The sequence below is a fragment of the Sorghum bicolor genome, chromosome 3 (assembly GCF_000003195.3).
Source record: "Sorghum bicolor cultivar BTx623 chromosome 3, Sorghum_bicolor_NCBIv3, whole genome shotgun sequence".
Lineage (NCBI taxonomy): Eukaryota > Viridiplantae > Streptophyta > Magnoliopsida > Poales > Poaceae > Sorghum > Sorghum bicolor.
In genome coordinates, this window is record NC_012872.2 from 57,512,611 (window position 1) to 57,583,187 (window position 70,577).

The 70,577-nt window shown below is 49.1% G+C and overlaps 4 protein-coding genes, 1 long non-coding RNA gene and 1 pseudogene across 7 annotated transcripts; 2 read left to right on the forward strand and 4 right to left on the reverse strand.

Annotated features, from left to right (window-relative positions):
• LOC8058229 lies at positions 2,835-3,437 on the reverse strand. The gene has a single exon (XM_002458183.2). It carries the CDS (start codon positions 3,300-3,302, stop codon positions 3,078-3,080), a length of 225 nt encoding a protein of 74 aa, XP_002458228.1. The 5' UTR covers positions 3,303-3,437; the 3' UTR covers positions 2,835-3,077.
• LOC8054949 (neural Wiskott-Aldrich syndrome protein) lies at positions 14,555-15,839 on the forward strand. Its single transcript, XM_002455997.2, has one exon. It carries the CDS (start codon positions 15,062-15,064, stop codon positions 15,494-15,496), a length of 435 nt encoding a protein of 144 aa, XP_002456042.1. The 5' UTR covers positions 14,555-15,061; the 3' UTR covers positions 15,497-15,839.
• LOC8058230 (zinc finger CCCH domain-containing protein 9) lies at positions 30,040-32,111 on the reverse strand. 2 transcript variants are annotated; one of them, XM_021455810.1, is made up of 3 exons: positions 32,034-32,111; positions 30,787-31,583; positions 30,040-30,669 (listed from the first exon to the last, which is right to left on the reverse strand). In XM_021455810.1, the coding sequence occupies exons 2-3, from the start codon at positions 31,513-31,515 to the stop codon at positions 30,316-30,318; spliced, it is 1,083 nt and encodes a 360-aa protein (XP_021311485.1). In that variant the 5' UTR covers positions 31,516-31,583; positions 32,034-32,111; the 3' UTR covers positions 30,040-30,315. The 2 variants fall into 2 exon arrangements, with proteins under 2 accessions (XP_021311485.1, XP_021311484.1); XM_021455809.1 differs by having other exon boundaries at positions 30,040-30,672.
• LOC110433333 lies at positions 38,869-39,213 on the reverse strand. The gene is made up of 2 exons (XR_002450727.1): positions 39,125-39,213; positions 38,869-39,046 (listed from the first exon to the last, which is right to left on the reverse strand). It is a non-coding gene; the product is annotated as an uncharacterized LOC110433333 (long non-coding RNA).
• LOC8054950 (probable sodium/metabolite cotransporter BASS2, chloroplastic) lies at positions 39,045-46,020 on the forward strand. Of its 2 annotated transcripts, XM_021455207.1 has the most exons (14): positions 39,045-39,126; positions 39,205-39,624; positions 39,706-39,820; positions 41,026-41,149; positions 41,271-41,312; positions 41,407-41,520; positions 41,641-41,703; positions 42,670-42,797; positions 43,750-43,831; positions 43,911-43,962; positions 44,059-44,156; positions 44,743-44,904; positions 45,404-45,493; positions 45,643-46,020. In XM_021455207.1, exons 2-14 carry the CDS (start codon positions 39,528-39,530, stop codon positions 45,721-45,723), a joined length of 1,248 nt encoding a protein of 415 aa, XP_021310882.1. In that variant the 5' UTR covers positions 39,045-39,126; positions 39,205-39,527; the 3' UTR covers positions 45,724-46,020. The 2 variants fall into 2 exon arrangements, with proteins under 2 accessions (XP_021310882.1, XP_002456043.1); XM_002455998.2 differs by having other exon boundaries at positions 39,045-39,624; positions 45,621-46,020.
• Positions 47,707-50,329, reverse strand: LOC8058231 (annotated as a pseudogene).

Sequence of the window (70,577 nt, forward strand, 5' to 3'; positions counted from 1 at the left end):
TAACTTTCACATTTACAAACTCAACAATTTAAAAGTTATTGATGATTTATATTCTCAATTTTAACCTAAATCTTCTCTAAAACGACTTATAAATCCTATATGAAGGGAGTATCATCCATGGAAAAAAGAAATAAAATAAAACACTAACGTTTGTGTGAGAGTTTGAAGTTTTTTTGGCTCAAATAAAGTGAAATATTATAGCACATTTTTTTAAAATTTAGCCACCAAATTTCATTAGGAGCTCTGCCATTCAAATAAATTGAAGACAAGTTTAAAATAAGATGAAACATAGCCATCTAAACATAGTCCTATGGCAAATCCACACTTACTGGCAATCAACAATAGAACAACCATGTGTTATTGGTACGGATCATATGGTAGAAGCGGCCAAGCAACTCCTACTTTCCTTCAGACAAAGCCACCGTATGTCTCCACTTCTTATATAACCATATGTCTCCACCTCTTATATACAACTAGCATCCACAGGCCTAGATAGAGACCATAGAATCGCCATCGACCAAGCATCATCGTAACCCCAACAACAATCCGCTCTGACTTCTTCACCTCGCAATCCCATGTCCACAATATGAGCGCTTCTAGAATATTGACGGTTCGCCAAAAATAATAAGAGACACCAAGGAGTCATATGCCTCAAGACAGAGCCGATCATACACTATTGTTTTTTTTATGAAAGATCATACACTATATAGTAGGCAAGCAGCTTGGCTTCCCATGGCAGACATTGGCTAGTGCCATAAGCATCTCCATTACCTACACACAACTAGCACCACCACATCTTGAGAGACCATAGTGTATCATTGTTGTCAGTCTCTTCTCTATGCCCAAGAATTATGAAGCAGCTTCGACTTCACCGCTGCTACAAGCTTAGATCGGGGATACGTGCCACCGTCGAGAATCCAGAGCCGTTAAACGTCACACACGGCTGATATCCGGAATTTGTTTCTGATACGATTTCAAAATGTAATTCACAGATATGGAAAAATATGGAATTGATATGAATTCATGAATCGATACATTTGATTATCTTCATCGGCAGCCGTCGGGTGCTTCTTCAAAAATGTGATTGGCATTTTTTTTTATACTGGTTTCAAAATGTAATATTTGACAGTTATAGAAAAAATTGATTGATAAGAATCAATACATTTATTATCTTTGTCAGCAGCCCACAAGGAAATGAGATCTTTTGCATTTGATTCACCTATAACTTTATCACTTATGTGTGGGCCTGATGCTCATCAAACCCACCTGCCAGACAAATGCACCGTGCAATTGAGTAATTGACAGTTATTAAAAAAAATGGATTGATAAAGAATCAACATTTCTTTTAGAGTATCTTTAACTGTCTTTCTTAAACTCACTCTCTAAATTCTCATTTGATTTGGAGGGTTAATACAATAAAAATTACTCTATATATCTTTTTACCTTCCAATTGCTTTATATATATCTTTAAGGGTCCGTTTGGGATATTAAATGGGTTCAATCCAAAGCAGCCATGGTACTGAAATGGCTACAATTCGAATACTATTGTTTGGATGATCATTGAATTGGCTTTTGGAATCTAGCAAGTAGCTCAAATTCGTTTTCTATTTGGATGAAAAAGCATGGAATTGAAATGATGGGCCACAAGTCCACAACAGAGGAGCTTGACTGCGGCCATGGGGAGCTCGACTCCGGCCATGACAAGGGGAGCTGGACCCCGGCCAACATGGCGGGAAAATCTTGCTCCGCTAGCCATGGGGGATCTCGCGCCACCGGCCATAGGAGGAAGAGATCGCACCACCGGCCATGGGAAGAGGAAGAGGAGATCACGGCCATGGGGGAGCTCGACCCAGGCCACGACGAAGGGAGCTCGACCCCGGCCAACATAGCGGAGGGGAGCTCGGACTCGGCCAACATGGCGGGTGGATCTTGCTCCGCTGGCCATGGGAGATCTCGCACCACCGTCCATAGGGGAGAGGAAGAGGAGGTTGCGCGCGATGTCCATGGAGAAGAGGAAGAGGAAATCGCGCCGCCGGCCATGGGAGAGCTCGACCCCGGCCAGCATAGCGAACGGATCTATGTACCGCCGGCCACGACCACGAGGGATCTTGCGGCCCCGGCCACTGCCATTGGGGAGCCCATCTGTCCTAAGAGATGAGGTATCCAAATATTTAAATGTCCTAAATTATTGTCTTAAAATATCCAAACATTCAATTTGTCCTAAACTATAAGAGAATATAAATCCTTCAAAAGGCAATATCCATATTCATACGTAACATTAATATCTACAGCAATGGATGGCCTGCTACAAAATAGCTAATAGATTGTGACAGATAATCTCAAACAAACAAGCTAAATTATATGTCTCATTTATTACGATATAATTTGAATGGATCTTTCTCAGTTTTCCATTTTGATAGTTTCCACATTTTTCCAGAGCTAAAGGATTCTAGATATATAGGCTCTCTAATTATTTGGGTCTTTTCTTGGTCTACAGAAGTATCTCGAAAGAAAAAATAGAAGTTCTATTAGATGTTTGCCGGAATTTGTAATTAAAAGATAACGACGAGAAGAATGACTTGTTCCAAAAGTATATTTGAAATTGAGCGTGAACGCTGCATCATCGTGCAGACTCAAAGCCGGTTTGCCATGCACGGATTGGAGGATCAGTATATTTCCTAATTTGGGTCTGGCTAGGAATCCCCTAGGAAGTCTGCAGGCTCGCAAGTTGATCCTCTTCTGTAACGGGATTCAGTTTCTTGCTATCTGGGGGTCATTATCAGTCCGTAAAAAGATCCCTCCCGGACTAAGCTCTGGGGCAAACCAGACACCACAACATGCTCCATGAATCTTATAACTAGAAGTTAACTCAGATAGGATTGAAGAGATACAGAGTATTACGTACATTGACGGCGATGCTTACAAGCGGAGTACAAATGTATACAAACTGAAACCACACTCTTGCGACTCATCTTATTGAGAAAGAGGGCTGAGTAAAAGGATTTCACAAATTAGGATCCTGGAGAAAAGGAAGGGACGACATGAAACAGGATGGATCGGGCGATTAATTAGCTAGACTAGATTGAGATGGCGCTGGTGACGCGCGGGTACACGACGGTGGCCGGGTGCGCCATGATGCGGCGTCCCTTGCGGTGGCGGAACAGGTACACTGCTGCCCCCAGCGGCCACTCGATGACCCCGGCCACCACGAACGCCGCGAACCCCAGCGTCGGTCCGACCACCTTGCACCGGCACGGGTTGCTCCGCGTCCCGCACTGCACGCACACCGGCACGAACGCCATCGCTAGCGCTTCTGCTTTCTTTGCTGCTGGCTGCTGCTGAAAGTGTGGATTCTGATGGATGGATGCGAAGCCGAAGAAGGGAAGCAAAACTACTCACTGTCCTGCACGGGTGAGATGAGGCTTGTCACATGTGTCGGTGTCGCCCCCTCGCTCTTGTGCGTTTATAAAAGCTCGCATCGGAGACGCGTGGCGCGACTGAGAGGGGGTACGTGGTGGACGACGAGTTCCTTAGGCTGGGGTTCGGCCGAAAGGTCGGCGGTGATTCGTTTGCCACGTACTCCGTAGGGGTGGATGTCACGAATCTAGAGCTGACACGTGCCTGACCGTTAAGGTTTGTTTTCGCGAAGGAATTTTCTGGAACTTCTGCCGGTACAAAACATGGAACACTGCGTTGCTACTTGCTACCACCTGTCGCTGTTTGTGGTGTAAAAAATAAAACTGCTCTCTTGGGCCTGCTCGTTTCTGATTCTTGCAGATGTTGGGCTGTAGCTGCACAGTCCAGCCCATCCGCTAGGCTGCAATCCAGGTAGCTGCACCCTACAGTCCATCAACTTCACCCAAGGACCCTTTCCTCCACCATTTCAAAGGACCGTTGCAGCTTTCTTCCCATGAATGGTAGCACTTTCTGCCCATATTGTCCAATGCCATTTTTTATGTTGTGCGTTCTTCATTTGATGATGATGTTGGTATTGATCTGACGATGTGCGCCTCCTTAGTCAAACCATAAACTGATTTCAGGCCAGCGAGACATTGAACGGATCTGTTGTAGATTTTTTTTTTTCAGAAAAAATGTAGAGTATTTTGGTCCTGCAGATTATCCTTCCCATTTACATAATCAGTTCACGCATGGATCTGTTGTTAGCAGTGAGAAATTAAACAAACTGAGACCTATAATTACGTGCAGCTGCATCCTCTGAGAAGGGTGGAAGTGAAGCTGGAGCAAACATCTGAATATTGAACAAGCGTGCCTAGTTTATTTCTGCAAGTTAAGCATTCATCCTATTCTCAAGGTACACGACAATTTCTTGTTTCTAGTTTCCTTTGCTCTTTAACCAACCAGGAATCCAGGATGACGACTGGTCCAAATCGGAGACAAGTTTCTTGTGTGCCACTAATTTTTGAATGGGGATGCCACCGTCATGCTTTTGGAAATTTTAGCTTTGTTCAGTTAGGAGTAACCTCAAACACGCTGTAGATAAGTAACACCAGTTCAGAAATTTATTTTCTTTAGTTCATAGTCAGCCATTATTACAGAGTATATTTCAAAGGCCGCGCCCTGCATGTTTGTAGCTGTATCTTTCCTACCAATCCTTATACTATCGAGATCCAGCAAAGTTTAGTAATCATTTCACTTGGTTTTCTTGATTTTGCAGTGGCTTGGTTCCCTCTGTAACCGCATGATTCACTGTTTATTCTTTTTGCAGAACCACGCGGTCAGAAAACAGAATCAGAAAGGACTTTACAAACAGTTAAGCTAGCCTTCCATAAAGGAAATGCATCTGAGGTGGATCACTGATAAACTTGGTCTAAGATAAGAAGTTACTCCAACTATTCAAGATTTTGGTGCAAGCAAAATTGATGTGATGTGCCATCTGCAAATTCAAAGGCTATAATGCTACTGACAAACCAAATTGGGCAGCGGACGAAATTCCTAAATTCCTTCCACAATTTTTGTCGCATTAGAAATTTGTTCCCGCCATTTGTTGGGAATCTCCCATTTGTTGCTCAACATTTTTTCCCCCGCCAATTGAGTTGCCAGAACTCCAATGAGCTTCGGGACGGGTGGCTGCAGGCTGCAGCTATGGCTGGCTGGGTGCTACGGCCGTTAACAGATTAAGGGATGTGACCGCCTCTATTAAGAACGGAGGTGGTCATCTTAAGGCGGCCACTACGAAAACCTATACAACAAGTAGTGCTTCGTATGTGTTAAGCGGGACTAATATGCTAGTAAAACAAAAACAATCAAAAGAAAATATTAGTCCTTTCAAAAAAAGAAAATATTAGGCTTTGGCTATAGCCAAACCAATAACTTTTGTAGTCTTTCGTTTGGAAACATATTGGGCCCACTGTTGGTACTATATAGGGGCTTTGAGGGCAAAGAGGAAATAATTAAGAAGGTGACAAAACAATCGAAAGAAAATATCATTCTTAGCTAAATCAAGAACTTTGTGGTCTTTTCCTAGAAAATAATTGGGCCCACTTTTGGCAAATATATATACTCTCTTCGTCATGAAACATAAGGTATCCAAGCAATTTATAGACAAAATAAGGAGCTTGGCAAAATATCACCTTGCCCCTTACTAATTAGGATGGAGGTAGTAGTTTAGTTGTTATTTTCTGTTCTTATTACTTGCTGCCTGTTTCAGATGATGCTTAGTTTAAAAGGTATCTCAAATTTCTTGCCAAGAAAGGAAGAAGAGAGGAGGATGAGAATCTAGAATAACTTATATTTTGGTATAAATTTTGAACTTTAGGTCTTTTGTGGCCTCCAGGGCAAAGAGGAAAGAATTAATAAGGTGAACTAATATACACCGACAAATAGATAGTTGAGGGTGGAGGGCGAACAGGGCAAGAGACACAGCCGCTTCCTCCCCCGACCCTGGTTCTCTCCGCGCTGCCACCGGCGGCGGCGCCGTCCACCTCTCCCGTGTCGGTGGCCGCCGCCCCCTCCTCCACTGCCTTCCCCTTCTCCTCCGCCTCCGTCTCCTCACCTTCCCCTTCTTCCACCCCCGGGCCCCTCTCCCTCTCGGTTCCAACGCCATCGCCGAGTCCTCGATCTGCATCCGGCCTGGGGCCTGCGAGCTCCTCCTCCACCCCCGTCCCCTCGGTCGTTGCAGGATGCGCAGAGGCCGCCGCCGTTGGGGCTTCCCTGCTCGCTGGGGACGACCTCAGGTGGCAAGCGCTGTCACCGCTAGTGGGAGGGCGCTGCACGGTTGGGCCCCGACAGTGCGGCCCTACGGCCGTCGACATCAGGGAGTCCTGCGCCCGGCACGATGCTTGGGACGTCGCTGCGCTAAGGCCATCCACCGTGCTGGGTCCGGTGGGCTGCACCAGCACCGCCGCCGCGGCTCCCCTCTGCCCAGAGCCTGCGACGGTTGCTACTGGGTCGGGGACTGCGCTTTCGGCGTCGGTCACCCCAAGCTCCTCTCTCTTAGCGGCCGCGGCTCCCTTCTGGCTTGCGTCGGGGGTGCGCTCGAGGTACCACCGGTGGGCGGATGACGACGACGATGCTTGCCTCGACGTCGTGCGCCACCCAGCCCATCGAAGGCGACCTTGGCTCCCTCTGCTAGCGTCATGGCTCGCCCAGACCCCGGAAGGCAGCGACGTGGTCATTGGCGGCGAAGACGCGGTCGACCGCGTCCATAGCAGGTGTGTGGCCTACCTGTGCGGCCTGTGGAGGGTCGCATCCCTGCTCGCCAACGCCGTCGTGGACGGATCTCCGCCCCAGATGCCGACGGGTGGCGCGAGGTACTCCACCGATAGCAGACGGGGCCGGCTGCCACCTTGACTACGCCTCGCACCGGCCAGTCGCAGCGCAGGCAGCCCCGGAAGATTCCTGCGGAGCTTTTTGGAAGATGCTTCAAGTGTTTGTCCTCTACTCATTGAGTAGCAACTTGTCGGTTACCTCGGCGTTGTCTACGCTGCCACAGTCTCCACCACCTCGCCAGAGACTGCTGACGCCCCAGGCATGCTGTGGCGCTCCAGCATGCGTCCCACGACCCCTCACGCGCGGAAGGGGGCCGGGCAGGGCACCGTGGCGGGTGTCGGTGGAAGCTGGTGGCGTCTGCGATGACGACGATGCAAGCCGGCGAGGGCCGCCACCTCTAACGGTTTAGGGAACGCCGCTACTGCCGTCGATGCCGGTGGCTTCCCCAAACCTGATCCCCAGGTTTGGAGCCGCTCAGGTGCTCGGCACCACCAGGGTGGATTGACCCAATGCTAGAGGAGTTCGCCATCACGCTTCAGGTCATGCCTCCTCATGCAAGACCTGTGGCGGCCACGGTGGCGCCCGCGACGGACTCTACACCGCCGATGCACGGTCCGTTGGCCGACTATAACACTCCAAAATTTTCAATTTTGGATTGTTATTAGAAAAACACTAAATTAAATAAGGATTTAAAAGTTTTTCTAAAATATTACAAGATTTTTATTAATTATTGTTATTATAAAATGAGAAAAATATGAAATTTTAAAACTTTTATTAAATTAAGTGGAGAGTGTTTTGCTTTGTTGTTGTGTGTTTTGTGCCCTAGTTTTGTTTGGCTTGTCTTTGGAAAAAAAATGAATTTCAAAATTTCTGTCCTTTCGGTTTTCGGAAAAATAAAACTCCAAAAGTCATAATTGAAAACTAATTTATAATTCAGTTGAAAAATAATTCAAAAATGTGTTTTTAACAAGATGTGCTTTGTTTCTAAAAGTAGTAAAGAAAACAAGCTCTAAATAATCTCATATTAGAAATTCAAAAATGGTTTGGAAATTGGTTTGGCAAAATAGTTTAGAACTTCTCTTTTATATAAAAAAAAGTTATTTATTTTCCCTCTTTTTCCTTGCTTTTTGGCCTGCTCCCGCTTGCAGCCTGCCCCTGCGCCCGCGCTCACTCTTGGGCCGCGGCCCATCCCGCGCCCCTGCTGCTGGCGTGCAGCCCCGCGGCCCAGCTCCACCCGTCCCCCTTGCCCCCGCGCTGAGCCACCGACGGGGGGGCCCACCCGTCAGGGGTCACCCCCAACCTCCCGCCCGATTCGGACGGGAGAGTTCACCGCCGCCGCCTCCGGTGTGGACCCGCGCGCACCCCAATGTTCCCCGAGCCTATAAAGGGCTTAGCCCTGTGCGCCGCGCCCGCCTAATCCTAGGGCGCCGCCGCCACCGCCCTAAGCCCCAGCCGCACCTTGCCGTCGCCATAGCCGCGGAGCCGAGGTTCCGCCGCCGTCGTTCTCCGCCTCCTCTACATCTCCGTCGACAAGAACACCTGCCCGAGCTTCGCAACAAGGTGAGAATCACATCGGTGCCTTTCTCTTCCTCCCTCCCCCTCTCTGACGCGCGAACGAGCTCGCCGGAGTTCTTCGGCCGCCGTCGAGCCGCCCCACCGCGCGGCCCGTCCTCCTCGGCCACTCTCTCGCGCGGCCAGCACGCGCACCGCGCTCGCCTCGGCCCGCGCGACACGCCAGTGCCTTCGCTACGCCCCGCCGTGCCCTACAGCACCCCCACGGTGAGCTCGCCGGAGCCAGCAATGGCGCCGCCGCCGCGGCTCGCCCGCCTGGCCGCACGCGCACACCGGCGCCCCCTCAGTCCACCATGGACCGGTAGACCAGCGCCCCCGCACGCGGTCCACGGCCCCCGCCCTAGACCGGCCCTATCCTGCAGCGCCACGTGGCCAGTCAAGCCGGCCACCCACGCTGGCCCTGGCCGTTTTGCAAAAAGCTCCCTGTGGTTTTCATTAATTAACCCGCAGTCCACCCCAGTTCAAAAATAATTAGATTTAAGTGCTATTTTTAGCAGTTTAGCCCCTGGCGCCATTAGTATTTATTTATTTAGTCCAAAATGCTTTTAAAATTCAGTTTTATTTATTTAAATTACAAAAAATAGTTCTGTTTATTCACAATTTTGTCACTGACCTAGTTTTGGCCGTAGAATCTGCGTTTTAACTCCGTTTGAGCTTGTTCTTGTCGCGTTAGTTTCTTATCGTCGTAAACTACGCTTTAGCAGTAATAGTTACCTCGTTTGACCGTTTAGATTTTCGCCATAAATACAAAATGATTAATGTCTAACTAAATGCCCTTTTAATCTACAAAGAACAATTTAGGTTTACACTTTGGTATTTTCTTTTATAATCTAATATCAACTTTGTTAATGTTAACCTAAGTATTTATTAACTATGATTCTTTTAGTTAAACATAAATTATATAATTAATTTGTTTAATATTTATTTAATGACTTTTTGATTAAAAGCAACTTAGGTTTATAATTTTGATCTTTTGTAAATAAATAAATGCTCATGTTATTAATATCAACCTTAATGTTTCTTTATTAATTATAACTTGATTAGTTTAAACATGATATATAATCACTTATTAGTCGCTTTCATATAGGCTATATTTCAAAAACTATAAATGCTTAATTGGCTTCAGTGGTATATAGTTATTTATAAATAAAATACGACCATCGTGTAGTCGTCTTCTTCGTTACACTTCGAACCTCGAAAGTCGTGTCCGTTTAACGATAGCTCTGTTCTCAATCATTCTTGCGTTGTCACAATCGTAGCAATAAGTCGTGTCGTTTAGTGCGCTCTTTCCAAGCTTTTCTTTTGATTGTCGTTTGTTCTTAGTCGTGATTGTTTGTTTGTCTGTTTGTGTTGCTTGTTTGCTACGAGTAGAAGAAGCGTGGTTCGTCAGCAGTGAAGACTAGGAGCTAAGGACCGACGGTCGAAGCAGAAGTTGAAGATCAGAAGAAAGAAGCCAAAGAATTCTGAGCAGTTATACACTGGGAATAAAGGCAAGTGCATGTACCCTTTGATCATATTGTACCTATGAACTTTAAATACATTTACATTTCATTGCATGAGTCTTAATACTGCAAACCCTAAGGACATGACTAGCCCTCTACTATATTCCTTGTACTCCTGGGTTTATACATGGGTAGAGCTGCTCTGCTTATCTATTCCATATAATAAATAAAAGTAAATGATCTTACCTAATGAATTCTTCAATGATGATTAATGATCAAATGATGAACAATGGTCACTTCGGTGATGGAGATGTTGCGGTGCTTGCGAGCATCGTGGTTTGTTGAGGAAAGAGGGAGCGGGTACTGTTGGTGGTCCGGTTTGCCGGACGTACCCGTCTCTGCTCTCCGTAAGGACTTAGTCACGGAGCGGCCCCCTGGGACATACAGTGCAGCTCCAAGCTATATGGCTCTGGCTTGACTAATTATCCGGACCTCCGCTGGTAGGGTGTTACTTTCCAGGTAGGCGTAAGGAAGTAGCTTGGGTATTTATATTAAGAGGTCGGTCAGTTCGGGGTCCCATTGCTATGGGCACGGCTGCCGCGCGCCCCGGCAAAAACTTACGAGTGACATTCTATTAGTTGGACCCTCTGAAAGGTCTCGTAGTGAAACCCTGCCTGCTCACCTTGGTAGTGTTTTGGGGAGTCGCGACTCCGGGCGAATGGGAATCACGACTTGGAGTGAAAGTGCACACCTCTGCAAAGTGTAAAACTGTTATATCAGCCGTGCTCACGGTCACGAGCGGCCCAGACCCTCACTTGATGAGCAAATTGGATTCACTGGATACTTGGAGGCGAAACTTGGTTGAGGTTGCTACCTCGTGCTTTGGCGGAATGGCTATTCCGTGTTGGCAGGATTGCTATCATGTGTTCTTAATTGGGATTGCTATCCCATGACTTTAATGGGGTTGCTACCCCGTGTTACTATCTGAGGTTGCTACCTCGATAATAATAATAATAATAATGATTAATAAAATGGTTAATCTACTTCCATCTAATTAAGGGTCGGGATGCTTTACTCATGTTTAGTAATAGGTTGTTTTAATAAAAGAATTGTAATAAAAGTTTACCAACTTAAAAGCTCACTTACAGTTAAACAGTGTCAGCTTTTCCTTTGATTAAGCCTTGCATGTCATTATACTTTCCGTCTGTACTTGTTGAGTTCGACATGAACTCACCCTTACTATTTCCCCCACACTCCAGTGTGTAGTAAAGTGCTGCTCAGAAGAAGGATAAAGATGTCATGAAGTTTTCTAGAAGGATATCAAAAGTGCTTGGCGTACGGAGCCCCCAGTCAACCGTCCCTGAGAAGAATGGAGCCTAAGAAGTTTAGCTACTGTTTCCGCGTACTCTGATGTTTGTAAGTGTTATTATAAATATGTTTTCCGCTATATATAACATTGTTTCTGATATTTCTATTCTTTGTTGTATGTGTGGACTTCCTGGGCACACATATGACGACTCTGGTCTTATTTTAAAAGCCAGGGTGTGACACCGACCAAGCCATGTCTGGCCTCTGCGACGCGACGCCTGCGACGGGTGATGCCGCCGTCTCGCCTCTGCCGTCGGCGCTGTTGACGCCTCCTCGCGAGAGTCAGCCCGGCGTCGCGTGTGGGGACGAGACGCCGACGCCGCTCGAGGCCGCTCGATGCCTTGCAAGGTTTCTCGATGAGGTGCGAGTCGAGAGGGAGCTGCCGTTGGTCGCCTCCCCACCTCGGCAGAGGACGCCTGTCAGGAGGCCCTAGCCTCTCCGGCCTAGGAGCAGTCGGATTGCCGCCCAGCCATTGGCACACATCCCAGCCTCTAGGCGGGGCGAGGTTCTCCTGAACAAGCGACTGGGGATCGCTCCGCCGACCGCACCGGTTTCGCCTGCGCCGAGGGGGATACTCGATGCCCTGCGCTCTGGGACTTTGTCGGCGAACGAGGTGGAGGCCCTGGATGCGTTGTTCCCAGCGTTCAAAGGGCGTGCGTGCGAGCTCTTCCAGGAGGACTCGTAGGTCTCGACGTCGAGCGCGTTTTGGTTGACTCATTTATGTAATATCGATCCACACAACTCTTTGCTAGGTCGGTCCAGCTGTTGACCACCTAGCGCGCTTGTTGCGTGTTGGTGCACTGTAAACTCTTTCTTCTTAATATAATGATGCGCAGATCTTCTGCGTATTCGAGAAAAAAAACAAATAGATAGTTGAGGCTGAGCAACCGTTCCGTTTAAGCAACTGTTCGCAGAGCCTAGCTAAGTTGATTATTGTAGCAAAGATGCTCAACCACGATAGTGAGTAGTGACGGCAGTAGGCAGAGCAGCCGCGCGCTTGGCTCCGATGAGCATAATTGATTGATTAAGAAGGTGCGTAGCAGTTGTGCTCAATTTGGCACATGACAGCCATCTTTAATTAGAAAAGGAGAAAGATATAGAGAAAAGATCTGTGCACGGAGCAAAAGCAAAAGAATTTGAGTGTGGAAAGAATGTCGTGATCTTTCACCTATATATGTGAATTAGTAATAGTGGCAAAAGAAATTTTAGTTACTATCTCTTTCTGTCCGTGACAAATATTACTAAAAATAAAGGGAGTTGAGTCATACGGTCGATTTTGTTTTCAAAAAAAAAGTTTTTAGATGATCATGTCAAGTATATATACTTTTGCCAAAGTATGTCACGGTCGATTTTACCTTAAACTGCTTGTGCAAATTATTTTATGTAGCATTAAATATAAATTAAAAAGCAATTTTTTGTATAATTTATTTGTAATTTACGAAACAAATCTTTTAAGTTTAGTTAGTTTATAATTAAATAATATTTATTAAATATAAACAAAAATACTACTCGTGGATGTTTTGCAAAAAAAAAATTGTAAAGGAAACAAGGCCTTGAATCTCCTACCGATGCTTTCATCTCGGATGAAGAGAGAATGTAAAAAAAAAAGCACCGTCAGTCGGTCCGTGCGACCGTGCGTGTCGGATTGTCATGGAAGAAGAGCACGGGGGGAGTGACGTTGCTTTGTACCGACGTGGGCTCAGCTAGTCATCCGACGATTATGCTAAACCCTCCAATAAACTCTGTTTTATCTACATAGTTTTAGGTGAGGTAGTTTTGCAAATTAATCCGTGAAGCATGGAAGGTTCTGTCGTTTGCTCGCATGCAGATTGATTAGCTGGCTTTGCCTACCACACATGGCTAATCATTGGAACCTTTTTGCCCTAAAAGCATTAATCATTGGATTATTAACAACATCCAGTTGCGCCAACTCACTTTCGCCTACACTGTTATTCGCCGGCTTTTTTGTCGGTTTTTTTTCTCTTGAAAAGCCATGGAGAGAGCATGCCGGGCATGTATTGATAGAGGAGACTTTTTTTCGTTAAAATGTGCCAAAACGATGCATGCGTGTGTTATTTATTATTATGTGGTGTTAGGATGGATCCAGCTTCAGGGATCATTTGATTTTATGACATAATTTGCCACAGATTACTGTGTTAAGGTAGTCAAGCTTGATCAATTGCTTTGACAGCGATTAAAGGCGTGCTTGGTTTTTTTCCCCAAGCTAGCCTTGCTTGACTCATCTTGCCTAGCCTTGCCAGGTCAAGTGAGCCATTTTGGCTCAGAGCTAGCAAGGAAATCTTTTGCCCACACAAGTATCGATGGACTTGGGCTAGAGTTCCAAACAAACAAACAGCTTCCATCAACATTCTCATTAGGCAAGGCTACACAGTAGCAAGCCAAGGATCCAAGCATGCCCTTCTTGCAACAACTACTCTCTCCATATTCTTTTTATTAGACGTGGAGGAGTTTAACTTAGATACCAAAACACTATCATGGTGGACTAATTGTCCACCGCCCTATCCCGCTTACGCTTTGATTGGCCATGGTCTAGGTTTGCCATCTCAACAACCATGTTAGAAAACATTTTTCTAACTTAAAACAAATTAGTTAAGATTTTTTAGAGATAAAACCATACTTTATTATGTTTTTAGAATACAAAAACACTTTTGGGGGAAAAAATGAGAACATAATTCATCTCGTTTCGATCCGGTACCTGGTTCCGTAGTTCACGGATAAAAACGAAATTATAGTGCAAGATAGGGTTGAGAAATTGGAATTTACCCTAGGATTTATTTTTCTTAGACTTACCAAGGTACGAAAAATATGTTTTGACGTAACTTTAGACAGGTGTAGCAAAAAAAGTATAGCAAATGTTAGCTACCTGGATGTAGCAAAAAGAAATTTAGACCATGAACCAAAAAGGTCCTAGCGGCCGGTGACAAAAAAAAATGTTTTTTTTTTCTTGAAAATGGTTCGGGTTTGTCTTTATTTATATATATAGCAGCGTTATTTCGGAACAATCAAATAATCAGATGCGTTGAATCTGCAAGTCAAGATGCAAAAATGCAGTGGGAAGTACGTATTGTAGCAGCAAAGGGATCAGGTCAGTGGCCACCACCCCACCACCACACTCAGTGTCACATGGCACAACCCAGGACAGCCCGGACCAGATGGAAGCTTCTCCTTATTGGCGCTTTATTATACTTGGTACGTAGGTGAAGCCACCTTTACGCGATCCACCCCGGCCGCTCCTTCTCCAATGATGACCCTCAACTCTCGCCACTACGCAAGCGCTAGAGCTCGCCCTTGCCTTGGACTTGGAAGGGCTCGCGCTCGCGCGGCGCATTATTTGGACTGCCTGCCCTTGGCTTGGCCGCGCCCGCCCGGCGCCGGGCAGCGACCGCGTACTCATGCATGTGGCCGGCCAATTTGACCCGCCGGGGGACCCCCACCGATTTACGGGCCGCCACATGCTCCGATCGCACATCCCTTTCGAAGCAGCAACCACCACCACACCGGCCTTCATTGCCTCGATCGCCCTCTCGCTCGCTCGCTCGCTGCCCCAGGCCATCATCTATCCCGCCGCAACGACCACGGTGAAGTGAACACCTTCTCTACAAACCACCAAAACAACGCGCTAGAATCCTGCTGTGCTTATTCCTTCCATTCCATTCCAGTTAATTCACTGTCACTGCCAGCCTAGCCTACCTTCTTCTCCCGATCCAACTAATATTCCTGCAAACAAACGAAGGGAGTAGATAGCTAGGAACACACACACACACACACACTCGAGGTCGCACTCGCATCATAAGAGAGGGCGCGGCTGCGAGGGCCACCCCCACCATAGCCATAGGCCAGGGCCTCCTATCTTGCCTCGCTCGTAGGGTATAGTGCGTGTGTTAGCCTAGCTAGTTGTGCTAGGTAGCCAGCCAGCCAGCTCGTCGGTGATGATGGGAGGACGAAGATCAGTGCTCTTGCTGGCGATCATCATCGCCATCGCCGCGGCGGTGGCGACGCCAGCCGCTGGGGCGGTGGAGGGGGAGGTGAAGAAGTGTGGAGGGTGCTCTCCCTGCGGCGGCGCCGACTGCCCGGTGCTGTACCCGTCGCCGCCGCCGCCCGCGCTGCCTCCCCCGCCGCCGTACTACTACTACAGCCCTCCGCCGCCCGCGACCTACCCCGGGGGGTCCGGGTGCCCGCCGCCGCCGGGCGCGTACATCCAGATCGGGAGCACGCCGCCGGGCAAGGGCCCGCTGTACCCGCAGGACCCGGGGTTCATGCCCAACAGCGCGCCGGGCCGCGCCGCGGCGCCGCCGCCGCTCACGGTCGTCGTCGTCGTCGCTGCGCTCGCGGCGTTGGCGTGCGCATGGGCCGCCTTCTTGTGATGATCTGCGACGGCGATCGAGCTTTCTTTTCGGTAAGTACGTAGCGCGACGGATCACGGAGTCGAGATCGTGCCGGCGCGCACGGGTTAATTGATTCCCCCAGTGTATTTATGCATGCATGCTGCTGCTTCTTCTGATAATAATTTTCACTGGCCATCATATATGGGCTGCAGTACGTAGTTCTTCTTGGAATGTACGAAGGTTTTCTTTGCTTTTTAGTTTTCGTTTTTAATCTGATGATGATTTTAGAACAACCACTTGTAAGAAATGGAACGCAGATCGAATTCAGAAGAATGTGTAACCAGCAGGTCATTCCAGATTTCGTACGTTTTCTCAGAAGTCAACTTATGATGTGTATATGTATCGCGAATCGGTGTGATCTATTCGTTCTCTTATTTAGCGACCAACTTGCCGCTGTTCTTGGGGGCCGGGATCAGGGCGATCGAGCCGGTGACCATGCGTGTCGATCATGGTCAGTTTTCAAACGTTTTTAATTCATCAGCAGGATTCGTCTGCATGGGTCAGGATTGTGCAGATCAGTCATCCCAAGGATTGCGACCAATTCACAACAATCATATATGGCCATCTGAGGCTCTGAGCTAGTGAGCTGCTACAGCTGTAGCTGTGATTCTGTGAATCCAAGGCCTTGTTTAGTTTAGAAAAAAAAAAGTTTTTAGATACGGTAGCATATTTGTAACGATAGCAATTATTAGTGTTTAATCATAAAATTAATTAAGATTTAAAAAATTTATCTCACAAAATACTGTCAGGGTCCGGATGGATCCCTGGTTAACTAGAAGGAATTGGAGTTGAGACTGGGTTTCAGCAGGGAATTTGGGGCAGATAGCAGGAACGAGAATGATAGCATTCAGGTAGAAGAGTTCTTGTTCAGGTTCGATGCTTTTACAATCACGTAGACCGCGCTTATATATACTGCGACGGTCACCCATCCACCAAATGGTCACGGCCTCAGGCCCATTACAATGCTTGAAGCCCAACTAATCATGGCTGCTAAGCCCACAACAAGAACTGGTAACTACTCACTACCTGTTCCTGCCTCCACAGCTGTTGTCGGTTTGACGACAGTGTTCTTCATCTTCCTCTTTTTTTTTTTATAAATACATGTAAATTATGTAATGCCACATGGACGCTCTTGACAAATCTCTAATGAGTTGCTTCTGTCTGTAAGTGATTGTTTCTTTCAATAATGTCATTGTAACTTATCATGTATATATATAACTAATTACAGAAACCCGCTATACATATGTAGAAACATGATGAGGGACCTCAGAGTTAGAAATGACAAGGAGATTGGATTTGTGGATCCAAATGTTATATTCAAAGACCAGAAGACCATGTATGTCTTATGAAGAACTCAAACGGAGAGAAATCTACGGAGATTCTTGATCAACCAAAAAGACAAAAGATATATACTCTTTCCCTACAACTTTAAGTAAGTGTCATTATCGTGTGTACATTCTATTTAACTAATTAATCAGATCAATATGAAGATATATACTAATTTTACCTACATGCACACAAATATAGCTTTCATTGGATACTATGTAATTAGTTATTTTTTAATCTATATTTAATACTTGTAATTAGCGAGATAAATCTTTTAAGCATAATTAATCTATAATTAAATAATAATTATCAAATACAAATAAAAGTACTTAAATTTAGAAAATTTCAGGAAGCCTGCCTCAATGCCCGCCGACCACAACGATGGATCAATTATCATACTAGCTAGTACTACCTGAAGCGTAGTTTATGATCAAACCTGTTCATTTCTCTCGTGCTTAATTCGTCCTGCCGTGCTATGTTGCTTATATTACTATTATTACTGCTAATGTCACAAACACGAACGCACACTCACCTCTATGAACATAGGCACATACCCTGTCTCTATGAGCACCTTTGAAGAACCGAATACTAAATCTAGGAAAATACGAGTACCAGTGTCAAGTCGGAGAATTGAACTTGGGTGGGCAAGTTTCACCACAAGGAAACTCAACCAGCTGAGCTACGCTTAGGCCGTGTTTAGTTCCTTAGGTGAAAAATTTCATGACACTGTAGCAATTTCATTTGTTTGTGATAATTATTATTCAATCATAGACTAAATAGGCTCAAAAGATTCGTCTCGTAAATTCCGACCAAATTGTGCAATTAGGTTTATATTTAATACTTCATGCATGTGTCTAAAGATTCGATGTGACGGGAAATCTTGAAAAATTTTAAGTTTTGGGATGGAAGTTGTCGGTGTTTTTCCCCCGGGGGGTCACACCAACGAGTAAATTTGTATGTGTGCTCCCTTTCCCGGATGGTGATGCAAGAAGACACAAAGGTTTATCCTGGTTCGGGCAAGAGAAGGCCCTATGTCCAGCGGGGGGAGAGAGTTTGTATTATCTTGCACCTAAGTGCTTGTACAGGGGCGAATACAAGCGTGGTATGAAGTGTGGAGCTCTTCTACGTATGAGTGTGGTCTTGTGTTGTTCTCGTTTCGTCCTCTTCTATTCCTAAGTCTCTCCTTTTATAGCTCCAAGGAGAGACACAGGGTACACGCGTAGATGTTAAAGTAGGGGTCGATAGCCGCATGGAGCGCCGACCTACTCGAGGCTTCCGTACGGCATGGCCTCGAGCCGTCCCATCTTGATAGCCCGGTGATGATTACGCGTGCTCCTGCGTTCTGCCCTGCCCGCCGCCTTGCGCTGGTTCTGAGGTTGCATGCTTGTACGGTAAGGCGGCGGATCCGGCGGGGTAACTGTGATGTTTTCAGTCGACGCCCAACTTGTCCCTAGGAAGGGACCCTGTTCGGTCGAGGGTCGGACGCCGTGTAATATGCTGATATCTCGAGCGCTGACCTTAGATGTCTCGAGGGGGTCCCGATTAGACGTTCCATCCTCGTTTCCTGCGTCCTGACACGCCCTGGGTCGTTCGGTGGGAAGGCTGCAAAAAGATTGATGGGACGGAAGCCTGTTCCCTATCATGCCTCCCGTGACCTGTGCGTTAGGTGGGGAAACATCAGGCGCATTTAATGCTCCCGCCCGCGTGCGCGCGTCAGGCGGCGGATGGCGCCCTCGCGCTCGACGCCCCCCGGTTCGCATGAGCCTATTCCGTATTCGACGGTAACCGGCGCTCGACGCCTGATCGATTCGCTCGACGCTATTTCCGTCTTCGAGGTTACGGCCGTCGATGGCGGCGCATAGGTAAGATTAGAGCGTCGAATTGAGGGTCTCGACCTGCGTACGGGCAATCTCATAATGCGCATCGCTGAGGGTACCCCTTACTGATACCCTCGACAGTAGCCCCCGAGCCTCCATTTGAGCGCTAGCGCTCGAGTGGAGGCTTTGTTTTGCGGTCGAATTTCCGTGGGGGCGCGCGAGCGACCCCGCGGGGGTAGCCCCCGAGCCCCCGAGGGAGTATTTAACTCCTTCGAGGGTTATTTTGCCAAATTTGCAGAAACGCTGTCAACACCCATGGTGGAAGGTTCTGTTCGGCTTTGCCTTGCGTGGAGGTTTCGACGTACTCTCGATAGAGCGAGCGTCTTCCACCCCGGGTTGAGTTCCTAGCGGGTAGTCTAAGTGAGAACCTGTGCCCCTTTCGAGGGGGTCAGCTGTAGCCCGGAGGCGTCCTCATAAAGCAGGGTCGACGTGGTCGGGGATACCGGTCTCATTCGATAGAGTCCAGCGGCTCGATGCCTCCCTTCGGGGGGATTCCTCTCGACTGTCTCGACCCTACCTTAGACATCGCCAGCGAGCCCTCGAGGCGGGCCTCGATTTTCGACCACTCGCTGGGGATCCCTGACTCTTGGCGCTCGAGATCGGCTGTCGAACCCTTTTGACGGGCCAGCCATCGACCTCTCGAGACTATTGTGGGCGCATACCTTGGCTTACGAAGTAAGGAAGTGGCCGTGGCGGTTCGCCTTTCTGCCCGTTGGGCGCGCCTTTTTAGGCGGGTGACGTTACGACACTGTATCGGCGGGGAATTCGAAGAGTCCGGCCTGTGAGGAGAGAAAGGACTGTCAGGCGGCGCATTTATGGGGGGAGTTACCTTATTTCTCGGATCTGTCCGTTGGCGGACTGCTGCCTATAAATACGCCGTCGCATCGCCGCCGTTCTTCTCCCTTCCGCCTTCTCGCTCTTATTCTCTTGTTGCCTTTGCTTTCTCGCCGTCTCACGAGCACACGCCTCCTCGAGCTGTAGTGAATCCACCGTCCCTCCAGCCGAGATGCCTGTAAGACTCGTCGCCGCCGACGACTGGCGCCCGTCGTCGATGACGGAGCGCCGGCTGTTAGAGCTTGAGAAAGAGGGACTGCTGCGCCGCCGCACCTCGCTATCGTCGCCGGAGTGGATCGCGCCGCCGGCGAGTCACAGGGGGCCTCAGCCGCCTGAGGGCTACGTGGTGTCGTTCGCCAAGTTCCACCGCCACGGTCTGGGCGCGCCCCCGAGCCGCTTCATGCGGGCCCTCTGCTTCCATTATGGGGTCGAGCTCCAGCACTTCTCTCCGAACGCCATCACCGTAGCGGCGGTTTTCGCCGCCGTGTGTGAGGGCTACCTGGGGATGATGCCGCACTGGGAGCTGTGGCTCCACCTCTATAGGGGCGAGCTTTTCCACGCCCCCACCGGAACCACGGGCGTAAGGAAGCCCGTGCGGGCGGGATGCCTCAATCTGGTGCAGAAGACGGGGAAGACGGACAGGCCGCGGGAGTACATCCCGGTAGGGTTGTCGACCAACCACGCCGGCTGGGACTCCCAGTGGTTTTACCTGCGGAACGACGACAACCTCCTGCCTTCCTACTCGGGCCGTCTGATCTTGGAGCGTCCAGCGGACTGGACATACGGCGTCGTCCAAGCTCATCAATCTCGGCTCGACCCCCTCCTCGACGCCCTGAAGAAGCTTCGCCAGGAGGGTTTGACCGCCGCTCTCGTCCTCTCGGCCGTCCATCACCGGAGAGTTCTCCCTCTGATGTCACGACCGTTGAGGATGGACGAGATGGGCCCTGGCGTCTCCTCTCGGGACCTCGAGGCGTGTCGGATGTCCAACGAGGCTCCGGCGGACGACGAAGTCGCGGCCCGAGTCAGGGCTGCAATTGCCGGTGATTTTCAGCCGGAGCATGTTAACGGCTTCCCCATGAGACCTGACGCAGGCTCGATCGATCTGGTACGCTTTCTTCTTGCGTGCAGCCTCGACTCTGGGTTTCCTTTCTCCCCTCTCTTTTTTCTAAGTCCACCTTAGTTTTGGCAGGGTCGGATTGATGTCCGGTCCTCGAGGCCTCCGGTAAAGGAGGACGAGGTCGATCGTGACAAACGGCGCCAATCTGCCGAAAAGCTAAAGTCTGCGAAGGACTCTGCAAAGAAGGGGGAGAAGAAGAAGAACCTCGACCGCCAAGCATTAGAGGCGCGTCGAGCCAAATCCAGGCAGAGGGGGGAGCCTGAGGAAGAATCCCCCAACGATGACGACGATGACGACGAGGACAGCGACGACTCTGAGGGGATGGCGTCGCGCCTCGATCGGATTCTCGAGGGCCCTCCTCGAGGTGACGTCGACGCCCCCCGGACGGAGGCGCCAGAGGAGGGTCCGAGCGGATCCCGTCGCCCTCGGGCCGACACCCCTCCCGCGACCAAGGCGGGCCAAGACGCACCGCGCCCTCCCCCAGTGCCCCGGGAGAGCGGTCTGGCTAGGCCCCCGGCGTCGGGGCCGCTAACTCGTGGCCGCGCCGCGGCCTCTGAGAAAGGAGATGCCGGCCGTAGGAGCGCCAGTCCCGGCGCCCGCCAGGCGGGGACCGACGCGCCTAGGCCAGTACCTGCCCTCGAGGGGCCTGGAGCTCTAACGCGGGGTGGCTCGAGGCCCACTGGTCGGGGTAGCGGGAGGCGAGCCGTTCTCCCTGTGGGGTAAGCCTTTTTTGATGTTGCGGTTTTTGTCTTCCCATTCTTCCACCTTTCCTCATATGCCTACTTTTTTTTCTTTCAGGCTAAAGCGGACCCTTGAGCAGGCCCAACCATCCATGGCAAAGAGGCTCAAGACGGGTGCCGCCCCCAAGGAACCGGGTTCGTAGTTTATTTCTGGGCGTTGCGATGTTCTTGTGTCGGTTATCATAACGTCTGACCCTTACCCTTTGTTTCGCAGGCTCCTCCAGCTCCCAACCTTCAGCCGGCGTCGAGAGGGCTTCGTCTCGTCCAGTGCCTACTCCGTCGCTGCCGACTGGTGGTGAGGCGCCCCAGACGCAAGCGTCAGAGGGAGCCCCCGAGCCCCCTAGATTGGGGGTCGAGGGGGAACCCATCACCATCAGCGACACGTCTGATGGTGACGGAGCGTCTGGGGGTGCCCGCCCCATGGAAGAGGAAACATCGACCCCTCATGTCGGGGGATCAACTCCCTGGCCCGCCGGCCTCCGCACCCTCGAGGAGCAGAAAAAGAAGAGGGAGGAGGATGAACAGCGGGAGCGCGAGGCGGCGCGGCAGCCACAGGAGCAGCAGCAGCAGCAGCAACCCCAGCCGGAGGAGCAACTGCAGCATCAGCAGGAGGAGCAGCAGCAGCAGCAGGGGCAGCAACAGCAGCAGCAGCAGGGGGGCCAAGAGGACGAGCCACTCGAGCCCCCGCCTCAAGGTTTGGCCCAACCGGCGCCACTGGCACCGCAAGAGCCTGGCGATCAGGAGGAAAATTTGCCGGTGTATGGCCCTCCCACCCCAGCGTGGCTCCTCCCGGGGGCGCCTGCCGCGATCCGGGCAGAGTCGGGGCGAGCGGACGGAGTGGTGGCGCTCGCCTGTATGATGCGCACCCCCACCGACCCCGAGTCCGAGATCAAGAGGACGATCTATGGCATGGACGGGATCGCCCCAGGGTTCCTCCGGGAGCGTCGAGCATGGGAGGACCACTTTCCCTCTGAGGAGGATGAGATTGGGTCGTCAGGGAGCAAGGACGGTACCTGGAAGACGGTGGATGACGACGGGCGGTTTCCTTGCCTCGCCGACCTGTTCTTGCGCCACGGGGGTTCCCTCGAGACCGTCGAGAACTTTATCCGCGGCATCAAGGCGCGGGCTGATCGGGAGATGGAGAACTGGTGTCCCGATCGGATTCGTATCCGAGCTTCCACCGACCCGTCCGAGCCCAATATCTTCCTCGACGACAAGAAGGAGGTCGAGAAGTGGGAGCATGTCGAGGAGCTCCGCCTTTGGATGAAGCATGTGGTGGGGCTCCTATCGGACGTCATCAACAACGGGCTCGAGCCTGCTTATTTTGTAAGTGTTTCTCGAACTCCAATCTTCATGGTGCTTTCTGGTTTCTGTATTCTAATCCATCCGACCCTTGATTGGCAGGATATGAAAGAGACCTCTCGCATCAAGTCCAGCTTCATACACGCCACGAGGGGCGGTTGGGAGCAGCTCCCCCTCCTCAAGGATCAACTCCTCGAGTCGCAGGAAAAGCTCCTTAAAGCTTACAAAGATCTCATAGCACTCGAGGAGGAGAAGAAGGCGAGGGAGGCTGCTTTGGCCGAGGCCCGAGAGGCCTCGAAGAAGACGAAGGAGGAGGCGATGCAGCTACGGGAGCGGGCTCTTACGGTCGAGGAGGCCGCGTCCAGAGCCCGGGAGGAGGCCCTGTCCTACAAGAGCGTCATTGCGGACCTGGACAAGGAGAAGGGCCTTCTCAAGACAGACCTGGACTCCCTCCGCGATTCTTTCCAGAAGATGAAAGTGGCGTACATGGACAGTGAGGTCGCAAGGGGTGCCACCGAGGACGTAAAGAAGAAGGCCCTCGAAGACCTCGAGGCGGAGCGGGCTCGATCCCGCAGTCTCTCTGACGACGTCGAGCGTCTGAAGGGAGAATTGCTGGAGAAGAGTGGAGCCGTTGCTCAGGCTGGCAGGGTGATCGAAGATCTCCGCGTCGCCAATACTGAGCTGGCGCGCTCCAACAGAGAGATCGAGCGTGCCAACACCAGATTGGTCGGCGAGAACACGGCCCTAGAGGAGAGCATCAAAGGTATGTTTCCTTTGTCGAATTTCTTTTTCGAGGTGTGCTTGGTTTTTCCTAAGGTCTCTTTATATTGGCTCTTACAGGGCTCAAGGACGAACTCCTGGCCGCCCAAGCCGAGGCTCGCAACGCCAAGGCTCAGCTCGAGGCGGAGGTTGCTTTGAACCGTCGAGTGCGGACGGCGATAAGTGATCTCTCGACCTCTTGGGAGGTCGAGCCTATGGATGAGTCGAGGGAGGACGCTCGAGGCGACGCCCTGGTCGACCAGTTGTGCTACATAGGCGCGACGCTGCGAGATCGGGTGCGGGACGCCCTCCACATCGGGGTGAAGCGGGCGATGGCGGTTGTCTGCTCGGGCTTCTCCTACGACATGGAGGTGGTGTCCCACGGCTTCGTCACCGACATCTCCAAGACCGACGCGGAGAACGAGGAGAGGCTCCATGCCTTGATCGACGACGCGGAGGCTCCTGGGGAAAGGTTGGCCAAGCTCTTCGAGCCTGAGGTGCTCCCTCCTGAGGCTAGCTCGGGCGGAGGCGAGGGCGGTGAGGATCGTGCCGCGGACTGAGGCCTGCGAGCCTGCTCAGGGCGCCTGGGGCCCCTTGTATGATATTTTGTTGATTTTGTTGCTAAGCGATACGGTGTCTTTTTGTAATTGTTAAATGCTTATTTGTCTTTCCGCTCGAGGTCCTTTTATTTCTCTTTGTTCCTACGTTTGTATCCCTTGCTAGATCTTTCGTCAAAAAACAACCTCGATTACCTCAAGGGTAAGGAAGTGAGTAGAGTTTCCGTAGCCCGGGGGCGTGGGAGTTCTCCGGCTCGTTATCCCTCGGCCTTTGGGGGGCTCGAGGCGCCTTAGCTACTCGAGCCGTGCAAGGTTTACTAAGTAAGAAAAGAAAACTTCTTGGTTTTTTCGACGCTTGGGGGGGGTCGTCCCCCTGGTAGCCCCCGAGGGGGTGCTGACTATGATGGGTCATGGTCGGCATCCCCTTTTAACGTCGAGACTATGACTCGTAACTATTTTTAGCACAAAAAGAAGTCGCTCGAGAGAAAGACTTTATTTATTCACGCGTTCGTTTACAAAGTCTTCGTACAAAATGTAGGAACGTAAGTTTAGGACTTCTAGGGGTAGAATCGACGTAGCTGTTCGATGTTCCATGCGTTGGTGAAGATTGCCCCCTTTTCGTCCGCCAACTTGTACGTTCCTGGCTTAAGGACCTCGGCCACCACATACGGGCCTTCCCAAGGTGGAGTCAGCTTGTGGCGTCCTTGGTTGCTTTGCCGGCGTCGTAGGACAAGGTCGCCTACGTTGAGGTCCCTCTTGCGCACGTGCTTGTCGTGGTAGCGTCGGAGTCTCTGCTGATATCTGGCAGAGTTGAGGAGGGCCATGTCTCGAGCCTCCTCGAGTTGGTCGACCGCGTTTTCTTGAGTTTCTTTGTTCGATTGCTCGTTGTAAGCCTTGAGTCGAGGTGACCCGTACTCGAGGTCTGTGGGGAGGATAGCCTCAGAGCCGTAGACCATGAAGAACGGGGTGTATTTGGTGGCCCTGCTTGGCGTTGTCCTAAGGCTCCATAGGACTGCGGAAAGCTCCTCGACCCATTTCTTGCCGAATTTCTTCAATCGATTGTAGATCCTTGGCTTGAGTCCTTGCAAAATCATGCCGTTGGCACGCTCGACCTGGCCGTTAGTTCGAGGGTGGGCTACTGCAGACCAGTTCACACGGATATGATGCTGATCGCAGAAATCCAAGAACTTTCTACCGGTGAACTGGGTGCCGTTGTCGGTGATGATGACATTGGGGATCCCAAACCGATGGATGATGTCGGTGAAGAAGAGGACGGCCTGCTCGGAGCGGATGTTGGTGATGGGTCGAGCCTCGATCCATTTTGAGAACTTGTCAATGGCCACCAGCAAATGGGTGTATCCTCCTTTCGCCTTTTGTAGAGGTCCTACTAAATCGAGCCCCCATACCGCAAACGGCCAGGTGATGGGGATCATCTGAAGAGCGTGGGCGGGCAGATGCGTCTGCTTGGCGTAGAACTGGCACCCATGACACGAGCGTACGAGCTCGATGGCATCCGCCACAGCCGTTGGCCAGTAGAAGCCTTGCCGAAAAGCGTTCCCTACAAGGGTCCGTGAAGCGGCGTGGTGGCCACAAGCCCCCGAGTGCAGGTCATCGAGGAGTTTTCGGCCTTCTTCTACGGTGATGCAACGTTGTAAGACCCCCGTCGGGCTCCGTCGATATAGCTCGTTGTCTTCGCCATAGATCACATATGATTTGGCCCGTCGAGCGATACGACGAGCTTCTGTCTTGTCTTCTGGCAGCTCGCCGCGGATAAGGCAGTCGAGGAACGGTGTGCGCCAATCGAATGGTCGACCCGGTCGTCGTTCTATCTCCATCATCTCTTCCACCATCAAGAGCGTATCGACAGCATTGGTTGGTTGGGCGGTGGTGGCGTCGACGCCAGCCCCCGTGCCTAGGTCGACGGATGGCTCGTGAAGATCCTTTGAGAATGCATCAGGCGGCACTGTGCCTCTGGTAGATGCGATCTTGGCGAGTTCGTCGGCTGCCTCGTTGTAGCGTCGAGCGACATGGACAAGCTCGAGGCTGTGGAACCTGTCGACGGGCGGTTACGTAGCCGCATCGTCGCTGCCACTACATTCTGGCCTGCTCGAGGGAAACGGCTGACAGGTTGCTCTGGCTCTGAGTCGCCGACGATCTGTCGATGTACCTCTCGAGCGCGTCTGCGGACACTTCCGCCCGGCGGGTAGGGCAGGTCTTGCTCGAGGTTTTGCTCGAGCTGGACGAGGCGCTCGCGGTCTTCGTCGAGCTTCATCTTGAGCTCCCGTAGCTGCGCGAGGTGCGCGGTCTTGTCTTCCTGAGGAGGGGGGGTCGAGCTGTCCGTCGTTCCCAGGCGTCCTGGGGTCTTCTCACGCTGCGGGGGCTCGACCACCCGCGGCAGCATCCCGTGTCTCGTCAGTAGTTTCTACCGCCCCGTCGATGTGATAGCATTCCCTCGTAGGGTCATAGCTGTCTGTCTCGGAGTCGGAGTCTGGTTCGGCGGCATAGAAACACCCACGTCCTTCCTCCAGCAATCGTTGCCTGAGGGAGGTGATCGAGTATCGTCCGGGGCCTAGACGACGGAGGCCTTGTACTCGGGAAAGGTCTGGCAGCTCGGACGCCGACTGCCGCGCTTCAGAGCTACGTGGGAGGACCATTGGTCTTTCTACGTACGTCTGGGCGTTTGGGCATATCGCCCTGGCGAGCGACGCCGCGGCGTTGTCCAACCCGAACGGCAGTGCCGCCCTTGGAGAGAACAACCCGTGTGGAAGTAGCCTAGCTGCGGTGGGGGAGAGCACGCGAGACGCGTCCCCTCCCGTCGTCGCGCGGTGCTGAGTCGTCGCGCTTGTTGCTCCGTCACATGGTGCTGCCGCCTTGTGGCCCACGTCCTGCCTCGCACGAGCTGTTGGTCGTGCTGAAGCAGAGGGGCCGCGGTGGTGCTGTCCGCGCCTCTTCTTAGGCGGGGAGGCGTGGTGGTGAGGGCGTCTCGGGGCCTTCACCCGTGCTGGCGTAACGCGGGCTCCTTCTGGTCCTTTGACTGAGAGCAAGATCATGTCGTAGCCGGAGCCCGTAGACATGAACTCGAGACTCCCAAACCAAATCACCGTGGAGCGCGGAAACGGCGAGGCAAGAGTAGCCATCCGGAAAGGAGTGGGAAATCGATGAAAAACACGCAGGACCCCTACCTGGCGCGCCAACTGTCGGTGTTTTTCCCCCGGGGGGTCACACCAACGAGTAAATTTGTATGCGTGCTCCCTTTCCCGGATGGTGATGCAAGAAGACACAAAGGTTTATCCTGGTTCGGGCAAGAGAAGGCCCTACGTCCAGCGGGGGGAGAGAGTTTGTATTATCTTGCACCTAAGTGCTTGTACAGGGGCGAATACAAGCGTGGTATGAAGTGTGGAGCTCTTCTACGTATGAGTGTGGTCTTGTGTTGTTCTCGTTTCATCCTCTTCTATTCCTGAGTCTCTCCTTTAATAGCTCCAAGGAGAGACACAGGGTACACGCGTAGATGTTAAAGTAGGGGTCGATAGCCGCATGGAGCGCCGACCTACTCGAGGCTTCCGTACGGCATGGCCTCGAGCCGTCCCATCTTGATAGCCCGGTGATGATTACGCGTGCTCCTGCGTTCTGCCCTGCCCGCCGCCTTGCGTTGGTTCTGAGGTTGCATGCTTGTACGGTAAGGCGGCGGATCCGGCGGGGTAACTGTGATGTTGTCAGTCGACGCCCAACTTGTCCCTAGGAAGGGACCCTGTTCGGTCGAGGGTCGGACGCCGTGTAATATGCTGATATCTGGAGCGCTGACCTTAGATGTCTCGAGGGGGTCCCGATTAGACGTTCCATCCTCGTTTCCTGCGTCCTGACACGCCCTGGGTCGTTCGGTGGGAAGGCTGAAAAAGATTGATGGGACGGAAGCCTGTTCCCTATCACGCCTCCCGTGACCTGTGCGTTAGGTGGGGAAACATCAGGCGCATTTAATGCTCCCGCCCGCGTGCGCGCGTCAGGCGGCGGATGGCGCCCTCGCGCTCGACGCCCCCCGGTTCGCATGAGCCTATTCCGTATTCGACGGTAACCGGCGCTCGACGCCTGATCGATTCGCTCGACGCTATTTCCGTCTTCGAGGTTACGGCCGTCGATGGCGGCGCATAGGTAAGATTAGAGCGTCGAATTGAGGGTCTCGACCTGCGTACGGGCAATCTCATAATGCGCATCGCTGAGGGTACCCTTTACTGATACCCTCGACAGAAGTAAACAACGCCTTAGTTCACAATCCTAGTAATTTGTAGCGACCGAGTAATGATGTAACCGCTTCAATATTTGTTTCTTTGTGAATTATGATTCTCATAGATGTTCAGACTATGAAGGAGAATTATGTTAGAATTTGGCATAATATATCCCTAAAATTTCTTTTAATCTCACCATGTGCTGAAGATTAGTATTTATAGAGAACCTTGTTTTTGTTATGTAAAAAGAATAGTGCTCTTTGTGTAGAATTTTGGAAATGAAAAGGAGAAAGAACTTATCCGAGAGATTGGGAGATTGCTTCAACCATCGAACTCAATAGGTGAGCTTCCTTTCTGTAACTTCTGGGAACTATCGCGGGCACATTCCAAGAAGAACTACATGGGCTTCCATTCTCCCGACAGTCCGACACACACGGGCCAAGCCCACTACTACACGAGCTGAACCTATATCTCGCTCCATATAGCCCTAAACGCGTACGCGTGCATATATCCCTAAACGCATACTTCATGCCTGTTGCATCGCAAAAATCGAATAAACGGTGCAGCTACCAGCTAAACAAATACACCCCCCCCAAAAAAAAGACTAGAGTTGTGAATGGGCTAGTAGTTCAGTGGTAGGATACCTTTTTCTGAATTTTTTCTAAAATTTTCACGCTATATGCACGCGTACGCGTTTAGGGATACTGTGTGTTTCCCGCGTATTAGAGAGAGCCTTCAATCTCTTCTGTGTGTACTGTGTGTATGGCATGAGTGTAGAGTGTGGGTTGTATGCATTCAAAGTTGTAGCTATTGAGGTGGATGCACCAACCAGTTTAACCCAAAAGCTTAAGCTGATGGGGAGAGGTGGGCAATTCACTTATATTCCAACACTCCCTCACGTGGAGGCTCCCTCAGGCCTCAGACGCGGAATAGGAGCAAGCAACAATTATTTTTATTTAATTGCGCTAACCAGGATTCGAACTCGAGACCTCTGGCTCTGATACCATATTGAGTTGCATGCACCAATCAGTTCAACCCAAAAATGATAGGGAGAGGTGGGCAATTCACTTATATTCCAACAGTAGCGATTGAAAAAAGGACTATAGTTTAATGTATCATTGGTCCATTAACTTTTACTCATGTTTTACTTTAGGTTCATCAATTATGAAAGTGGTTTTTCGAGTTCATAAACTTTTTTAATGTATGCATCTCTATTTTATACTCTTCGTTTCTCTTTTAAATCTGATGTGGCAGCCCAGGATGACGCTAATCTGTCTTCTGGAGGTAGTCCACGGTCAGGCGGCTGCTCCGCGGGGGCGGCGTTCATGACCACGAACCGCTTCAGATAGCTGAGGACGAGGCAGAGGGACTCGAACGTGTATATTGGAGACTAATAGTTTAGATTTATTGGAGAAGAAAGTTTCATACACAAAAATTATAGGTTTCGACCACATTTCCTTCCATCTAGTGCAAGCAATCAGGTTGCCTGCGTACTAAACGTGAGTCTGTTTGCTTGCGTGAGGCTGAAACTACTGTTTGCTGATTTATTGTTAGAGAAAAACACTATTAGCTGGTAAAAAATATATAATTTATAAGACAAGCGAACGGATTCATACTATGTCTTTACTGGGTTCATATATTGTATCATGCTTCATGCCCGTTGCATCGAATGCACCAAATAAACAGTCCAGCTACGACCTAAACAAATACAGCCCCAAAAATAGACCCAAAATAGATTACATGTCGTTTAAAAAAAGATTACATGAACAGAAGACACAAATTAAGCACCTGAGAACCCACAGCTGACTGACGATGAATCTATCTTGTGTATTCACATTGCCTGAGAACTAATTCTACCATCAGGTTTACTTTATGCTCTTATGTACGTATATGTTACTCGTATACATGTATCTTATTTATGTTGTTGTTCGTATTTTTATACATTTCCGTGTGAATTACATAGTACTGTACTTGACTCGCTGACTTCAGATGAAACAAAAACCAACGGTTCCAGCGCGGCGAAAGGCTGGCCTTCTTCGCCGCGCCCTGCCGCGTGCCGGCCTTTGCTAAGGTCGGGGCAGGTCGAGGCGTTCGATGGGGGTGAGCGTGTGGCGGAAGTGGCAGCGGTGGCCGTAGGGACAGACCTCGCCGGCGAGCACCATGCGGCAGACCTGGGTCTTGTAGCGCGGGTGGCGGATGACGGGGCGGAGCTCGGCGACGCCGTGAGCGAACTGGCACTGGTCGCCGTAGGAGCACGCCCCCGTCTGCTCCCACTTGTTGCACAGCTCCGTCTTGAACATGCCCTGGTTGTACACCTCCAGCTCCATGCCGATGCCGCCCGCCGCCGCCGCCGCCGCCGTGTGTGGCGGCTCCTTGGGTTCCTCGCCTTTCTTGTCGCCGCCATTGCCCTTGTACACGCGCTGCTGATCCGTGCGTCGCATCGCATCACATCAAGGTGCATGCATCAATGTCAGATGCCAATTAACAAGCGGGACGTGATAGAGGTTGGCGAGACGTGATCGTGAACTGGGGCTCACCACCGAGCTTGGGTTGTTGGTCGTGTTCGACGCGCGAGGCTTGCGGTTGTTTGCGGCCGGCGTGGCGGGGGCCTGCACCTGTTTGGGCTTGTTGATCTTGAGGTAGTCGTTGGAGCGGACGGAAATGCTCTTGGGCAGCACGGCGGCGGGCTTCTCGGGAGCGCACTCCGCGGCCTTGTTGTGGTCCCCGAAGCGGAGGCGGCAGACCTCGTCGGCGATGGCGGCGGCGGCGGCCTGCTTGCCGATGCCGCTGAGGAGCGCGAGGCGGCGCGTGAGGTCGGCGTTGGCGACGCGGAGCTCGGCGTTCTCGCGGTGGAGCGCGGCGGCCTCGTCCGCGGCGTCGGCGAGGCGGGCGAGGCAGAGCTCGTAGCGGTCGGCCACCTCCTGGTACTGCAGCGCGAGGCGGGCGAGCTGGAGCCTGTGGCCCGTGGCGAAGGCGTCCACGTCGGCGGCCGCGGCGTCGTCGCAGTCGTCGACGAGCGAGGCGGAGGAGGACGGCGAGAGCGAGACGGAGGGGGTGGTCGCGAGCGGCGACGGCGAGGAGAAGCCGAGGCTGGGGCTGAACGGCGACGAGCAGCGGAACAGCGCGTCGTCGCCGCCGCCGACGGCGGCGAGGTTGAGGTAGCCCGGCGGCGAGGCGAGGCGCTGGTCCCCGAAGGCGAACGGCTTCAGCTCCAAGGCTGAGCGAAAGCGGCAGGCATTGCCCGGAGAGATGAGAGCTTCCTGCATGGTCGATCGAGGCTTCTTCTTCAAAGGCAGACAAAGACCAGAGGCTTCTTCTTCAAAGTAGCCTCGATCTGCATATTTAATGGAAAATAGATTGAAATGGTGTTCTTGCACAGAGGCGTTCGGTTCACTGAATTTACGACAGAAAACGACTACAAGAACAGATTAGAAAAGACCAGACCAGAGGCGGAAAAAAAAATTCAACAAGCTGCCAAATGCACGATCCGAGTTTTGACTGGCTCCCCCTGTACCAACGTCTAACCACCAGTGACCTTGGATGAACTCGAAACAACCAGACGACGGTACCAAAAATGACCCCAAAAACAAAAAGAAAAAAAGTGTGAAGAAACAGTACTTGCTTCGCTCCATCCGATCCGATGCAACCACTGAATCACAAGTAAAGCCAGCCAAATCGAAGACCCGACTACAATTGCAATCGGGGGAAGACAGAAAGAGTGCAACCAAAATGCAACGAATAAGCCATTAAATTGAGGAGCTGGACCACGAGCAATCAACCGTACCTCGTGGACGAAGAAGGCAGAGAATGGGGGGGGGGGAGATGTTGGAGAGGACGATCGAGGACTGTGGAGAGAAATGGGGGTGCTGGGAAGGAACGCGTGGCGTCGTGCCTATATAGCTGGGGAGCATGCCAGGAGCAGGGGAGACCGTGGGGCCCGCGCGTCGGCGACACCGAGACGGCACGGGGGGGATGAGCTGAGAGCCGCCCGATCGTACGTACTGGAGCACGCACGGTCGGGGGTCGGTGGTTGGCAACATGACTCTGCACTGCTTCTGGTTGGGTTTGAAACTTTTGGACCTCTGTGAGCTTCGCTTGTTTTACCCGGCCGTCAAGGCGTCAATGGAGCAGTTAGCAGTAGTACCAGTTTGGTGCCGCAGCCGCACGACGACTGACCAAAGCTGTGTGATAGCTTTGCAAATCACGGGTTCGAGTGTTGAGCACAACAATGTACAGACCTTGGACTGGAGCATGTGTGCCAGTGCTGCTGCTGCTGCTGCTGCGATCGTGCTAATCATCAACCAGGACTGCAAGATCGTCTCGTCTCGTCTCGTGGAAATCGATCAAATCGATGGCCGAGACTGTACAAACAACACACCATGACATATATATATTTTTACCATTCCAACGACTTTCCAAGGCCGGATGGCTGAGGACTCTAAAGGGATCATGTGTTCTTTTCACAGATGACCACCTTATCGATCGGTCCGGTTGGGGAAATGGTAATCGTGCCAACACGGGAGGTGCGCCAACGTTAATTTCTTCGACCACACTTCATCGGGCGAGCCGACGCGGACAAGTCGGGCCTGTTGCGCCTCGGGCTTTATGTCGGGGTCAGGCCACGTCGGGGAGGTTGCATTTCCCGCTCCTACTCCTAGTCCCCGAACTCCCGAAACCATCTCTCCCCAGCCTCCGCACAATCTAGGAAGTGACAATTTTCTGTGTACATACATCCAACAAACTCGTGCATAATCCAGTAGTACCACCATTGTCCTCTGTTCTTGTACCGCCGTTTTCTACCAACCGTCGACTGAGGAACAGCGTTCAGAAGCTACAGTTTTAGACACTAGTGCGACTTCATAAAGGGGACAGTTAATTGAAAAGTTGTTCCATGTTGGCATGCGCTGCAATTTTGCAATTTTGGCCACGCTGGAATCTGACATATGTGCGAAGTATTTACAAGGAAATGAAACCCAACGTAGCTAGTGCTGTGGCCGGCCAGAATCAGCCGTATTTTTACAACCACAAAATAGTATTTTATTCTCACAACAAATCAATACCAGCATCAACATCAGCCGCATAAACGGTCAAATAGGGAAGTCACCCAACTTCTTTTTTGTGTAGCTTTGTATATACTATATGTTCTAACTGTCTTTTAGAAGAAGAAGAAGAAAAACATTTGGTGATAGGCTCGTGGCCACTCTGGCCAACCTAATTCGAGGTATGTTTTTTTATATATATAAAAGAAAACAAAAGAAAAAAAAAAAGCTTGTAGGTGGGGGCTTAGCTATGGAACTGTTTTGGCTTCACGTATCCGAGCAGAGCACGCACTGTACCAAACATGCCCCTAGCTAGCCCCGGCGCAGTCACGTTCACGTCACAAGGTCGAAACAACCGGCGATTTTGATTAATTAAACTCTACATATATACATCAAGCATCCCATTAGTCGTTGCTTAACAATAAATTAATCTCGGTTCTGGAAGGAGGAGCACGGCTAACGAATCGTGGCGGGTCATGCATATATAGGAGTGTCTCTATCGGGTACTCCTAGATGCCATCCATCCTCGATCGCGCGGTCAGTGAGGTGAGGTGAGTGAGTGACAGTGAAGGCTCATCTCTCCGTTGGCAGCGCAAGGCAGCGGCTCTGATCGAGCTTGCTTTGCTTTCACGGTTGAGTCCCTCTCGGCGCTCGCTACCCACCTCGATCGCGGCAGCCGCCACCCTTAGGAAAATCAGAGTAACAAACTCGCGGCCACCAGCGGTCACACCACACCGCGCACTGATCTCCTCCTCCTCCTCCTCCCGCCGCGCTTTTGCAATCATGTTGCTTCCTGCTTACAGCTTTAACTAACTCCTCCGAGTTCCGCCCGGCGTCGCCTACCGCGGACGGAGCGCGCGGCGGCACGTCCGAATCATCCTTCCTTTTTCCTCGTCTGCATGGTGTGCGCGCGAGCGAAACACAGACCAAAACAAAAAAAAAAAACAAAGCTTCTTCCTCGCGTGCATGGTGTGCGCGAGAGCCTTCTTCCCCTGCCCCTGCCCCTGCCCGGCGTGACTGACGGCCAAACGAATCGCATGGACTTTTTTCTTTTTTTTTAGGTGAGGGCGATACATACGTAGTACGCTGGTCTGGATCTGCGGTCGCCGGTCGCCATCGGGTTTGTTATGCACAGTGCAGTGTGCTTGGTGATGCCGACGGGTCGTGCGAATGAAGGCATGCACACTGATGGATCGATCCACCCAGCTGCTGCTGCTGCTGGGACGGACGGACGGGCTGATGTGCCACTTGGACCAGAAATGGATGTTTATATGTTATCTTTGGATGGTTGCCGTGGCTATCCTATTGTATTGTATGTCGGGCCAGCGCGCGGACATGGGATACGAAGGATGTGAGAGACTGTTTTTATTTTTTGCGATTTTTTTTTTTACAAAGGACGTGAGAAACTGTTGAACATCTCACTAGGAACAGAAACTGTTGACAGACTCATCGATCACACGACACCGCGGGAAGACATTCATTCATATTAACTGACAATGAGAGAAAACGCAATTACTGCGGAGCTTTGTAGATGAACTTCCTTTTTGAGTTCCTTCTTTTTTTCGCCAAAAAAAAACACCCCTTTAATAACTTGGTACAACAGTTCTTTGAAAACTAGGAGTTGGTAAAATTCACCTCCAACTTGTAACTTTCCATGCCGGATAGGAAGCACATATCTCCCCCTAACAACTGTTCTTTCTTCTTTTTTTTCTTTCTTTCTTTCTTAAATTCAACTACGATTTTCTCTATTTTGGAGCGAGTCTGTGGAGTTCCCGATCATTGTCGCTGCTTCCCGACCTCTGTCAGTGCCGCCTCTCGAAGGTAAAAAGCTCTAGCCACTTGGCTTTTCTTGTCCGCCGCCTAGCGACCATGGTTGTGACCTGGTGGAGTAAGCAACATAGCTCTCCCCATAACGCGTTGTCATTCTATAGCTTGCAAATGATTTTGTTGTCTACTTGAGAAGTTCTCTAGGACTGCACCCCCGTATCATGGCATTCATGATTTGGAGTTCATGTTTTGAATTGGTACCAAGTGTTTTTAAGTTTGTCCTTAAAAATTGGTATCGTGTGTTTTTGTGTTTTCCCTTCAATTGGTACTTTTTGAGTATGTTCTTCCATTGAGATATTTTGGACATCTTCTTGATGATTATTGCATTGTCAACAAGGGATAAGAAATTGGAAGATCCAGTTTAAAGAGGAGATTGGCCTGGTTTGTATCAAGGCCAAACCGAACCTTGCTGGTTCCCTTAATATGTATTTGGAGATTTTACATTAGCTTTTCTCTCGCATTTTTGTTTGAGCTTGCAAGCTCCTTTTTCACACCTTGTGCACTTGTAATTTCTTTTTACCAATGATTAATACAAAAAAATAGGTGGAGGAATTCCCCTATTGATCCTTCAAAAAAAACTAGGGATAAGAAAATGGGGCTGCACAAGTAAGGGGGTATTGCATTCGTATGCCATAAGGTCCACAAATTGAGGTGGAGCATGCATCTTTTGCATCTGATTTTGTAGAACTTTTAAACCGGTGCTTTTGTGTGATTTGTGCTTCGCTCATGGCCGTGTTGGGCCTTACCTCTTTTTGAGGAGCCATTGATTATTTGTCTCCTTTGTGTCGAGCTGTTGCCCATATTTTTGGGGCTGGAAACTTTTGGACAGAGGATTTTCTTTATTTGGCTTCGATAATCTTTTTGTCAATTGGTTTGAAGAGTTTTTATTTGCCAAGTGGGATTTGTCTCATGCCAATTAAACCTTTTATTCTCCGGAAAATCTGACGGTTCCATATGGCATGAGAAAGAAGCAGGAACTTTTTCGAAGCTGATGGCCGTGGCCGAGACCCTCGATGATTAGACTGGACAAAAAGTTATTTATATGTCAATAATACTTCATGTTAGCCTTCTTGGGCTTGTTATCAAAGCTGTGGACAGCTCCGAGAGGTTGCCCACAAGCCATAAACCATACGACTCACATAGTAAGCAACAGTTGCCAAGTGTTTTTTCAGTTTTGCTTAGATTATTTTTTTTTGTTATTAAACAGACCTAAGGTGTATCTTCTGTCCTTAAATTCACTTGCAGAAAATAAGTCACGCATGGGCCCTTTATGATGTTCTTTATCAATTTGATCACGTGCGGTTGATAAGCAGTGATATATTTATTATAAGGGTTTAAACTTTTTTTTTGGAACCAATATTCTTTATCAATTTGATCGAAAAAAATCCTTCATCGATTTGACTTATATCTCCATAAGATCGTACCGATTCTATTATTCGTTACATAAGCCATCCGATCAAATCGAACAGAGGCTTAAACCTCCCCCGCAGGATTATAAGGCCTTGTTTACTTCCACCTAAAAATCCAAAATTTTTCAAGATTCCCTGTCACATCGAATCTCTAGACGTATGCATTGAGTATTAAATATAGACAAAAATAAAAACTAATTGCACAATTTAATCGAAATTAACGAAATGAATCTTTTGAGCCTAATTAGTCCATAATTAGACAATAATTATCTTAAACAAACGAAAGTGCTATAGTGTCGCGAAATTTTTTCGATCGGAAACTAAACAAGGCCCTAAGCCAAGGCCGACAACCCGTGGCCTCTCAGGCCCATGGATTGCCTTGCTACGGAGCCGTATATCAATCATCCGGCCTAACTGGCACTATTGGCCTTCTATCGCATGGACCCGGGTCCAGTTTGATGCCACATCCAATAAGAAAAAGTTCACTTTAGGTCCCTTAATTTTTATAAAGTCTATCTTTTATCTTTGAACTCTAAAATTAGGCAAAATATATTATTCCTTAACTTTTAAAACCATGCATATTACATCCATGACCTGGTTTTGAAAGCGGTTTTGTCCTTTTCTTTTTATTTATTTTAGCTGAATTTTTTAAAAAAGCATAGTAAATCACATAAAAATCATAAAATAGAAAAATCAATTTTATTGGACTTTAGATGAGCTACACACTAAATATATAATATAATATGTTTTATTATAAATATTTTACTAGAGCTTTAGATCCATGATTTATTAAGTTTGTGCTTGTGAAATCTTAATAAATCTATAACTAAGTTATACATGATCTAATGAGTATTAAACTTTTACCACAGTTTAAACATACAATAATTAGCCCAGATGAAAAATTCACCACAATTGGACCATATAAATTGTAGCTACGAATTATTCTAATTAATTACAGAAAAATATAGATTTAAAGCTACAACAAAAACTTTGTACTAAAGCATACTATATTATAAATTCACCGTGTAGATCTACTTATTTGGTGTCCAACAAAATTGTAATTTCTATTTTATGAATTTTATGTGATTTATGATTTCAAAGATTCAGCCGAAATGAATAAATAAAAAAAGACAAAACTGCTTTTAAAACTGCTTATAACTATGTTAGGGATGTAATATGTATGGTTTTAAAAGTTGAGGTTCAGAAAAGCATACTTTCGCAGAAGTTAAGGGCAAGTTGACTTTTTCTATCCGGATATCACAGAAGTTTTGGCGACAGCCGCAACTAGAAGGTCTTGTGAATTTTTGGGCTGGAGCCTGGAGAACCGGAGATTATGGCCTTTTGATGTGGCGGTAGTGTATTTATTTTTGTGTTTGTTGTGACTTGTGAGAAATAGCGAAGAGAGGAGGGAGATGTCGTGGTGCTGAACGCCAGGGCCAAAGGTTGTGAGTGTCAATTTATGTCCTAGTATAGATATCCATACAACAAGAGGAGCATGTTATTTTGACCCAACTCAAGCACGACATGACACGATGGTCAATAGGCCCAGGTCAGCCTGGCCTAGTGTAGTGGGCCGTGCCTAGAGTGCTACTTAGGCACGTTGGGCTGATATGGCACGATCAGACATTTATAGTTAGGTACGAGTCGGTCCGATGACTAGTCCAACTTTATTTCCCTGCTAACCCTATCTCTTTCCCTTTTCCCTCCCTTCATCTGCCGCTGCACTCCTTGCGTGCGTTCTCGCACTTGGGGTCGCAAGTCGTGACTCGCACGACTCCTCGCCCCCCATGGCTCTTTCCTGCCACGCCCCTCATGCAGCCACATAGCACATAAGCGGCTATAGGCGCATGGCGAGTGGCTTCACCGGCAAGCACGCTATTTGTGGGGAGCCAGCCACGAGCATCCTCAACCCCCACGCGTATGGCCTTGAGCACGCAGGCGACTGGCGCCATACCCCATCACGAGGCCACACCCCCACGGGTGACGCCATGCCCCATCACACCAACTTCTTCGAGCAAGGATGTCGATGGCTAGCCTTGAGTTAGCTTCTCCTCTCTCTCTCTCTCTCTTTCTATTGGACGTTGGCATTATGTGGGCCGTGGGCCGACACGAACAGTTATTTTCACCACGCTTCATGGGCCGGACTGGCACGAAAACGGTTTAGCAGATTGCGTCCGGGCTATTGGTTAGACATGAAGCCTACCTCGGTATGGCCCGGGAGGCACGTCGTTCCGTGTCGAGCCGACCCGAATCGGGGCATGCCTGGCACAGGTCCGTGCCAAGCCGGTCCGGCACGGTCCGTTGGACATCTATATTCCTAGTTTATGCTGGTAATATGAGTTGACAAAAAATAACATGAGTATTGAGGTTGGTCATCACAAAGATGAATTATCTCCTAGATCTTTGACGTCGTGTTTGGTTTATCAGTTTGGTGGGACCAGCTTGCCATACACCCAGGTGATAGGCGTCGCACGAGCAGCTCTGTACGGCAGCGTCGCATAAAATATTTTGGCGCTCCCTGGCTGCAGCAGTATATGTCCCGTGGATGGAGTGAGAAGCCGATTTTGATGGAGGAAGAAGAAAAGGTCGTTTGGGCATACCGGTACACCAACAGCTTCTCGTCAGTCGTCACGGGAATAGCAGTAGACCGTGAGACCTGAGTAGATCAAATCCCTTGCAGTTGCAGGCCAGCAAGGTTGCGCGGCGGCGACGCAGTTGAGACGAGGGAGCAACAGCAACCTGATCCACAAGCGCGCCGGGGACAAGCCCGCCGGGACCCCGACGTACGTGCGGCTCTCCCGGCGCCCCCATCGATTTCCGTCGTCCCCACTCCGCTTCCCTGTTTCCCTCGACGACGACACATCTTCTCGGCTGGGTCGACGTCTCCCTCCACTCGTCGACTCTTAAACCCTCCCCCTCCCCCTCCCCGTCAGTTCCACGAGCTTCGGAGCACCACCACCTATCAGCATCTCGTGATTGCCTCCTACTCCTAGGTTCCGCCGCATGGCGCCGTCCGCCGCCTGCTCCATGGCCTCCGTCTCCCGGGCCCTCCGCCCGCGACCGCGACCGCGCGCCGCCGTCTGCTCGGCTGCTCGCCTCGGTACGCGCCTCCCTCGCTGTTATTCCTAATTTTCGTTCGTCTGAGGCGGTTTCGTTGACTTGGATGCGGTTACGGATGCAGGGTGCGGATTGGGGATTGCCTGCTCGATGCCAAGTCACGGAATGGGGAACGAGAAACACGAGCTGGGATTGGCCGTTGCGTCTGCACCAGCTGCGACTATTACCCCGGTTCTCAGGTACTGTATGCTCGTGTTTTAACCAGCCCTCTGGAATTGCTATTGTTTAACGAGATCTCTGTTTAGCCGTTCAAGGCATGGATTTTGGCCAAATGTGATGTGAGGACCAGAGTTTGACTTTGTCATTGTGGTTTTAGAGTGTTGTCTAGTCAGTTTTGTGCTAGTTTGAAGCATTGTCCTAGACACATGTGTCTTAGTAGTTTAGAGAGAATTCTGTGAGCTTCAGAAGTTCTGAAGTTGCACCAGTAGCAGTAGGTGCTGCTGATGAATGTGGCTTTGGTTTCACTGCTTCACTAGGTTCTCAGGACCACACTGCATTTTTTTCCAGTGAAACCTATTTGCTTTAGAAAACTGACAGTAAGCGGAAAGGTATTTATTTGGTTCCTTCGATGAATTTGGCCTACTAATATGAACTGCTTCTGCTGCGTTTTTGGATATAAAGTACATTATATATAGTGGTTTGCTGAAACTTTCTCAAATTTTCTCCGAACATATCTTTCTTGTAAATTGCTCTGCTGGTCAAAAGTTACTGCTCGGCCATATAAGTTAGTCGAAAATCCGAACTCATCAATGGAGTACCTTTTGTCTGCTCTAGTCGTCTGATCGGATGGACTTCATTATATGCTCCTGAACATAGTTGTGCCTTTCACTCATGTGCTCTAATATTTTATAAACTCAAACACTTAGTGAAAGGTAGATCAGCATATTTGTTGCTTATTAACTTTTGGGACTCGTTAACTAAATTTATGCACCTCAAGGTGGAAGATGATAAGCGAGTTTCTAGCAAACATGTTACAGCTATCATGACTACCCTTTTGGCTTGTCAAAGTCATATTTCTTGTTATTATTTGATTTCCTTCCATCTGTTATGTGTTGTAACATTTCCATCATTGAATTTTTCATCCATCAGCCACTATAGTTATTTTTGTTTTTGATATCATGATAACACCAAATACATCCTTATTTCTTTTGGCTATAAATATCCTTTTGCAATTCTTAATTCTGTCAGTCTCTTGCTTTACTTAGACTTGTGGGTGATGACACCTCACACCTCAAAGACTGTAAACTTGCTGAAACAATTCTTCATCATGTGTACTAGCTAAACTGCTCTTTTGATAGTCTCATTATTTTGCACCCTCAACTAGGTTATTGATAATTGTTGTTATGCATTCCTAAAGTTGAATTTCTACAATTTCTTATCTCAGGAGCCGACAAATTTTGTGCAAGGCGGAAGCTAATGTATCTAGTAATCTTCCGGATACCTTGCCTACTGGAGTAAGCCAGTATGAAAAAATTGTTGAGCTGCTCACCACTCTTTTCCCTGTCTGGGTATGTAGTACAAGAGCATCTGAAGGTTTTCTTTTCTTTTGCCTACTAGTGTACATTTATGCATGGCAGATATGACACAAGTTTTTGTAAATTTACTAATACCCGAGATCACCTATGGCAGGTTATACTGGGTACTATCATTGGCATCTACAAACCATCTATGGTAACAGTTCTACCCCTTTCAATTGTCATTATATCTGTGGAACCAGCAGTTAACACCTTACCATTTTGTTGGGGTTTCATTGGACACCCCGCAGGTTACCTGGTTGGAGACTGACCTTTTCACTATGGGCTTAGGATTCCTAATGCTGTCGATGGGACTAACATTGACATTTGAAGATTTTCGGAGATGCTTGAGGAATCCATGGACAGTATGTTTCTGCACCTAGACACCTGTATTAATAAAAGAAAGTGATATTGTCTTTTCTGTATCCAACATCCAGTTAATCTATAAATTATTATGTATGTTCTGCTGAATTGATTTTTCGCAGGTTGGTGTGGGGTTTCTTGCACAATATTTGATCAAACCTATGCTTGGATTTTCTATTGCATTGGTAACTCTCCTATAGACACTATAATGGTTGTTTATTATTTCGAATGCTTTGCTGTAAACTGTATAACACTTCAATGATTGTAGGTTTTTGATTTTTTTATGGTAAACAGTATATTCCGTGCATTGTTTTTTGAATCATGATTAACTGTTGTATTGTTAGTTAAATGTTGGTTATGGTATAAAGTTTGATCACTGAGTGTACAGTTGCCCAACTGAAGATCACTCCCTATAATGCGTTTTATTTCCCTTCACTCATATCCGGTCCCCGTATGAGTGAGGATCCTGTTGGGGACCCCCCCCCCCCCCTATTTTCATCTCTATAATACGAAACACAGCTCTCCTGCGTTTTCAAAAATAAAAAAAAAACTTTATACTTGATGGGCACATTTGTTGCTGGATTGATGTTTACATCTGTCATGATCATGTTTACATCTAGGAGAAAGGTATCTGGCAATACTTTATTTTCCAGTTTAATCAATCACAAATTTTTTGTACCCTTGTTTTGAGATGCTGCTATTGAGGGACTTTCTTTCTCTGCTATACAATCTTATTTGAGAATTTTACATAAACTTAGCAAAGACTAAATGAAAAATTGAAGAGACCTGGCAAGAAACTTACCTGCCAACAGATTTGCCACATATGAATTCCACCTGTTTTTTTTTTCTCGAATATGCAGGAGACCTTTGTATCATTGCATTAAGAGGAACCCAGTTTCTTTACTTCTTCGTTTTTTGCCTTTAATCTTCTGTATTTTCTTTGTAAGGTGGTCATACTGTCTCATTTGATCGGGGCATATTTTAATGTAACAAAGTTAGCCCATATCTTCCACCACTTACTGTTTAGTTCTTTTGAGCAAAAACATCTGTTTAGCTCTTCATCGTGTACATTTCACTAAAGTATCTATACCAGACATTTCATTTTAATGCCTGCATTTATAAGCACATAATTTGGATGCTTTATTTTGCAGGCCTTGAAGCTATCAGCTCCTCTTGCAACTGGTCTTATCTTGGTCTCATGTTGCCCTGGTGGACAAGCATCAAATGTTGCAACTTATATATCCAAGGGAAATGTTGCGCTTTCGGTTCTTATGACCACGTAAGCTTGATGTTTTGCTTGCAAAAGAAAGGAATTTGTTTGGTACTTTTGTTAATCCCTTTGATATCCATACACCTGCATCTTTCCTGAGCTTCTTTATCCATTACTAAAGCTGTAGATACTTAGCATCCTTATACATGTATCCTTTTATTAAGAATATACACTTGCTCATGCTATGGGATTATACACTTGCTCATGCTCATGCTATAGGGTTTTTTTAAGAATATATACACTTGCTCATGCTATAGGGTTCTTTGCATTAAGAATAATAATATTTTTTAAGAGTTCAAAACCGAGCCACCAGGGTTACTCGCACGCATTTGCAATATTAACATCACACACACAGTGACTCAGTACACTTTTGCTCATGCTATGGGATTATACACACCTATCCTGACACTGTTTCACTTTCTGTTGCACTTTCCACTTATCATTTTATTATTGTGCTATCTGTTTCCAGATGGAGCGTTTAATTGTGAAAGGTTTATACGGATGCATTCCTGTTGCCAGTTTCTGTCGGTTCTTTATGTTGTCGAGTTCATCTTATGCCAGATCTCTCTGTAGCATCTGTCACGCGAATTAATGCCAACAATGCTCTGCTGTTGTCTGAATAAAAATTTGGATTTAGTTGAGGATTCCATGGTGAAATTTTGGAGTGAAATTTTTTTTTTCTGAAATTCACATAGGCAATGTCAAGTTTAACTAGCTTCTAGCCTGAATCACTTACGAGATTTATACCCTCTGTAGTATCATAGCAGAAGACGTTTCTGTAATCTTTTTCTGTAGAATTTGATTAGCAGGCCATTGACTGTTGCATGTAGTATTTCTGATTTCACCTTATTGTTCTGTTATGCTACTTAGTTTTTTATTTAGAGGTATTCTTTCGATGCTATTTATGCTTCCTTCAGCCTACTTCTCTATTGCATTCTAACATCCCCTGTGCATGTTATAGTTGTTCAACTGTTGGTGCTATAGTGATGACACCCCTCCTGACTAAACTCCTTGCTGGCCAACTAGTTCCTGTTGATGCAGCAGTAAGGACACTACAATCCTGTTCCAATTTGTTTCCTTAATTATGTCTGCCTGAGTTAAAATGATATATTGTTTATGCAGGGATTGGCCATCAGTACTTTCCAGGTTGTTTTGGTGCCGACTGTTGTTGGAGGTGCTTAAAAAGCTTAATGGGAGATTAATTTACTGACTTTTAGTGTCTTAGAAATATTTTATGACAGCTGGTGTGATTATTTCTTTCACTATGCAGTATTGGCCCATGAATATTTTCCTAAGTTTACTGAGCACATTATCACTGTAACGCCCCTGATTGGTGTCCTCCTCACCACTTTGCTTTGCGCGAGCCCTGTAAGTCTTATAAAAGAACTTTCCTGAGTGAGATTCAAGTCAGCCTTTGTATAACTGTTTGTTAGTTATTCAAAATCATTTTTTATATATTTCATGAAAACCAAAATCCACTTTTGTTGAGTTAAAGAAAATGCAATAACCGAAACAAGCATGTGATGATTCTAAGCACGGTCAGGTGTCCTTATTTTTCCTTAAATAGTAATGCATATAGGTATATCCTATTCCCTTGTACTCCCTCCATTCAAATTGTAAGTCATTTTAGTTTTGTCCTAAGTCAAACTTGTCTAGCTTTGACCAAGTTGATAAAAAAATATATTAACATCTACAATATCAATGAATGTACTATCAAAATATATGTCATATGGTATATAATGAATCTTGTTTGATGTTGCAAATGTTTGTGCATTTTTCTATAAACTTGGTCAAAGCTACAGAAGTTTTACTTAGGACAAAGCTAGAATGACTTACAATTTGGAGCGAATGGAGTATATTAGTAAATAGTTGCTCATCATAGTGATATTTTGAATAGTATGAATGGGATACTATTTTTTTCTCTAGTTTTGATTCAAAACTGAACTTTTGCAAGATTGGACAAGTCGCAGAAGTGTTGAAAACTCAAGGTGGTCAACTTATTATCCCTGTCGCTCTACTTCATGTTGCTGCATTTGCTCTTGGGTACTGGTTATCAAGATTATCTACCTTTGGGGAATCAACCTCTAGGACCATCGCAATCGAATGTGGGATGCAGGTAAAGATATGTTGATATGCTCAGGTTCAATCTGTTCTCATCTAGGCATAGAAATTTTGTAGCACCATTAAAAGCTAGATGGTTCTTATCCGTTGTTTGGGATGTTATTAGATAGTTATGGACAAGTAAAGAATCAATTTGATCAATTACTCTGCTGGTATGGTTTGTTATGTATTATGTAGGTTGCTTAAACACCAATATTCATAACATTATTTTGCTGCCTAATCACTCAAACATGTTATCTGTCAATTGGTTGATGATGTGTAGACGGCCTCTTGATGAATCTGTTTAGTTTTCCACTATTAATATAAAATAAAATGGGATTGACTTTTGCAATTCATACTCTGTTCTATTGAATGTTGTTAGACACTGAACCTCAGTGATTCTACTAGCAGTTTGGTTCACAAAACATCAAAACATCTTTAGCTGGATGACTACCCTTCAGTTACCCTTGGATTTTTCCTATGTTTAGTGCTTACCATCTTTTTTTTTCTGGCAGAGTTCTGCACTTGGATTTTTACTTGCTCAAAAGCATTTCACAAATCCACTTGTTGCTGTTCCTTCAGCTGTCAGCGTTGTGTGCATGGCTGTAAGTTTTCTAGTTCCCTTCTCTAATCCCTGCACTCATTCATTTGCATTCACCACTATTTTTTTGTTTGGTCGGTGTAAATAAGATGTATTTTTCAAAGGTCTACTATTTTATTTTTCCATAACAGCTTGGAGGGAGTGCTCTTGCAGTTTACTGGAGAAACAAAGGGCTTCCAACGGATGACAAAGATGATTTCAAGGAGTAAAGAAACTCAACTACTCAAGACATGAGCTCCTAGCTATTAGAGTGCAGTTGCATCAGAAGGATATTCATGTTTCATTACTTTAGGCATAGATAGGAAGGCCTACTCTATTGTTGATTATCATTAGGAGTTCCGCTTAGCCTATATGTTTGTTGTGTAGTATTTCATACTCCCTCAATTCATGAATAAATCAATTCTTAGAGTTATCTTAAGTCAAACTTTTTATGTTTGAACAAATTTATTAAAAAAAAGTACACAAATATTTGTGATACCAAATAAACATATTATATGAAAATATAGTTTATGATGTATGTAGTGACACTAATTTGATGTTACAAGTCTTTGGTGTTTTTCTCCTTAATTTGGTTTAATTGAAAAAGTTTTGAATTACGCGTGCAAAGCAGTCAAAAAAGCTTCGAAGACCGTGGTCCTGTATTACGAATTTACGATGCAGGAGTGAGTAATTAATATTTCAAAGAATCTTATCTGTTTGCTCTAATGCTCTCCTCGTCTCAAAATAAATTAATTTTTAGAGTTGTCTTAAGTTAAATTATTTAAAGTTACAATAAAAATTTATGGAATTTTGATTATATTGTTATTTTTATATTGTTTGCATGGATTCTATTTTAAACTACTCTCTGTTATGTATAAATAACTTTTAGAGCAGTCACAGCGTTGTAAAAGAAACATTTTTAAAGAAAGGAGCCTCGATTTTGCACCTGACAAAATACCATGACCGCAAGAAATATGCTAGCATCGGGGTCTCTGATTGCATCGATACCACGAGGTAAATTTGTTTCTGTATGTCTCCAGCACTCACGTATTTTTCTTTTTTTGTTCTTGCTAGCTCGGATTCAGACAGTGCTGTTCTTTCATTCCTTATTGTTTAGCAGCAGCTGGTACGAGGCTGTTCGTTTGGTAAAACAAGTCGTTTTGGACAAGGTTTAAGTCAAACATTATGAATATAAATCATGAATAACTTTTAAGTTGTTGAGTTTGAAAATATAAAAACCATACAAATAGATTTGCCTTGAAAAATACTTTCATAAAAATATATTTATACCACTTTTTGATAAATATTTTTATAAAAATAAGAGGTCAAAGTTAGACTTTTGGGGACTGTGCCATTGTACAAAACGACTTATTTTATAGGTATGGAGAAAATATAGCTTTATTATAAGAAAAAAATATTGTTAACTGATTGATAGATTTAATAAATAAGCTTAATCGAACACACTTTGCTGCCACGTCCCTGCGACGTGACGAAGACGGTCGCCCAACGGAACGGGCCATCCACCAAAGTCTCCCTGCAGAAGACAACAGAACTGAAGAGAAAGAACAGGCCGAACAACACCGCAATTTGCAGGACAAGACTGGGGATTGGGGAGGATTAGCCATGGCGTGCTTCCTGGGCCAAGCCTTCTTCATTCATAAATTTGGTTCATGTTAATGCCCTGTTCTGCCATCGCCAGATACAGCCCATGTAACAATAGGGAAAGATGCCGCTAGTTGATTTGCTTTATTTATACGAGCAGGTGCGGCACCCACCAGACTAGAAAGGCAAAATATGTGGTGCAAACTACATGCTAAGTGGAAATATAAAAACCAATTCAAAAAACATAACTCAGTGATTTTGAAAAAAAAAATCTGAAATTTAGTATGTCCATAATGCATACAAATATATACTCACATGCAAAAGATGTAAAGCAAACTCAAATTAGAAAAAATTTATACGAAAATGTTAAATTTTATATGCATGTGCACTAGAAGATAAAATCAATACGATTTTGTCTTCTAGTGCACATGTATATGAATTTAACATTTTCGTATGATTTTTTTAAGTTTGAGTTTGCTTCCCATCTTTTGCATGTAAGTACATATTTGTATACACTATGGATTCACCAAATTTCAGATTTATCTGAACTACTAACATATGTTTTTTGAATTGGTTTTCATGTTTCCACCTAGCATGTGGTTTGCACCACATATTTTCCCGGCTAGAAATAGGGTCTTCGCAATGGGAACAAATGTATGTATAACAACGAAGATATTGACAACTCAAGTGCTATATCGTACAGTACTACGAAATATTACTATCCATGCACGTCCAACAATATACAGCCACAAGGTCGCTACGTACCAAAATTCAAATCTGTTTACTCATGACTAGCGTGTTGCTCAGAAGAAAGAAGATATCCTGCATATTCACTTGACGTTTACCTTCGCTCTTGTAGTCTTGTTACATCTTTGTGCTTGATGCAACTCCCTGAAGGTTGTGCGTTCTTTCGTATCCACGGGTGCTTCATGATGTCTTCAAGAGTCAAGACAAAGCCTCTTGCTTGAATCCTTAACTAGCAGCTGCACACAAATCACACCAAAACGTCAATAGTCCAGCCCACAGCCATTTAATAAATTTATTAATTTCCTATATAATCACTACTTTTAGATGTCACCTTGGAAATGAGATCCTTAGCCTCTGAAGACACATGAGGAGTTGAAGGGAATGCCCAATCCACCGTAACTATCCTGCACAGAATTCATGTGGCAGTGGCACAATGTTAAGGGATGAGTACCAGGGAGAGTTTGTAACAACAAATATCATCTGCTTCGTACTTGTATACAGTGCTCCTGAGAGTTTGTCCTAAGCTCAGGTTCAACAGTTTTACAAGAAAAAAGAAACAGGGAAAGAGCAAGCACATGGACTAAGTATTTGAAGTAAATGCTGGGCACCATGCCTCAATGTTAGCTAGATCATCTGCGCAGCAATCTAACTTGATTTTCATATTTTAATGTTTTCTAAGAATTGTCCTTCCTAGACAACATTTCCGTTTTTACACTTACAAAGAGCAAAGTCTTACAGTCTGCATTGTATGCACAGACATTGAAATACTTTTATAGTGTATACTTAATAGGGGAAAACATTTAGAGAAAAGATTTCCAACCTATCAGTTCAGCTGTAGATTCGATTCATGAGCAAACTTAAATTAATGGTTCTATTAGATCCTATTATATGCGGATGCAGAGACAAGACCACCAACCTACCTATTAAAATTATAAAAAATGGAGAAAATACGGGCATTGCCATTGAGCAAAGTATTCTACAGTATTATTATGTTAGAATCCATTTTGTGTAGAATAAGACCATCTGGTAAACAAAACTACAATAACAGGAAAAACAGTCAAAGTACAAAGACAGGCACAGATAAATTTGCTTGCAACAGCAAACAGTAAATAATATCAGAATAAATGTATAAATAAAAAATGGTGCTAGAAATAATAGCAGCCGCAACAGCTTCATAAAGAAGAAGAACCAACCTCGAAATATTGGTTCAGCTTAACATGTAAAATTGGATTGATCCTTTGCCTTGCATTTCTTGGAAATGCATTAGAGTTTCTAAAGAATACTTAATACTGCAATCAGAAACTGCAAAGATCCATAAAATCTAAATGTCATTTTGGAAGCAATCTAAATGTCATTTTGGAAGCTTACAAAATGGCACTAAAATTTTCAAATATCAAATTAATTTCAACGCCTTTTTAATGAGCTGTAACTTTAACTTGTAACCTTTCCACAGAGTGTACCATCAATTAATGACTCATGGCGTCATAATCATACATGATATTTGATTCAAGTAAAATCAAGTTGGGCCAAGACTTTCTATGCTACCATCCATTACTTGAGTGCAAATAATATCATACAATTGCCAACCATAATAGACCTACTCAGGCTCACGGGCTAGCAGCCTAGTTTTCTGAAACATTGTTTGCACAGGTGTCTCTCTCCCTCTCCCTTTCCCTTTCCCTCTACCTCTCCCTCTTTCTCCTCTGTCCTTTTCATCCTAGTTTTGTTTTAATCAAGTAACAGTAGAGGGCTCCTCAGTCCCCACTGTATTTTTCTCCTAAAAATATCACACCCATTGCAGTCACAAGTGACTTTGCCTCGACTATTATGGTTCAGGTTAACATTAGTAGGACGAACTGCAGTCCAACCGTAGACACAAGTACACAACCGGGAAATAACAGTGAAGCAAAAGGGAAACGGGGTTATTACTGTGGCGGCCGTGTGCTCGTCGAAGTGGCCAGCGGCGCGAAGGACCTTGTAGAGCTCGCCACGGGCCGCGTACTCGAGGACGAGGACGACTTTCTCTTCGTCGTGGAACCAGGCGAAGAGCCGAAGAGGCGGAGCACATCGGGGTGGACGAGGTCGCGCTGGATCTCGATCTCCCGCCGCAGGTGCGCGTGGAAGCGGTACTTCTCCAGCTTCGCCTTGAAAATATCACCTTCAGCGCCACCACGTACCCGCTCTGGATCATCATCACCACGCGCAGATTAACTTCCATTGGAGGCGAAATTTTAGGGTGATCGAGAGAATTGGAGGGCACAAGTTGATCGGGCCGACCTGCTTCTCCCGGGCGAGGTACACCGTGCCGACCTTGCCCTCACCGATGTACTTGCCGATCTCCAAGTCGGACATGCTGCACTCCTCGCGCGTCGCCATATATCGTAGGCGGGAGTGGCGAATGGTGAGGCGAGGTGCGAGCCGAAGAAGACGGCGACGGGTTCCGTCGAGGAGGAGCCGGAACCGGAGAAGGGGATGGAACGGGTATGGAATAGAATTTGAATCTCAATTTCAAATGGAGAGCGCCGGCCGGCGGAATTGGGTTGGGGTTGGGGATCGCGAAGACGCGAACTGCCGGGAAGGCCGGAAGGGGAAGAGAGAGCAGGCTTCCCATGTGGCTGTGCAGTCTGGTCCACTGTCCCGTCCCGGCCCAGTATCTTACAATCGCGACATCCGCCTAGACGCCGCGCGCGCATTGGCCCAGCGGTAAACAGGCCATTTAGCGCGCGCACGGGCCAGAGAATAAAAGGTCCATCTAACCTCTCAATGTTGCTCAAAAAACAAAAAACAAAAAAAAAATATCTAACCTCCTCAATGTTCAAAAGGGAAAAGTCCACATTACCTCTTCGACTTACAAAAGTCTATTTTTTCTTCTTGAACTCTAAAACCGGATAAACCACCTCCCTAAACTTTTAAAACCGTTCATTTTACCTCTCTGATGGTTATAAGCAATTTTCAAAGGCGGTTTTGTCTTTTTCTTGTTTATTTATTTTGGTAAATCTTTAAAAACATCATAGTAAATAATATAAAAATTATAAAATGAAAAATCTATTTTTACTTGACTCTACATGAGTGGATCTACATAGTGCACATATAATATGGTATGTTTTAGACATTTTTTTGTTTTAGCCTTAGTCAATGTTTTTCTATAATTAATTCATAGCTACACTTTCTATGGTCCAGTTGTGGTAAATTTTTATGATAAGCTAATTATTGTATGTTTGAACTATAGTAAAAATTTAATACTCACTGAATTATGTATAACTTAATTATAGATTTATAAACATTTTTTAACAAGCATACACCTAAATAATTCTATAACTAAGTGAGACAAAACTAGTCCATGCATGCTCCTCTCGACCGTGAAGACAAAGACTGTTATAAAACATGTTGCTAGCGGTTGGGACCTTTCTCTCTCTCTGTCTCTCATGATCAACATAGTAGATGAAAGTAGAAAAACAAATATACACAAGATACGGAGACTATTCTTTATTCCTCTGAATATTGGTGATTACAACATAGAGCTTCCACGTATATATAGACTTGTCAAGGCCTAAGAGTTAGTAAGAGCCAACATACAAACAGACTAGGATTAGAATTTCTCATTCTCCTTTCCTTCTAGGATTAAGTCTGCATGTTTTACAACACTCCCCCTTGGGAAATTACCAAGATATGCTCATGCCCCATTAAAAACTCTATCCAAAAACCCAATAGAAAAAAACGATTCTTGGAGAAAAGAGTACATCACATTCGAAATTGCATTGCACATGTTGTCTCATTAAAAACCTTGTGTGAGAAACCTTCAAGTAAAAACTCACATAGAAAAAAGAAGAGTATAACATTTAACCTTCGTGGTCATATATTCTTCAGGATATTCTATTCTTCATGAATAAATATTTATCTTCGTGATCTATGCATAAACTTCAATGTTTTAGCAAATATGATCTATATGATCTTTGTAATTCTAGTGGTTTACCTTCAAGGTAGATTCAATAAAAATATGCTCCACCTCATAATGCTAAAATTCAAACTTTATTGTTCAAATCACACTATTCAAAAATATGTGCTTAATTAATGGTATGCGGTACCACAATACTATATCTTTTAAAAAGTTGGCTCATAATTCTTCTATGAATTATATGGGTATAATCAAGAGCAATATGCTTCACGTATAAATGACCACATAATAGTTGTGCAAACCAAAAAAAAAAATATCCTTCATGGTATTAAATCCTTCCAGAGGATTATGGCGTAAATAACTTACAATATTCAATATCTTCTAGATAGTGCATCAAACTTATAATTCTTGTTTAGTAGATTTTAAAATATATATTCTACAAAACTTTGGAATTTTGATTATACCACTAAACAATCAATCCAGTCTTGCATTTGGCTTTTAGGGGTGTTGGGTACCATAATAAGGGATACCCAAATCAGAGCAACAAAAAACGCGAAGAAACATACTAATTATAATCATCAGAGCCTCGGACACAAGTTCCGACTCGCCCGACCCCTCAGAGCCTCGGACGCAAGTTCCGACTCGCCCGACCCCTCAGGGCCTCGGACGCAAGTTCCGACTCGCCCGACCCCTCAGGGCCTCGGACGCCAGTTCCGACTCGCCCGACCCCTCAGGGCCTCGGACGCCAGTTCCGACTCGCCCGACCCCCCAGGGCCTCGGACGCCAGTTCCGACTCGCCCGACCTCTCAGGGTCTCGGACGCAAGCTCCGTTTCACCCGATCTCGTCTAGGCTCGGGTGCCGGACCCCACTCCACCTGGGCAACAAGACTTCCCCCGACATGACGGACGCGACGGCCCCCATAACGCGGCAGGGCAAGGCGACGACTGTTTCAACCACCCCGGTCACTGTGGCCTTACCTCTGTCACTATACACCCTTACCCCTGTTCACTGTAGCACACTACCGCACAGTAGAAAGGGAATGGGTAAGGTAAATCAGCACCACTGTTTGTGGTCATTTCCCACTGTTGACAGGATATGCAGCAGTGCCGGCGATCCGACCCCCGCGACCCCTACAGGGTTCGGTAACCCTCTACAGGAGTAGCCATGCCGTCAACCATCCCACAAGGACGAGATGGACCAGCCTCAACAGGGTCGGGACTGTGTTTTCACCCCTCAATAAAAGAAATCTACTCATGTAAATACCTGGCCTTCCCTTGGGACTATAAAAGGGGAGCCAGGGTTCACAACTGGGGGGGCGACAGGTCCAGAACACGCACACAACACTCCTTCACAGAGCAACAGCCCGCACTCTGTCCACACCAAGCCGAGACCTGGGACTTAGCCCTCTCTCGCAACCAGCTTGTACCGCCTACTGCAAGCACCTTTGGGTGCAAGGTTATACAGAATCCACCGCTACACTGGACGTAGGGCATCCTTAGCCCGAACCAGTATAAATCCTCTGTGTCTCACTTGCATCACCATCCAAGCTTGGTCAGTCACGCAGATTTATACTTGTTAGTGCCTAGACCGCGAGTCTAGACGCCGACAGTTGGCGCGCCAGGTAGGGGCCTTCTGCGTGACATCCACCTGCCCCTACTGGGAAGATTTGGATGGCAGACGGTTTTCGCCCGCTCCGCCGCGGCACCATCATGATATTTGGGAGTTTGGAGTTCATGTCCCTCGGTTCCGGCTACGACATGATCCTCCTCCCGCCACGTGACAACGTCGAACCTAGCCCCGAGCTGATCCCACCACACTCAGTGCGTGGGAGACGTTCGGGACACCATGCAGGGGGCTCACGGAGGGGGCGTCAAAGATCTAGGATCTCCGACCCCACCACTAAGGCCAGGGTCCGTCCGGTCCTCCCCCCGCATATTCCTCATCAGGTCGCCCGCTCCTCCGGCCCGACCGGCGCTAGAGGAAGGGCTCGCGGGGCATCAAGCTCCGCTCCCAGGACCAACAGAGGGTCATCGCGGCCACCCGTCCCACCCCGTTCGAAGGGGAAGGCACGGCCCGCGCCCGTCCCCCGCAAGGGGGGCAAAGGGGCCTCGACGTCCCGTCCTCCTCCACCTGCGGATGAAGTAGCAGCAGCGGCACCTCCCGAGTTACCTTTTGGGCTCAGGAATGCCGCCGCTACCTACGCCTCTTTCGTAAGCACTTCATTAAGTGCGTACGCGGAACTTCCCGGGCACCACTTGAGGTCTACACTGGACCTCGTCTCCACACCGCCCGTCTCATCCTACCCAGAGGACCTCACCTCGGGCAACGACGAGTGGGCTGGCGCTGATTTCTCCGGGTGTGGCGACCCGGAGACCTTCATGCGTTTCTTGGAGGCCAGCAACTATTGTCTCGGCTACTCCGACTCCGACGACGAAAGCTACGATCCGTCACGAGCTACTCCGACTTAGAAGTCGGAGGCACGCCGCATCGCGCCCAGGGGGACGCAGGGCCCTCTAGACAAGAGGACGCAACTCCACCTCCCAATCCAACTCCCGGAACCAATCCCGGAGCCCATGGGGTAGCATCTGCCCCCGCTGGGGGACACCATCCTGACCTCGCACAGCTCGATGAGCTAGAGGCTAGGCTCGAAGAAGAGCACACACGCCTCCGCCAACTCCGCGAGGCCCTGGTCCGAGAGCCGTCCGGCCGCGGAGACGGGGGTGAAGCCAGACGTCGCGCCCGTGACGTCAACCGTTGCATTGTTGCGGACCAAGGGGAAGACGCCCCAGTCTTCAGCACGGCCAGCCAGAATGTGATGGCCGCCGCGCTCCTCCTCAGGGCGATGCCCGAGCCTTCGACTCCTGAGGGAAGGAGAGTGCGCCAGGGGCTACGTGGCCTTCTGGAACAGGCTGTGGTGCAGAACGCGGAAAGTTCTGCTTCACAATCCCACAGCACGAGACATCATGGGGAACGCCCCCCTCCTAACAAGGCACCAACAGTACAGGGTCTGCCACCCCCTAACCCACAAGGGGGAAATAGGGCCCCATCAGTTCACGAGCGCGTCGGAGTCGACGCGGACGTACGGGCCACCCTTGAGGCCAGGCGACGTGACAGGGACGAGGCCGAGTCCCGGCGTTACCGACCGCGCCGAGGCGGGAGGTACGACCCCGATCACGACCGAAGCACGTCACCAGAGCCCCCGGGTCCCCGCGTCTTCAGCGAGGCCATACGCAGGGCCAAGTTCCCGGCGCGATTCCGACAGCCCGCCAACCTCACCAAGTACTCAGGGGAAACTAACCCTGAGCTCTGGCTGGCGGACTACCGCCTGGCATGCCAGCTAGGCGGCGCGGATGACGACCTGCTCATCATCCGCAACCTTCCACTCCACCTGGCCGATACGGCCAGAGCATGGCTCAAACACCTCCCTGAGCGCATGATCCATGACTGGGCTGACCTGGTCAGAATCTTTGTCGGGAACTTCCAGGGCACATACGTGCGCCCTGGGAACTCCTGGGACCTCAGGAGCTGCCGACAGAAGCCTGACGAGTCCCTCCGTGACTTCATCAGGCGATTCTCCAAACAGTGCACCGAGCTCCCCAACATCACGGACTCCGACGTGATCGGAGCCTTCATTTCTGGTACCACCTGCAAGGAGTTGGTACACGAGCTCGGACGCAAGACCCCCACGAGCACTAGCCAGCTGCTCGACATCGCCACCAACTTTGCCTCAGGCGAAGAGGCAGTCGGCGCCATCTTCTCCGACGGTGCAGCTAAAGGGAAGCAGAAGGCCGAGGCTACCGAGGCCTCGGGCTCGCGCGACCCAAAGAAGAAGAAGAAGGGTCGCAAGGGGAAGCAGGGACAGTCGGACGACAACCTGGTCGCTGCGGTAGATCGCAAGAACCCCAAGCGGGCTCCTGCTGGCCCCAGTCTCTTCGACGAAATGTTGAAGAAGCCGTGCCCCTATCACAGGGGCCAACCAAACACACCCTAGAGGAGTGTACCGTCCTCCGTCGGTAATACACCGACATCCTCACCAAAGAGAGTGCCGAAGAGCCTCCCAAGGACGACGACCTCCAGGGGGAAGATTTCCCCAAGGTCAAGAACTGCCTTCTGATCTTTGGGGGACGAGCGGCTCGCTTCACTGCGAGTCAGAGGAAGCGCGAACTCCGAGAAGTTTGCGCAATCATCACGGCCGCGCCCTCGTACCTCAAATGGTCCGAGAGCGCGATCACGTTCAACAGACAGGATCACCCAGATCGGATCCCCAACCCTGGGAGCTACCCTCTGATCGTCGACCCCATCATCGCAGAGACCCGTCTCACTAAGGTGCTGATGGATGGAGGCAGCGGCCTCAACATCCTCTATGCCGAGACTTTGGCCCTCATGGGGATCAGCAAGTACCGGCTGAGGAACGACACCGCACCATTCCACGGAGTGGTGCCGGGGCATCGTGCCCACCCCCTCGGACAGATCGATCTGTCCGTCTGCTTCGGGACCCCTGACAATTTTAGGCGAGAAGTCCTCACCTTCGACGTGGTCGGGTTCCCAGGGACCTACCACGCGATCCTGGGACGACCATGCTACGCCAAGTTCATGGCCGTCCCCAACTACACTTACCTCAAGCTCAAGATGCCAGGGCCAAAGGGCATCATCACCGTCAGCACGACGAGCCAGCACGCCTACCAGTGCGACGTCGAGTGCGTTGAGCAGGCCGAGGCTCTGGCAGAGTCTCTGGCCATCCTTACTGGCCTCGGCGACTGCGACCAGGACGTCCCCGACCCCAAACGCCACGCCGGGAGCTTCGAACCGGCGGAGGAAACCAAGCTAGTATTTCTCGACCCCGGCACCTCTGAAGGCAAGGCGTTGAGAATCAGCTCCAGTCTCGACCCCAAATAGGAAGTGGTGCTCGTCGACTTTCTCCGCGCAAACGCCGATATATTTGCGTGGAGTCCCTCGGACATGCCTGGGATACCGAGGGAAGTCGCCGAGCACTCCTTGGACATCCGAGCCGGCTCCAAACCCGTAAAGCAACGCCTGCGCTGATTCGACGATGAGAAGCGTCGGGCCATCGGGGAGGAGATCCACAAGCTGCTGGCGGCCGGATTCATCAAGGAAGTATTCCATCCCGAGTGGTTAGCCAACCCCGTGCTAGTTAAAAAGAAAAATGGGAAGTGGAGGATGTGTGTAGACTACACTAGTTTAAATAAAGCATGTCCAAAGAATCCCTTTCCATTGCCTCGTATCGATCAGATAGTTGACTCCACCGCGGGATGTGAAATTTTATCCTTTCTTGATGCTTACTCCGGCTACCACCAAATCAAGATGAAAGAGTCCGACCAGCTCGCGACTTCGTTCATCACCCCTTTCGGAATGTATTGCTACGTAACCATGCCTTTCGGCCTCAAGAACGCGGGGGCTACATATCAATGATGTATGCTCCAGGTTTTTGGGAACCTTATAGGCAAAACGGTAGAGGCATACGTAGACGACATCGTCGTCAAGTCCAGGAAAGCGAGCAGCCTGGTTGCCGACCTGGAAGAAACATTCCGATGCCTCAGGGCAAAAGGGATCAGACTCAACCCCGAAAAGTGTGTTTTCGGGGTCCCCCGAGGCATGCTCCTTGGGTTTATCGTGTCTGAGCGAGGGATCGAGGCCAACCCAGAAAAGGTCTCGGCCATCGCGAATATGGGCCCCATCCGTAACCTAAAGGGAGTAAAGAGGGTAATGGGATGTCTTGCCCCCCTAAGCTGTTTCATTTCCCGCCTCGAAGAAAAAGGGCTGCCTCTGTATAGGTTACTTAGGAAATCTGAGCACTTTTCCTGGACCCCCGAGGCCCAGGAAGCCCTTGACAAGCTCAAGGCTTTGCTCACCCACCCTCCCATCCTGGTGCCTCCCGCCGAGGGTGAACCGCTGCTTCTCTACGTCGCAGCCACTGACCAGGTGGCCAGCGCAGCTATCGTGGTCGAAAGGAAGGAAGAAGGGCACGCCCTGCCGGTCCAAAGGCCGGTGTACTTCATCAGTGAAGTGCTCTCCGACACAAAGACCCGATACCCCCAGATTCAAAAGCTGCTCTACGCAGTGGTGTCGGCCCGACGCAAGCTCCGCCATTACTTTGAATCTCACCCGGTCTCAGTAGTCTCATCTTTCCCTCTGGGAGAAGTGATTCAGAACCGAGAGGCCAATGGAAGGATTGCTAAATGGGCCATAGAACTCATGGGCGATGGAATCACTTATGAGCCTCGGAAGGCCATAAAGTCCCAAGTACTGGCGGATTTCGTGGCAGAATGGATCGGGACTCAGCTCCCACCACCTCAAATCCAGCACGAGTGCTGGACTATGTACTTCGACGGGTGTTTGATGAAAACCGGGGCCGGTGCGGGCTTGTCTTCATCTCTCCCCTCGGGGTAAGGATGCGATACGCAAACCGACTTCACTTCCCTGCTTCAAACAATGCAGCAGAGTATGAGGCCCTTGTTAACGGTCTCCATATCGCGATCGAGCTTGGGATCAAACGGCTCGACATTCGAGGCGATTCTAGACTCATCATCGATCAAGTCATGAAAGAGTCTAGCTGCCATGACCCCAAGATGGACGCGTACTGCAAAGCGGTTCGACGCCTGGAAGAGAGGTTCGACGGCCTCGAACTTAACCACGTGTTAAGGAAGTATAATGAGGCCGCCGACGCGCTCGCCAAGATGGCATCCGAGCGGGCTACCGTCCCCCAGGATGTTTTCGTCAGCAACCTCTACAAGCCCTCTGTCGTCTACAAGGACGACGGGAGATCGGACAGACCCCCAGGCGAACAGAATTCTGACCCCAAAGACGCTGCCGTTCAGGAACAGGAGGCCATGGACATCGAGCCAGAGCCGCCTGCGCCTGATGACTCGCCCGACTGGCGCTACCCTTTGCTTCAACGCCTGGTCGATGGCACCTTGCCCACAGACCAGGCTGAAGCAAGGCGTGTGGCTCGTCGTGCTAAGACCTTTGTCCTCCTTGATGGGGAGATGTACAAGCGAAGCCCCTCGGGCGTCCTCATGCGGTGCATCCCGCGTCAAGAGGGGGTCAAGCTCTTACAGGACATTCACTCGGGGGCTTGTGGCCATCACGCCGCGCCTCGGACGCTGGTAGGAAATGCCTTCCGACAAGGTTTCTACTGGCCCACTGCCGTAGCCGACGCCACAGAGATCGTCAGGTCCTGCAAGGGATGCCAGTTCTACGCTCGGCAGACGCATCTCCCCGCTCAGGCCCTACAAACGATCCCCATAACCTGGCCTTTCGCTGTCTGGGGCCTTGACCTGGTCGGGCCTCTGCAGAAAGCACCTGGGGGCTTCACCCACTTGCTTGTCGCAATCGACAAGTTCTCTAAGTGGATCGAAGTCCGACCCATTACAAGGATCAAGGCCGAGCAAGCCGTGTTGTTCTTCACAGACATCATCCATCGATTTGGAGTACCGAACTCCATAATCACCGATAACGGCACACAGTTCACCGGGCGAAAGTTCTTGCAGTTCTGCGACAGACACCACATACGTGTGGACTGGGCGGCAGTGGCTCACCCCAAGACCAACGGTCAAGTGGAGCGTGCCAACGGCATGATCCTCCAGGGTTTGAAGCCCAGGATTTTCAACCGACTGAACAAGTTTGGAAAAAGGTGGCTCAAGGAGCTACCAGCCGTGCTCTGGAGCCTGAGAACCTCCCGAAGCCGAGCCACAGGCTTCACCCCGTTCTTCATGATCTACGGGTCGGAAGCTGTCCTCCCCACTGATCTGGAGTATGGGTCCCCAAGGGTACAAGCCTTCGACGAAAATAGCGGCAAAACGTTCCAAGAAGACGCGCTGGACCAGCTGGATGAAGCCAGGGATGTAGCCCTCTTACACTCTGCCAAATACCAGCAGGCCCTCCGCCAATACCACGCACGACGAATCCGAGGCCGAGCCTTTCAAGTCGGCGACTTGGTACTGAGGCTCAGACAAAGCAACAAGGGTCGTCACAAGCTCACACCCCCCTGGGAAGGACCCTACGTCATCGCCGAAGTCCTCCGACCCGGGACCTACAAGCTCGCCAATGAAGTAGGGGAGGTTTTCAAAAACGCATGGAACATAGAACAGCTACGTCGTTTTTTCCCTTAGAGCTTTGTAAAAATTTCTTCGTTCATCCATTGCCTCCAAAGAATAAATCAAAGCTTAAGTTATCAGAGAGCCTCGGACCTGCCGAGCAGAGTCCGAACCTCCCTCGGGGGCTACATGGGGGGAACCCCCTATGTCGACTCCGAATCTTTTTCTTTTTTCGCACAAGTTAAAAGAACCCAGACCCAAGGTCTTCCTCCTCCTTCCTAAAAAGACTCAAGAAACCGAGAATCCATCCCCTAAATCTTAAGGCATGAGCTCGAGGAAGGATCTGCGCTCACGGGTAAAGACCACCTCAACTCACCTTAGATTCGGGAACGAATTCGGGCTTCCAAGAGTTACTAAGGAAAAAGGAAAAGCACTTAGGCTTGGGGACTCCGACCTGCGCGATAACTCTAAGTAGCTCACCCGACCCCGCGCTGCTGAGGTCGGGTCGGTATAAAGAGAAAGGAAATAAAATACTTAGGGAAAATACTCAAAAAGAGCAGCTATATTTACATTCGACATTAACGTTATATATATATGTTACAAGGCCCACCGGCCTCAACACCCACAAAAAGAAAAGAAACCTAAGGGTCCTATTGCCCTATCTACTCATGTCCTTGAGCCCCGAGGGGGGGAAGCTCCGCCTCATCGTCAAAAAAGGCGGCCAAGGCATCTCCAGGGACAGCCACGGCATCATCGAGCCTCTGCACCTCCTCCTGGGCTTCTGTTTCGTCGTCAGGGAGGACGTAGCCCTCACAAACCACCGGCAAATCAATGCCGGCATAGTGAGAGCTCACCACCGCTAGGGCCTTCTTCACCCCGGTGTGGAGCGCCTCCCTCATCCTCTCCCCAGCCCGGGAGTAAAGGGCCTCGACCCGACTGCGCAGCGACGACCCCGACACTGATACCCCGAGCCCCTCACACGCCGAGGTGACCACGACTTCAAGAGCCGAGCGGTCCGAAGCCTCAGCGTCGAGGGACTTTTTCTGGGCCTCGGCAGTAGAGGTCGCCTCGACCACCTTCACCTCCAATTCTGATCAAAAAACAGAACAAGAAATGAGAAGTCAGGAAAAGCTAACTCAAAAGTACAAAGGCGTCTAAGGAAAAGGGCGCAAGTCCTACCCTTGGCGCGCTTCTAGTACTCGGCCGAGCTCTGATGCCAGTGGGACACCTGGCTCAGAGCCCCGGCCAGGTCGGTCTGAGCTTGGTTCAAGGCGAGGTCTTTTTCGGCGAGCAAAGCTTCAAGCCGAGCGACCTCACCCTTGTACCCCTCAGCCGCCGCCTTCTGCGCCTCGGACTCTTGCGTGAGGGCCCCGATCCTCTCCTCCAGGGGGGCGACCTTGTCTCGGGCCTCCCGAGCCTCGGTGGCCAGTGCTGAGCACTTCTGCCGAAGATCGGCAGAAATCTCGCACTCCTTCGCGAGCTCCCCCTCGGCCGCCTCCCTGGTAGCCCTCTCCTTCTCAAAGGACGCCCAAGCATCCTTCTCCCGACGGAGAAATACCGACTTCTCCTGGGAGGTGGCCTTGAGCGCCTGCAAGATCAGAGGTCACACAGGGAGTTAATACCGCAAAGGTAAGGACAAAACTACTTTACAACACAGGTAAAAATCTTACCTGAGCCAAATTAAACATGTCACGGCCCACGAGCTGGGTAGCTCGGTTAAGGGCCTCGACACCGGCACGCCCACACGCGTCCAGACCCTGCCAGAGGTAATTCTCTGACAGGTCATCCAGGACAAATCTGGCTCCCCCCTCGGCATCGCCGAGGTTGGGCCAGATTACGGGGCTCTTGCCCCATCCGGCTTCCTCCTCCCTTCCCGCCGCGGGGGCCTCGGGCGCCGCGCTGGACACCACGATGGCTCGCCCCTCCTCAGCGCACGCAGGACGGGCCGCGCCTCCGAGGTCAGCGTCCTCCTGTCCTTGAGGTTTCGGCGCCCCCGCGTCTTGTCCCGGGTGACGTCCTGCCTCCTCGTTGCCTGGAGGCGGCGGAGACACGGGCCTAGCCGACCCGGGAGTTGACTGAGCCCCCCTCTTCACAGCTTTCAGGGGCCACCGAAGGCGCCACCGAAGGCGCCTTCTGCTTACGGCTGGGGGAACAACATCAAGTTAGAAGAAAGAGAAAAACAAAAAATCAGCTGAGGAATCAGAAATCCCATGCGTACCTCGCTCGGGGAGCAGACTTCTTCTCGGAGCTCGGAGCTCCTAAGGGGCCTCCCGCGGCGCCAGGGGCCGCCGGTCCGACCCCGGCCTCGCCTGCCGACGGCGCAGAGATACCGCGGCGGTCTCAGCCTGCGACGCCTCCACCGAGGCATCTGTTCCCGCCCCGGTCGCTGGGGCGGGCTCGGCCGGAGCCTCTGGCACTACCGGTTGAGGTAGCGCCTCGGATCCGACCTCCGACGCCCACTCCTCTTCCTGAGGACCCACCGGGGCCGAACCCTCACGAGGGGCGCTATCCTCATGATCCACAATGATGTGGGGGGTGGCCTGTCCGCTCCCCGGCGCTTGGGCCCCCTGGGGGGCCTCCGACCCACCTCGGGCCTCCGACCCCCCTCAGGCCCGCGACCACTCCGGGGCCTCGATTCCCCCGCCGGCTGGAGGGATAACGTCATCCTCCTCCGCGAGCTCGTCGAGCCAGTCGGTGCTGTCACCTCCGCCCTCTATCTCCGAGACCGAAGTCTCAGGAGACGGAGGCGGGGCGACCCCCGCCTTCTCGGCTTCGCGATGATTCTTGGCGGAGATCTCCCGCCGCTGCGCTTTCCGCGCTGCCTTGGCCTTCTTGTCCTCCTTGGCCTTCTTCTGCTCCTCGTTCCGAGCCCGATTCTGGGCCCGGATCTCCTTGTCCTCTGGGACAGGGGGTAGGGAGTCCTTGACGACCCCCATCCTCTGCGAACGATCGGGAGTCAAGGACATGACGAGAAGGAAACGAAAAGAAGGCGCAAAAAATCCTCACTTACCAGGGAAATGTAGCCCTTTTCAGGGCGCATCGGCACCACCCGGGAGTTCTTCATCTCCGGGTGTGTGGTCTTCTCGACCCGGGCGGCGATGTCCGAAGCCGATATCGGCTCGGCTAACATCCTCGTCCCTGCCCAAGGGACGTCCCGGGTCATTTCGAACATTGGCACCCGGCGCTGCGCCAGCGGAAGCAGGCTCCTCTTGTGGAACGCCGTTGCCACCGTGGCCGCAGTGACTCAAGCCTCTCGCAGCTTCTGAAGCCCCGCAAGAAGCGGGGCGAGCCTCTTCTGCTCCTCGGCCGGAGCGCCCCACACCCACTTCTGGGGGGCCTCTGTCACCATCTTTCCGGAGTACTTCGGCAGAAGACCACCGTCATTCCGGAGGTAGAACCACGCGCTCTGCCACCCCCGGTTTGATGATGGCATCGTGCTCCAGATGTACAGTCCGGACCATTGCTGGCGAAGCTGCAGCGTGCAGCCGCCGGCCCGCAGGGGAATCTTCTCCTTCCCCACATAGCGGGCCGACATGTCCGCCTTGAAGAGGTGAAGCCAGAGGTTCCAATTGACAGGAACCCCCAGGAACCCCTCGCAAATCGTGGTGAAGACGGCGGCCTGCATCACCGAGTTTGGGTTCAGGTTGTGTAACTCCACCTCGTAGTGTGGAGGATGGCCCTAATCAGGCGGCCGGCCGGAACCCCGAACCCCCGGTCTAGGAACGACAGGAAGCACACCACGTAGCCCGGCGGCGGGTTTGGCTCCCTGTTGTTCGCCGAGGGAACGATCCATTCCGGGAACCCGACGTCCTTGAGAGGACGAAGAATCCCGGCCCTCACGCGCGCCTCCAGCGCGGACTTGGTCACGTTGCTAGGCGGCCACGCCTCAACGCCGGCCATGGCCCTGGGAGGAAGAGGAAAGTCTGCGCGATGGAGGTGGAAGAGACGGCGGCAGAAGAAGGGGCAGGAGGCAAAGGTTTTGTGGCGTAGGAGCGAGAGGAAAGAAACCGAAACCCCAGCGGCCACTTTTATAGAAGGGGGCGAGCCACGACCACGCCCCTACGAGGAAGGCCAAGAGAGAGAGAAAGAGAGCAACCGTCGCCCACTCAGGTGAAAAACTCGAAGCGCCAACTCCCTCCGATTCCCGCGCCCGCCGCACGCACGCATTAAATTCGCAGGCAAAACGTCCCGTCCAAACCGGGGCGAGACGGCACAGCCGTTTCGAGTCCCCACGCGCCGCGCCTCAAAAGGAGCGCCCTGAAAAGTTATGACAGGGCGGTTCCTTCCAAGAGACGCGGCGCCCGACCCCCGCTGACCAAGCGTCGCATGGAGGTCTCCGTCGGGCGTCAGATTCCGTCTCGCCCGACCCCGACGCGAAAGAACGAGTCTGAAGAGAGCCTTTCAAGGCCCAAAATCCCCAGGCCATGGCCACCTACGTTCCAGAGGTTGCGAGACTGACCTGCGACACAGGTTCGAACAGTCGCCTCAGGATAACTGAGTGAGGGATGACTGGAGATGAGCACAATAGAGGCCAAGGCCCGAACCCTACAGGGAGTCGGCGCATCTTTGCAAGCCATATCCGAGACCCATGCGGGTGTCACGAGAGTGGGATCCCATCGAGGGAGGCATCGAGCCCTCGGGACCTAACGAACGGTTCCGACATCCACCGTGACTGCCCTCGGGTACTTTTTGAGATGTGCCCATAAGGCCACTAGCCGACCCCTATCGAACGGGGCTTGGACATCCACTCGGATCTACCCGCCTGTAGCTCCCGGGAAGCGTCGTCACTCGCCCATCGAGGGTAGTACGGCATGACCCACCCCTCCTCCGAGCGAAAGGAAGAATGAGGGACGTAATTACAAGACGAGAAAGAACCTGATCGACCCTCGCGGGGAAAGGGCTCGGGGGCTTCCTCGCACCATGGGAACAGGCACTACGTGTAAAGAACACGCAACCAATCCCATAAACACTCCAGACTAAAGATGTCAAGGGGTGAAAGCCTTTGAAGGAATAACACCATTCCTCCAAAAGGCTCGGGCGCTACACCCGGCGGGTGCGCTCGCGCGCACCCCCCGGCAACAGTAAAAGGCTCCCAATCCGAGTCAACTACAGTCCACGGAGAAAGAACCACTAAAGAGGTGACCTCACCTCTTCAGAGGCTCGCGGGCTACTGTTGGGTACCATAATAAGGGATACCCAAATCAGAGCAACAAAAAACGCGAAGAAACATACTAATTATAATCATCAGGGCCTCGGACGCAAGTTCCGACTCGCCCGACCCCTCAGGGCCTCAGACGCAAGTTCCGACTCGTCCGACCCCTCAGGGCCTCGGACGCCAGTTCCGACTCGCCCGACCCCCTAGGGCCTCGGACGCAAGTTCCGACTCGCCCGACCTCTCAGGGTCTCGGACGCAAGCTCCGTTTCACCCGATCTCGTCTAGGCTCGGGTGCCGAACCCCACTCCACCTGGGCAACAAGACTTCCCCCGACATGACGGACGCGACGGCGCCCATAACGCGGCAGGGCAAGGCGACGACTGTTTCAACCACCCCAGTCACTGTGGCCTTACCTCTGTCACTATACACCCTTACCCCTGTTCACTGTAGCACACTACCGCACAGTAGAAAGGGAATGGGTAAGGTAAATCTGCACCACTGTTTGTGGTCATTTCCCACTGTTGATAGGATATGCAGCAGTGCCGGCGATCCGACCCCCGCGACCCCTACAGGGTTCGGTAACCCTCTACAGGAGTAGCCATGCAGTCAACCATCCCACAAGGACGAGATGGACCAGCCTCAACAGGGTCGGGACTGTGTTTTCACCCCTCAATAAAAGAAATCTACTCATGTAAATACCTGGCCTTCCCTTGGGACTATAAAAGGGGAGCCAGGGTTCACAACTGGGGGGCGACAGGTCCAGAACACGCACACAACACTCCTTCACAGAGCAACAGCCCGCACTCTGTCCACACCAAGCCGAGACCTGGGACTTAGCCCTCTCTCGCAACCAGCTTGTACCCCCTACTGCAAGCACCTTTGGGTGCAAGGTTATACAGAATTCACCGCTACACTGGACGTAGGGCATCCTTAGCCCGAACCAGTATAAATCCTCTGTGTCTCACTTGCATCACCATCCAAGCTTGGTCAGTCACGCAGATTTATACTTGTTAGTGCCTAGACCGCGAGTCTAGACGCCGACAAGGGGATAATTCAATTACCAAAATCACCATTATTCTTATACCTTCTATGGTATTTAGAAGGATATCAAAACTTCATTGCTAGCTTTACAATGTACACTTTCTGAGTGTTTATATTATACCTTCATGGTATTTAGGATTCCTCATTTTATTTTGTTTTTCTTGGGTCTACATTTACTTCATGGACTAATGGTGTTTTTCAAGAATCGACTGATAAATCCTTCATGGATTAAATCCTTTAGGGATGTTCTTATTTTTATTGAATAATATTTCTCTTCTATGAGAAATATTCTCTATTACACGAGAGTTTATTATGTGATATACACAATAAGGTAATGTTATTCACTACAAAGTCATTCAATGACTATTCCTTCTAGGACATGCTTTTCTGAAGACTTCAATATTCGTTTAGAAATATATTATTCTACCTTAGACTTCTTAATACTTAATATGAAACTTAATTTCTATATGTTGTGATTTCTGTTTTTTAGAAACTATATGGATTTTTATAATCCACTTTACTAACTGTACATTTCATATTTATTTATTTTATTTGCTAGAGATATTACAGAACATTTATTTCTTCTTAGTAGGAGATTTAACCTTAATTGCTTTCTTTGTTGACCTACTAGTATAGTACAGTACTGGTTAACCGTTAACGTCAAAACCGTGGGTAGGTAAAACTCAAAACTGGTACGTTTCCTCTGCAGCGTCAGCACGGGTGCGGCGTGCTGCCGTTGCATCATCTGCCGCATACTCCTCCTACTGCTCAAGCACACGCATGCATTGAATAGAGCTCTGCAGCGTGGTGACGCACATACCACCAGCCCGTGAGGTCACCGGGCAACTGCACTGTACTGTGCACAACAACGTGCATGCCTGAGGGTCACCGGCGGGTCCTGTGCAAAATATATGTATTGCAGCGCCAGCGCTGACAGGATCACGTAGGTGTACGCACTCGTACTAGTAGTAGTACTGTAGTAGCACGCAGCACAGCCCCCTGCCCGCCGGTACGTGGTACCACTCGTACCTAGTACTGCATACTATCGGCGTACTATACTATCGGCGTCCGTCCGGTCGCTTCGATCGGCAGGAGGGGAATGACCATCGGTAGTAGAGTAGCCCGGCCGTCTGGAGACGCTCGAGACCACCACCACACTACACGCGACATTATGGCTCGAATGCTCGACGGCTTCCGTGCGTGCAGGTGCAGCATGGCATGGCATGGCTACGGCATCTTTCCGTACGTCACTCTGATGATTCTGATGGGTAGGAGGATCCATCGGCGGATCCACCAGCTTATCATGGTGCCATCATAAGCTCCGACTCAGTCGCCATGCCATGCCGTATCGCTCTCGCGCCTGCCCGTACTGCTGCAACCCTGTATTCATGTGTAACGTCAAATCGACACGTACTATGAACCATACCATGGACCAGCTGTGGCATCGTAGAAGAACGGCGAGAGGAATAAAACGTCGCCATGTCTAGTCCACTGGAAACTTGGGTCTGTCTACACCCCACCCAAGTATTTTAGAGCCTTCCACCACTCGATTTTTTTTTCCTCAAAATCAAATTAACAAAAATAAGATTATCAAATTAAGCAGATATTTTCTATGGATTGCAGATGAAAAGATATACATATGGATTCAAAATTAGACATACATACAAATTAAAAAGAACAAATGAACAGAACAAAGAACATACTTACACCAATTCTTAAGTTACACCAAAATAATCACTCTAACTTTAATATAAATATACTGTAAAATCAATATAAATTCATAATAACTACAATTCAGATGTGGGAAAGAAAGTTTTGCTTGCAAAGGAAAAACGTGGGTGAGAGGAAGAGATTGATTTGCATGCAGATAGAAAGAGATATTGAATGATTTGCGTGCGGGAGAGATTCACGGAGACACCTGCTTTGGAGCGCATGGTCTTGCCCGTACTAGCGCGTGGTCTCATATACGTACTCCTACACGGACAGGGCTCGGTGGAGATAAGGATAGAGAAATCGGACGGCCGAAAAAGATCGAGTGACAAGAGCAGGAGAATTGCTCGAGTGATATATAGATTTAGCGTAAATTTAACTAAACCTATATAGAAAAATATTAGCATCTATGCCAGCGAATAATATCATTAGATTAACTATAGAATATATTTTATAGTAAATCTATTGGAAGATGTTATTTTTTTCTATAAACTTGAGTGTACCAATGGCGCTAACTTTAGCGACCAGCGCAAAGGTGACACCATCACAGTCACTCACTCACTCCAAGGTTTAACCAGGGTACGATCGTCTCCTTTCTTCTTCAAGCACCTTCTTGGACCAAACATTAAAGTTGTCCTTTACATCGTCGACATTTGTTGCATGGCTGAAGCTTGATGCTACACTACCAATGGTAAGCGAGACACTAAAATCCCGTAACGGTCCCCAAGAGCACCTTAAAAAAACCCAGCTTGTACAGAAGTAGAAGGCATTAAGATTCAAGAACAAGATATGGGCGCGTTGTTCCTTCCGTTTTGCCCCTTTATGATTATGATCCGTGCAATTGAATGGTGGCGCCGGTGGGGCGACGCGAGCGGCTGTATGGACGCCTGCCCGATCCCATCAAGACCTTCCCGTCACGCATTCCTCGGCGGGAAAAGCTCGTGGGCGCAGTGTGGGGACACGGCTGGGAATCGAACGAGCGCCCCCCCGCGGGTTGTCACGTCCGCTGGATCGCCCAGGCGCGCCCGAGGCACCGGCACCGGCACCGGCACCGGCGGGCCTGCCGCGCGCGTGACCTCACCTCACACATGACACGCCCACGCCGCTAGCCGCGTGGCCCTGCACTGCCAGCCGGCCGCAGCGCTTGCATGCTGCGCCTGCGCGCGTGGCCCAGGCGCCCAGCGGCCGGGCACAGACAGGCCTGGCCGGTGGAGATGACATGAGGCTGACGCCACGCCTTTTCCAGCCCCCTGCGGCCGCGCGGACCTGCGGCTCCGATCCGGCCGTCGCGCTGGCCACTGACCGTCCGTCCCGTCCCAGCGGACGGTGAATGATTGAGATGATGATGACGAGGTACTTTATCTTTTTCTGCCTCTTATAATCGTCGTCCTTTCCTTTCTTTGTCAGCGCCTCAGCGGCGATACAGAATGCCTTCACTTGGGCCATTAGTTCCATTTTTTTTTAAAAAAATAAACAAGATAGTATTTTCGTTTATATTTGATAAAAATAATCTAATTATATATTAATTAGATTTAAAATATTTGTCTTGTAAATTACAGATAAAAACTGATATTTAATCCTTTATGCATGTGTCGCAAGATTTGAAGTCCTATGAATACAATTTCTTGTGTGATCAAATCGCCACACTCCTTGCTTCCTTCATTTTCGTTGAAGTTTTTTCGTGAGCATGGTATATATGTTCTGCTCCTTTCCATTCGTTGGACTCACCACTGTTGTGAATATACGATGTCCCAAAAAAAAAGCAAGAACAAGTTTCAGGATAAAGCAAATGACTTCCGTGCTTCAGTTTCAAATTATAGGACCATTTAGATTTCTAGATACATATTTATTTAAATATATACTACGTCTAGATACATAGTACAAAAACAGTCATACAAGCTTAGGTAGAATTTTAGATATATAGTTTGGTTTGGCACTTCTTTTTTGCATTGTAACAGTTTGTAGTGATAGTATATCACGTTGATGTTTTGTTTGGCTTTGAGGTAATCGGTGGCCAAGGGAACCGATATGCCCGTGTGCGAAGTCATTATCGTCCAACTCCCTACGCCTAGACGTACACAACAACCAAATAAGAATAGAGTTTTTTTTTTAATAAAATAATTTATAGAGTTGTTTTAAGTCAAACGGTTTTATATGTCACCGAAGTCATAGAAAAAAGCACAAATATTTATGACATCAAATGAGTATATTATGATAAAGATATATAAGAATTGGTTTATTTAGGATGGAGGGAACCGACAGATGATCTCATACTGCTACTACTCTTTTGACTGAACCAAACAGTACTTTAATGTGACGACAAATGAGGGCATTATCCTCTCTCAAGCAAATGCCCACGTGAAGCATCCATTTTTTAATCATCGTTAGCCTTTTTCGCATGATTAAATTTCGGTCATTTTACAAATACCACATGCTAACTCTGATTTCAATAATTCTTTTTCCTAAATTCATCTAAAATCATGATCTACCTCCCATATTAATTTCATGATTTTTAGAGCTCATTTGAATTTATGTGATTATTTATCTGTGCTTATTGTCTATGTCGGTCGTCGCGTATTTTAGCTGACGGAGTGAACGAGCCGGAAAACGAGAACGTTGGAGACGAGTACTGCGAGTTTGACGCCGAGGACCCGGACTGTCAGCAGGAGTTTGCCGAGGACGCCGACGGAGGCAAGTCCAACCGATCCCCTTTTATGCATATTGATCTTATTTTTAAACACAACCCGTAGAAGCCGTTTTAAATATTGCATGTACGATATATGTACGAAGTATTTTCGCTGCTTAGTTAAAACCTGTTGAATAGCCATCCTTGAATTGATATTACCCGATAATTGTCTTGTTCGAACCTAGGAACAAATAATATGCTATGACAGAAATATTATT

Excerpts from the sequence above, each read along its gene's own strand:
- LOC8058229 (XM_002458183.2), bottom strand. The coding sequence starts at position 3,302 with ATGGCGTTCGTGCCGGTGTGCGTGCAGTGCGGGACGCGGAGCAACCCG.
- LOC8054949 (XM_002455997.2), top strand. The coding sequence starts at position 15,062 with ATGATGGGAGGACGAAGATCAGTGCTCTTGCTGGCGATCATCATCGCC.
- LOC8058230 (XM_021455809.1), bottom strand. The coding sequence starts at position 31,515 with ATGCAGGAAGCTCTCATCTCTCCGGGCAATGCCTGCCGCTTTCGCTCA. Across the intron at positions 30,673-30,786 it reads CCAACAACCCAAGCTCGGTG|CAGCGCGTGTACAAGGGCAA; the intron begins GTGAGCCCCAGT and ends CGCACGGATCAG.
- LOC8054950 (XM_021455207.1), top strand. The coding sequence starts at position 39,528 with ATGGCGCCGTCCGCCGCCTGCTCCATGGCCTCCGTCTCCCGGGCCCTC. Across the intron at positions 41,704-42,669 it reads TTGGATTTTCTATTGCATTG|GCCTTGAAGCTATCAGCTCC; the intron begins GTAACTCTCCTA and ends TTTATTTTGCAG. Across the intron at positions 43,832-43,910 it reads TAGTTCCTGTTGATGCAGCA|GGATTGGCCATCAGTACTTT; the intron begins GTAAGGACACTA and ends TTGTTTATGCAG.